Source organism: Lathyrus oleraceus, chromosome 1 (assembly GCF_024323335.1).
Source record: "Lathyrus oleraceus cultivar Zhongwan6 chromosome 1, CAAS_Psat_ZW6_1.0, whole genome shotgun sequence".
Lineage (NCBI taxonomy): Eukaryota > Viridiplantae > Streptophyta > Magnoliopsida > Fabales > Fabaceae > Lathyrus > Lathyrus oleraceus.
This window is the reverse complement of record NC_066579.1, coordinates 429023847-429095935: the sequence shown is the minus strand read 5'-3', so window position 1 is coordinate 429095935 and position 72089 is coordinate 429023847. Positions and strand designations below refer to the sequence as shown.

Genomic DNA, 72089 nt, shown 5'->3' with positions numbered 1-72089 from the left:
TCATCCTTGTCCAGTTCAACATTGGGCCCTTAGACATCTATCCTGTTACACAGGATGGGCAAATTCCATCTAGGTCACTCATGTCCCTCAGCATGCTTCGTGGAGTATCCATCAACTGTCTTTATGGTCATCCAGTTACGAACAACGTTTGATCAACAATAAAACACTCGACTCTACATCTAGGGTCCATAGTGGCTTCAGGTCGAAGGGTGGTATACACCACTATCACCATGAGAATAACTTATGACACTTTGCATAACATTCTATATAGTATTCTCATAGCGGGTCAATCCAGAATAAATATTACTCCTAATATTCATACATATGTTTAAGACTTGATAACTCCTTATCCATGATCCATGAGATGTGATCATCAGTCTATGTACATAATAATCTTAATGCTTTAATGTTATCCCACTTCACAACAAAGCTCAACTACGGATACTTTAAGAATAGTGTCCTTATGTTTAATGGGATATCATGATTAAGTCACACTTAATACATTAAATAGACTAGTGATTCTAGAGACTTTATTAAACAAACATAATAAAGAAAAAAGTCTTTTATTATTAATAAATAATTCGATACAAGTACCAAAAGTATTGGCCTCTAGGATTTACACCAACACATACAACCATATGATTCCTCTTTCTAGTCTCATCTTTTCAAATAGTTCAGAGACCATGATATCACATGAAATACCACCGTCAATCATAGTTTGGGAAACATTTTGGGACTTTCTGTGAAGAAAAGTCTCTTATGAAGATGTTTTGATGAAGACAAATGTGTTGAAATATAAGAAAAAGTATTTACGCTCAAGTCAAGATTGAAGATATCTCAAGTTTGATCTTGGAAAAGACATGGTCTCTCAAGGAACTAGATCAAGTTTACATCTCAGGTTATATGCAATTCATTATTTATATGCTTTAGGTGCTCACAAATATTTGTGCATATTTCTTATTCAAAAACATATATTAAACTTAGAAAAGTTTCATGTTTTCTGACTGAACAATCAACTTTCATAGATGACAAATCAATTATCATGTGGCTTATATTCAAAAAATTCATTTTCAAGTTTGCAACAATCAATTCTCTCATTGAACCAATCGATTGTCTTGAAGCTCCCCTACCAAAGCAAAAATTGAGTTTTTGAAAATGAACAATCAATTGTCCTCTTATGTCAGTCGATTTATCGTTGGAATAGGCAACAATTGATTGTCTCTCTAGACTAATTGATTCTCACTGAACCAACTTGAATTTTCTGAAACTTTATCACACCTTTTCATTGTTTCTTTTCATGACATCCTTTGATTCCTTTCACTAATCATTGCAACATATTTCTGATGATTTCTAAAGCAGAGCCATGATTTTCAGAAGGTATCTTGTGACATATAAATAGTAGAACATTTCATGATTTTTTGATGATTTCTAATGTATAATCTTCAAACACTTTGAAACTTTTCTGCATAACTTTTTCATATCAGATAAAAGTTTCTTGAGAACTTATTATGTTTTATTCTGAATTGTTTTATTGAAAGGGAAGAAATTTGTTAGAATTGTGTTGTGTATGAAAATTCTCTTGTACTCAAAATTCATATTCAATAACACTATATTGTTGCTTATTTGCCAAGTTTGTGGAAACAAGTGTGTTAAAGAGAAAGTATGGTTCTTTCTCTTTGCGTTATAAAATCAAAAGGTGGCGTGCCTTCTTTATTGTGTTAGAGATTTGAATAAAGTCTAAGAGTGAGACTATACAATTTCTAACATGGTGAAATCTCTCACGAGGTGTGAGGGGACTAGACGTACCCTTGTCATCGCAATATTTCTGGAAAAATAAGAACATAAGAACCATCTTTCAAAAATGATAAAAATCTGGTAAATCTAATTCACCCCCATTCCCCTCTTAGATTACATTCTATACTTATATTTAGCATCAAAGCAGGTTAGAGTAACTTGCTCCTCGATCCAGAAAGACGACTTTCGCTAACCCAATTTTTAGAGATGGTGGTAGTGACAAAAAACCTCCTTGCTTTGTTGGTGAACACTATGACTTTTGGAAGATTCACATGTAGGCGTACTTGGAAGCATAATGAGAAGATATATAAGATGCTATTGAAAATGGCCCGTATGTTCCTAAGACGATGATCAATGAAGTAGAACAAATCAAAGTAAAAGGCTCATGGAATGATGATGATAAGAAGACATTTTTATTTGATAAAATGGATAAGAACATGCTTCAATCAGCCCTAGGTATGGATGCATTTTTCGTATATCTCATTTTAAAACGGCAAAAGAGATTTGGGACACTTTAGAAGTGACTCATGAAGGTACGGTAGAGGTAAAAAGATCTAAACTCAATACTTTATCACAAGAATATAAAATGTTTAGAATGCATCCAAGAGAATCTATTCTTAATTTGCAAAAGTGATTTGCCCACTTAACAAATTACTTGATGGCTCTTGGAAAGACATTTACACACGATGAATTAAATCTTAAAGTCTTTAGATCATTGACAATGACATGAGAATCAAAGGTTACATTAACTTTAAAAAACAAAATTCTCTCCAACATGACCTCTACATCATTATTCGGTAAACTCTAAGAACATGAGATCAAACTTGGAAGATTAGAAAAGCACGAAGAATAAGAGAAGAGAGAGAATTGCCTTAAGAGTTTATTCAAGGGAGAAAAGGGAAGAATAAATTTTTGAAGAATATGAAAACATTACTCTTCTTGTGAAAAGGTTTGGAAAATTTATTCAAAATGACAACACTTTAAAATTTGGTAAAAGAAAGAATTTTTTTGAGGAAAAATGAGGTTTCAACATCAAACCAGATCTTTACATGTTCCGAATGTGGGAAGCAAGGTCACATGAAAATAGAATATTCAAATATTGCAAAGAAAAGTAGTCACAAAGGAAAGAAAGATTTCAAGTAAGAAATGGCCTATATTACATGGGATGATAATGAAGTAAGTTCATCCTCTGATTCATAAAATAAAGAGTGTGCTAACTTTTCACTGATGGCATCACATCATTCTGATGATGAATTAGAGGTTAGTGATTATGAATTAATCAATAAACCTTCTTATGAGGAACTACAAAATGTATTTCAAGAATTACATGAGGAATGTTTGACTCTTCCTAGAACAATTGCAAAACAAAAGAATTAATTACATCTCTAGAAAGAAAAGCTAATGACACAATTGTGAAATTAGAAAAATCAAGAATACTCCATATAATAAATGTCATGAACATGAATCCAAGATTGTTGAAATAAACCAAGTAATTAAAAATTATGAAAAAAGAAAAAGTGGTTTAGAAGAAGTGCTTAGTAGATAAAGGTATTCTAATAGAAAAAATAGACTTGACTTTTCTAACTTTGATAAACCAAGCACTAGTAAGACAATATTTGTCAAAGAAAGCACTACTTCCAACAAAATGGAACCAAAGAAAATACATGTTGTAGATCCTCCCAAAAGATCAAATGTTAGAAATAATTCTTATGATAGAAATTATTCTAACTTTAGAAATAATTCTTACAATAGAAATTATTCTGATAATTCACATGTATGACATATTCATAAGCCTACTTGTTTCTATTGCAATAAAATAGGTCATACCCCTAAATATTTCTATATAATAAAATATGGTGTTCCTTATGGTGAGTATGTGTGAGTTGTGAAAGGATCTAACCAACAAGGACCCAAAGCATATTGTGTACCTAACAAGGTTTAATTTATTTTGTAGGTATGCTTGAAGACCACTACCAACATGTGGTATCTAGATAGTGGTTTCTCCAAGCACATGCCTAGAGACGAGACAAAGTTCTCATCCATTACCTTAAGATAAAAAGGATATGTCACATATGGAGATGACAACAAAGGAAGGATTCTTGATATTGGAAAAGCTGACACTCCCCCATTCATAACAATTAATGATGTTCTTTATTTTGAAGGCTTGAAGCATAATCTCATTAGCATAATCCAAATTTGTGACAAGGGATTCAAAATCAACTTCACCAAAGATGAATGCATCATAGAAGATAAAGTCTCTCATGAAGTAGAACTTATTGTAAAAAATATCAACAACATCTTCATGATATCATTATACGAGTTATCTTTGGAAATCGAGTGTCTTGTGGTAAGTAATAATGATGCATGGATTTGGCATAAAAGAATAGGTTGTGTGATGCATGTCAAAAAGGAAAGCAAACTAAAGTCTCTTTCAAACCAAAGAATATGGTGACAACTTCAATACACCTTCAATTGATCTATATGGATTTATTCAGTCCCTCAAGGACTAGAAGCTTTGGAGGAAATGTTTATGCTTTATTTATTGTTGATGATTATTCTAGATATTCTTAGACATTGTTTTTGGTGCAGAAAAGTGACACATTCAAATCATTAAAGAAATATGAAAAGCAAGTTCAAAATGAGAAGTCAATGAAGATTGTGTCAATAAGAAGTGACCATGGTAGAGAATTCAAGAATGCATCATTCAAAGAATTTTGTGATGAACATGGAATTTCTCATAATTTTTCAGCACCAAGGACCCCCCAACAAAATGGTATTATTGAAAGAAAGAATCGGTCTTTAGTCAAACTTGCAAGAACAATGATTAGCAATTCAAATCTACCAAAATACTTTTTGAAGGATTCGGTTAGTACAACTTGTTATATAAGTAATCGTGTTATAATAAAACTTAGTTTAAAAAAGACTCCATATGAACTCTTCAAAGGAAGAAAACCAAACATTTCACATTTTTATGTTTTTGAATGTAAATGCTTTGTTCTCAATAATGACAAAGACAATCTCGGTAAGTTTGATGAAAAATACGTTGAAGATATTTTTATGGGTTACTCTCTTTCTAGTAAGGCTTTTAAAGTTTATAATAAAAGAACTTTGGTTATAGAAGAATATATGCATGTTTCTTTTGATGAATCTAACCCTTCTAAAGAGGATAAAGTTATTTGTGATAATGATGATGTTATAATAGAAGTACTTATTGAAGACAATGTTAAAGATGACCATGTTGAACAATCAGAACACAAAGATGAAATTATTTAATAACGGAAAAACCAAAATGATCTACACAGGAGTGGAGAATCCATTGTCATCTCTCAATCGACAATATCATTGGTGACATTAACAAATGAGTATCAACAAGGCTCAATCTTAAAGATTCTTGCTTGAATATGGCATTTGTTTCACAAATAGAACCTTCTAAGGTTAATGAAGATTTAATGGATGACCAATGTATACTTGTCATGCAAAAAGAGTAAACCAATTCGAAAGAAACAAAGTTTGGGAACTTGTTCCTAGACCTAATGGTAAACACATCATTGGTACAAAATAGGTGTTTAAGAACATACTTGATAAGAGTGGTATAATTGTTCTAAATAAGGAAAGGTTGGTAGCCCAAGGTTATAATCAAGAATAATACATCTATTTTGATGAAACTTTCATTCTGTTTGCAAGGTTATAAGCTACTCGATTATTACTTGCTTATGATTGTTCACTAAATTTTCAGTTATTTCTAATGGACGTCAAAAGTTCATTCTTAAATGGATACATCAACAAATATGTATATGTCAAACAACCTCCCGGTTTTGAAGACTTCAAGAATCCTTCACGTGTCTACAAGTAGAGTAAGGCTCTTTATGGCTTTAAGGAAGTGTCAAGGATTTGGTATGATAGACTTATCAACTTTCTTTGTGAAAGAGGATTTGAAAAAGGTAAGGTTGATACTATATTATTTATTAAGAAAATAAAAAATCAAACCTTATTAATTCAAATCTACATTGAAGATATCATATTAGGATAAAAAAATAAAGACCTATATAAAGAATTATCAATGATGATGCAACGAGAATTCAGGATGTCTGTGATAGGTAAGTTGAACTATTTTCTTGAACTTCAAATCATGCAATCAAAGAATGGCATATTCATCAACTAATCCAAGTAGTACAAGAAACTTTTGAAGAAATTTGACATGGATATTTGCAAAGAGATTGCTACTCCAATGGTATCAAGCACTTATGTTGATCAAGACGAATTCGGTGTTCCTATTTATATAACATAGTATCGAGGTATGATTGACTCTTTACTTTATTTGACAGTAATCCGTCCTGACATAAGTTTTAATGTTTGTCTTCATGCATGATTTTAAGAAAATCCAAAAGGGTCTCATCTCCCCTTCGTAAAAAGGATCAAGAAGTACCTTAAAGGAACAACAAATGTTGGACTATGGTATCCTAAAGGTAGTGTATATACTTTGGTTGGTTATTTTGACTTGGATTATGAATATTGTAATACAGATAGAAAAAGCATAAGTGGAACTTGCCACATCTTAGGAAATGCTCTAGTTTCATGGTCATGTAAGAAGCAAGCATGTGTCGCTCTTAGTACAACTGAAGCGGAATATATTATGGTCGGAAGTTGTTGCGCTCAAATCTTATGATTAAAATAACATTTTTGGGACTATGGCGTGAACCTTGGATGCATTCCCTTGAAATGTGACAACACGAATTCTATAAACATAACCAAAAATCCACTCTTGCATTCAAGAACCAAACATATAGACATATTGCATCATTTTCTACGTGAGCATGTGCTTAAAGGCAATGTCGAAGTTACTTTCGTGGATACACATAACCAATTAGTGGACATTTTTACAAAGACGCTTGCTAAAGAATCATTATTTAAGATATGGAAGGAGCTTGGTATTTTGGATGAACACGATGTGTAAACAATCATCAAGTCTCCATTATGTCAAGATGGTAATTGTTTATGATTTCTCGAGAAATATTTAAGTTACTTGCTATTTATCCTTCATCATGATATTTGATCAATTCACAATTCCATTTGGGAGTTAATGAATTATAATTTGTTTTATGATTGTTATGTGTTGTTGTTTTGGTTGAATCAACATGTTAAATATATGTTTAATTTGATTTATAATTTGTTTTGTGTACATATTTGAAGTTGTTTGTTAATTTTTTAAAATATGCATGTGAACAATCGATTGTATTGGAGTAACAATCTATTAGTATCTGGATTTTTTGTAAATTTTTTGAAACACTCCTAGGGACAATCGGTTGGTGTTTGTATTACAAGCGATTATCATTGATTGTTGGGTATGGATAATCGATTGTCAGTGTACGCCTTTTTAATTCTTTTTAAAATCCACTCAGATTTTGGTCCAATCAAATATGTCCTTGTCTCCGTTTTAAAAGAAAAAGGTCCAGTCTCTCATTTGGAAACCCTAGCAGCCTAATTTCCAGCCTCTTCTCAAAGAAAAGTTGCGCCTCTTCTTCCCCAAATCTTCATCAAAGAAACTCCATTAAAAGTCTTCATTATTTCCTCAATCTCTTCAATGGCACCTCAAGGAAAAGTCAAGGGAAAGGAAAAAAAACATTAAGCTCAAGGACTCCCATTATGGATCTCTCAAAACTTCTCACTTCTCCAAGCCAAAAGGAAAGGTTTATGGAGCATTTTCACAACAAAAAGCTCATTACCGCTAAATACATTGATCTCAAATCCTTTCCTTCGGAATGTTTCTCTTTTCAACATATATTTGCACCTATTGGATTATAAAATGTAGTTACTAGATATGGTGCTTATTTTCCTAAATTGGTTAAGGTTTTCTATTGCAACATGTCTCTGAAAAAACAACAAATTGACATCTTCAGTCAAATGGGTACCAATCACTACTACAAAAAACACATGTAACATCGGACGCAAAGTTGACTTAACCCCGGTTAAAGAGGCAAGATAACGAAGAGCATCATGAAAAGCTCTCACTTTACCCCTCGGTTAAGGAATAACCAATGGGTTAGTTGAAATGGTCATGGGTTCTATCCCCGGTAATAATTTTTTTATATTTTCCAAACTAGTATCATATTTTCTCTCAGTTTACTAACAAAACTGAGGGGAAATATATATTTTTTAAATACTCATTACACTATTTACACAAAATATTAATAAATTAATTTATTTGCAAACTAAATTATTTACGCATAATATTACATTGTTGATACATAATATTACGTGTATTCTTCATCATCAATGCCGGTGAAGAACAAATGTTGGATATCTTGGAGAAGAGAAAATATTGGGGATCCTCGTTTCATTGATCTTGAGGAAGATCAAATGTCTAATATAAAACAAAAGAAAGTTAGATAAATAAAATAAATATTTTGTTATATGATTATTTAATAACACAAACCTTGAACCCAAATGATTTTGTGCTCTTGCAATCCATCCTTGAGAACTTTTCCCAAACAAAATAAAAGATTTTTAAGTTTCAAAGTTTTCATGTCAAATGTTAAATTATCAGTTTTTAATATTTAGAATGATTTTATAATGAGGGTTTTAGATTTCACGAGGATCACTAGTGGCAGTACTTTGAGCCTTCATACTCATTAAATGGATGACAAAAATTTGTTTAAGGACGATGAAGAAACTGAATAAACACACTTATATTTTACTTCGGTTATTAATTAAAATCAGGTAAAATGTCTTTCTTTTTAGATGAAAAATATAATAAAATATGTTCCATCCCAAACTCCACATACCTCTCGGTTTCAGATAGAAATCGAGGGAGGGAAAGCTTTTTTTTATATATATTTACATTGTTTACACAAAATATCTTTTCAAATTTATGATAAGTTATTTGTTCCAACTAAGAGAATTTTTTTCTCTACTTGCAAACCATCCCAAAGATTTCATTATCTTGAGAAAATATTTTTATATCAAATGCTTTCACATGAAAGAGAAATGGATGACTGTGTTTAGGAATAAATTTCTCAGTATTGTCAACCGAGAAAAGCCATAAATTTCTCAATATTTTCTTTGATTGACAACATAGGAAGGTTTTATAAAACAACAACAACAATATCAACATAATTATGTGAGGTTGATTGCAAGGGAAGAAAAAATGTTTTGTTCAAGATTGAAGAACATTGAATATTTATTTTGTTTTGCAATCCATTCTAAAGAATTATGCGTAAGACATTGGAACGACTACATATAAGTTAGGTTTATGGTAAAATCTAATTAACGAGTGCTTTTATAGTAAAATATGATAATCTAATCCCTCGGTTATTAAATATAACTGAAGTAATAGATCATTAAGGTGGTATAGGGCCTAGACTGAAGATGAAAAAGAAAGAACATAAGAGATGAGAGATTAGAGAATAATGAGTGCGATAAAAACAAAATTGGAAGAGGAAATAATTACATAAAAATGAGAAGGTGAAAAAGAAAGAATATAAGAGAGTAGAGATTAGATAAGAAGATATAAGATGCATATGGCGAAGAAGGCGCGATACTACTATGAGAGATTTGAGAAGGCTGGAACTGAAACCTTAAGTATGAAGAAGAGAAAACTGTTCGTAATCGTAAGGCTAGGGCATAATAGGTTTAAGTTTGGGTTGGATGTGAGTTAAATAAAATTTAAAATGTAACATAATGCAGTTTGATTTGGTTTGTAAAATACAAACCACAAACGGAACTGAACTATGTTGTTTTGTTAAAAGATGGCCCAAACACATCCAAACCAAATGCAATATTTTGCAGTTTTTGGTTTGATTTGGTTCGGTTTGCAGTTTTCTATTAGGTTGGTTCAGTTTTGAACACCCCTAGGTATAGGAGGCGCTGGAACAGGTCTAGAGATCTTATGCGCTTGGAGTAGAACTGAATGTACAAGACCTTTTTCCATTGGATATGCAACACCTTGTGGAGGAGGTGGAAGCAATTGATTGATCGCCGCTTGAGCAATAACAATAGTGACAATAGCTTAGCACGTTGTAGAGGAGAGAGTAACTTTAGGTTCAGATATTATCGAAAAATGTAGATGTTAGAAATCTGGAAATTTAAGAGACTAAAGTTGATATGTTATTTGATTAAATCGAACATGATGGATATTCATGTCTGGTTTTGAGAGCTTTTGATCAATTAAACTAGAAATGTTTCAAATTGACGAATTAGAGGAAGAATGTGAGATCATATGAAATTCGGGAATGAGAAGTCGATTCCCAAAGACGATGCCACTGTTCTGTTGCAAAACCAGAAAAGGAGTGAGAATTAGAGGTAACAGTGAATCTGAGTCTTCGATGTAATAAAGGGGGGAGGGCTGATATGTAAGCTTAACACTCCAATGCTCAAGTTAGTATGTGGAAGAGATTAGTGAATTAAGATTGAATTTAAAATTGTGTACCTGAAACTGACATGTTTCCTATTTATTATGGAGTGGTTATGACAACTTATTATTTATGAGACATGCGATATGGGAAGCTGTTAAATGTATTTGAAACTTTAGAATGTGTACATCCATATCCAAGCTAACTCTCATGTGTTAAGAAGCTAACTCTCATATATATAGGTTGATTGTAATATGATTGACCGCATTTTGTTAAAACAAGTGTTCTAGCAAGATGTTGGAAAAGATGTCTTGAGAGGTTGGTACGACATCATAGCGTTCCTTATATTGAATTCTTGGAAAATTTGTTTAAAGTGTGATATCACTGAAGATTTGTTGAAGATATGATTCACGTATACTACGATCCAAGAAGTGTATGTTTCTAAAAGCAGCAAAGGTCGGTTCAAGCTTTGTCGTGTTTCCTAAGAATAGATGTCAAAACATTTAAGGAAACATTATATTATGTTCCTTGATTTGCACTGAAGATCATTTTAGATTTGCTGCTTGTTTATCCCGAATTGTTCATCAAGCCCATGCGTCTCTCAAACTATTTAAAAGGAAGACTTTAACCCTAAGGAGGTTGGCCACTTTGTGTGATAGTGTGAATTAGGTTTTATCATGTTCATTGTTGCTTGTGAGCCACTCTTGTATCACCTTGATGCTAGATTTGGACTGATAGTTGAGTTTTATTTGTGAATGACTCATAAGCTTTTAAGTAAGAGTGGATTCTGTTTATTAGAGTGTGTCTCCTCTTTGATTGTTTTCTTTGTTATCATGGGTTATGTGATTGAGAGGAAGTGATAGGGGTCTCATATCTAAGAGAGTCTTAGATAGAAATATCATGGATAACAATTAGGTGCGAAGTCTATAAATCAGAGGTTGTTTTCATAGGACTTCAAACTAATATTATCATAGTGGATTTCCTTCCTGGCTTGGATGCCCTGAGATATAGGTAACGTTGCACCCAACAGGGTTAACAAATACCTTGTGTTATTTACTCACTGTAATTCACTTTAAGTTGGTTATTGTTGTTTGTGTCATTATGATGTATGTACATTAACTTCGTAATCCTAGTGTTCTGACATCGTATACGACATCTAATTTTTACGAGACAGAGTTTCAATTGGCATCAGAGCAAGCACCCTATTCTGTTTTTGGTGAGCTTTTGGGAAGATATTTTCTGGTACTATGGACAAGGAAGGAGGATTTGTTAACAGATTACCTATTTTGGATGGCACCAACTATGATTACTGAAAAGCGCGTATGATGGCTTTTCTGAAATCTATGGATAGCAAAACCTGGAAAGCAGTTATCAAAGGTTGGGAACACCTGTGGTGAAGGACAGAGATGGGAAGGAAACAACTGATCTAAAGCCAGAAGAGGATTGGTCTAAGGAAGAAGATGAACTTGCTCTTGGAAACTCCAAAGCTTTGAATGCCTTGTTGAATGAGGTTGAAAAAATATATTCTGATTAATAAATACATGTATTGTGGCCAAAAATGCATGGGAAGTCCTCAAAAAGTTAAAATGTCAAGACTTCTACTTCTCACCACCAAATTTGAAAATCTCAGGATGAAAGATGACACGTGCATTCATGATTTTCAAATGAATATTCTTGACATTGCCAATACATCTAGTGCCTTGGGAGAGAATATGTCAGAGGAGAAGCTGGTTAGAAAATTCTTAGGTTATTGCCAAAGAAGTTTGACATGAAAGTAACAATTATTGAAGAAGCCCAAGACATTTACAACATGAGAGTGGATGAGCTTTTTGGGTCACTTCAAACTTTTGAATTGGCTATCAGTGATAGATCTGAAAAGAAAAACAAGAGCATAGTTTTTATCTCCAACACTGATAGTGAAGAGGTTCAATGTAACTTGGAGACTGACGAAGGAATTTCTAATGTTATTGTGCTTTTTAAGAGGAAATTCAATAAGGTGATGAAGAGAATGGATAGGAAGCCAAGATCAAATTTCAAGAACATGTCATTTGACATCAATAAGAATAGTGATTTTTATATAAAATCAAGAACAGAGGAGAAGCCAAATCAAGGAAAAGGTATCCAGTGTCATGGATGTGAGGGTTTTGGTCACATTAGATCATGATGTCCACATACCTCAATAAATAAAAGAAGGGATTCTCTGTCTCTTGGTCTGATGATGATTCTAAAAGTGAACCTGATGATGAAACTGCTAAACATGTTACAACCTTCACTGGTAGATATGAATCTAATGAAGATTCTTATGATGAGGATGTCTCTTATGGATAATTGGTTGGTTATTACAAATAGCTTTGTGCTAGAAGTGAAGAGGTTATAAGATAAGAGAAAAGCAGAAGAGAATCATAGCTCAACTGCGGGCTGAAAAAGAGAAACTTTTATCTACTATCTCTGATCTTCAAAATAAGGTAACCTTATTGACTTCTAAACTTGAAAACATGATCAAATCCATAAGAATGTTGAACTATAGGTCTGATATGTTAGACGAAATTCTTCATGTCGGAAAAGGGGTTGGAAACTTAAAAGGTATAGGTTTTAATTACCAATCTCTAAGTGAACAAGGAAAAACCCATGTGACAAAATTTATTCCTTTTGAAAGGAAGTATGAGCTCACGATATCCGACCAAATGCTGCAACATCCTACCAGACATAAGGAAACTCAAACTAAAGCCAAGTTCTTGCCTTGGAAATGTAATTATTGTGGTAAATATGGTCATATAAAACCTTTTTGTTACATACTGTATGGTTATCCTAAACATTCAACACAACCCAGGGTTAATCATGTGATGATTAAAACTAGAAAGGAGTGGAAACCTAAGGTTGTTGATACTAGTCTTATAGCTTATACTTCTCTTAGAGCCTTATCTAGAGAAGACTGGTACTTTAACAATGGATGTTCTAGACATATGACAGGGGTCAAGAAGTATTTAATGGACATTAAGTCTTATTCCACCAGTTCTGTCACGTTTGGTGATGGAGCTAAAGGAGAAATTAAGGGAGTAGGAAAGTTAGTTTGTACTGGACTTGCTAGACTAGATGATGTTTTTCTTGTGAAAGGATTGGCTGCGAATCTGATCAACATTAGTCAGTTATGTGATCAAGGTTTAATAGTCAATTTCACTAAGTCATAATGTTTGGTTACCAATTAGAAGAATGATGTTCTAATGAGGGGAGTTAGGTATAAAGACAATTGTTATTTGTGGGTACCACAAGAAACTACTTCTTCCACATGTTTAATCTCTAAGGAAGATGAAGTCAAGTTGTGGCATCAGAAGCTTGGACATCTGAATCTCAAAGGTATGAAGAAGATTGTGTCAGAAGAAGCTATTAGAGATCTACCAGAGATCAAAATTAAGGAGGGTAAAGTATGTGGTGAGTGTCAAATTGGGAAGCATACCAAGATGCCACACCCGAAGTTGCAACATCACATTACTTCCAATGTTATAGAACTTCTTCATATGGACTTAATTGGGCTGACGCAAGTTGAAAGTCTTGGTGGAAAGAGGTATGTCTATGTGGTTGTTGATGATTCTTCAATATTTACTTGGGTGAACTTTATCAAAGAAAAATCAGATACTTTTGAGGTTTTCAATTACCTTTGTCAACGCCTTCAGAGAGAGAAGGAACGTGTGATTGTTAGAATCAGAAGTGACCATGGCAAAGAATTTGAAAATGCCAAATTTTCTGATTTTTGCTCTACTGAAGGTATTAGTCATGAATTCTCATCACCCATCACTCCTCATAAAAATGGAGTTGTAGAACGCAAGAATAGAACTCTACAAGAATCTACTAGAGTAATGTTACATGCAAAAAAATCTTCCTTATCATTTTCAGGCTGAAGCTATGAACATTGCATGCTATATTCATAACCGTGTAACTGTGAGAACTGTTACATCATCTACACTCTATGAATTATGGAAAGGGAGGAAATCACTGTTAAATACTTTCATGTGTTTGGGAGTAAATGTTACATCTTGGCTGATAAAGAACAAATGAGAAAGATGGATCCTAAAAGCGGTGAAGGGATATTTCTTGGTTACTCTACAAATAGAAGAGCGTATAGGGTCTTCAACTCAAGAACCAGAGTCATGATGGAATCCATTATTATTGTGGTTGATGATTCGACCAATGAGAAAGGGAATGATGTCGAAGAAGATGTTGGAGCATCATCTTAGCATACTGATGTTCCAGAAAATGAGGTTGACTTTGAGTCCAACATTGAGCCAGCAAGTACTGAACCAAATAATCCTTAAGTCAACAAAGGTCCCTCCATTAGAATTCATAAAAATCATCCTAAGGAACTCATTATTGGAAATCTTGATGAAGGGATCACCAATAGATCCAGAGATGTGATATCCAATTCTTGCTTTGTCTCAAAATTTGAACCTAAAAATGTAAAGGAGGCCTTAACTGGTGAATTCTTGATCAATGATATGCAAGAAGAACTAGGTCAGTTTAAAAGGAATGAAGTGTGGGACTTAGTACCCAGGCCCAAAGGAACAAATGTTATTGGCACAAAATGGATTTACAAGAACAAATCTGATGAAAAGGGAATTGTAACCAGAAACAAGGATATGCTTGTTGCTTAAGGATGTACCCAAATTGAAGGAGTTGATTTGGATGAGACTTTTGCTCCTGTTGCCCATCTTGAATCTATAAGATTGCTCTTAGGAGTGACATGCATGCTAAAATTCAAGTTATTTCAAATGGATGTGAAAAGTTCCTTCTTGAATGGGTACTTATATGGAGAAGTATATGTTGAACAACCCAAGGGATTCATAGATCCTAGTTTTCCAAATCATGTTTACAAACTAAGGAAAGTTATATATGGATTGAAGCAAGCACTTAGGGCTTGGTATGAAAGGTTAACTGAGTTTCTTGTCAATAATGGCTATAGGAAAGGGGGAATAAACAAGACCTTGTTTGTTAAAGAAGAGCATAGTAAACTCATGATAGCTCAAATATATGTTGATGACATTATGTTTGAATGGATGCCGAACCAGATGGTCCAACACTTTATCAAGCAAATGCAATCTGAATTTGAGATGATTCTTATAGGTGAATTAACTTGTTTTCTTGACCTCTAAGTTAAACAAATGGATGATATCATCTTCATTTCTCAAAGAAAGTATGTTAAGAATATAGTGAAGAAGTTTGGCCTAGAAAATTCTAGTCACAAAAGGACACCTGCAACAACACTTGAAATTAACTAAAGATGAAAAAGGTGTTGATATGATTGGTAGTCTTTTGTATCTCAACGCTAGCAGACCAGAATCACTTTTGTTGTAGGAGTATGTGTTAGATATCAGGCTGAGCCTAAAATTAGTCACATTACTCAAGTGAAAAGGATCTTGAAATACATCAATGGTACTAGTGAGTATGGCATGTTGTATTTGAAGGTAGAAAAAACAAGAAATGGGATTTCGAATTGTTTTCACAGTAATCAAAAACTTTTGCAACACCACACACACGAAAGAAAATGCTAAAAACACAAGAAGTTTATCCTGGTTCGCTTGAAAATCAAAGCTACTCCAATCCACCCGGCCAAGGTGATTTTGCCTTCAATAAGAACTTAATCCAATAATCTCAATAGATTACAAAAACTTCTAAGAGTTCAACAATCTCTTATCCCTATCAAGTCTACCGACTTAAACAAGTCACTTGATGAATATTAACAAATTAGAGAAGTACGGGTGTTTGCATTAGTGCTTCTAGGTAACCAGTATAAACACAATTAAGAACACGGATCAATGATCACACTATGAGCAACAACTCTTGTGTGATTACTGAATTATATAATTAAAGTATTGAGTATGTAGATAAAAGTGTATTATAGAATTCTTGTGTATTCTTCATATTCAACATGATGATGATGAGGCCTTCATATAGTACTTTGAGATGATACCATTTGAGGGAGATTAATGGAGATTTCTTGTCAATTATGGGACTAAATGACCTTAACTTTCTTGTCCTTTCCATAGCAGTCTTGGAGCATAATCCATAATTTCCTTATAGAGATTTGTACCATACTTAGATTACTTCTTGATTAAGTTTCTGATTTTGATGAGTCAACTGATTTGTTGAGCATGAATTAGAGTAAGCGGAGTCAGAGTCTTTGAGCAAAAGCTTGTAGTCTTCATATATTCTCATAACTAGTCTTCAGATAGTTGTTTGTTGAATAGTCTTTAGATAGATGTTTATTAAATAGTCTTCAAATAGATGTGTCTTCTGATGATGTCTTGTATAGTCATCAGATGTAGAGTCTTCAGACATCAGATATGAACTTCAATGTCAGATTCTGTATGTGATTCTTTCAAAAGTGTTCTTGTTTAGAGTCAGATATGATTTCTTCATTGCTGGATCAACTTTTCTGGACTATGTTAGATGCCATATGTTATTTTCCTCAGATTCATTTTTCCTTAGAGACCTGCACACTTAGAGAAAATTATTGGGGTACCAAATTGTTTTATTATTTGTTATCATCAAAACTTAGAGATATATTGCAGAACCAAAATCCTGTTCCAACAATCTCCCCCTTTTTGATGATGACAAAAACTCAGAATTTTGATAAAACAATCGTACTTTACAAAGATACAGATTTAAATGAGTCAGAGTCAGATAGAATGTGACTCCTGTAACACTTGAGGTCGGAGAGGCCGGAGAGTGGTTACATGTAACACCCAAGGGCTAGGTAGTGGTTGTCGATGCATGAGGCATGATATTGAGACACTCTTAGCAGCTTCTAGAGAAAAACCGAATTCACATCAGAATGAGAGGGATCATGAGGTTGTGCATGTATGAGACTGCATGGTTGAAGGAAGGCTTAGTAGGATTATTTAGTACTACCTATACCAACAAGATACATCTTCTTTTTGGTAGCCTAACAGATAAAAACTCCATAGTTAAGCGTGCTTGACTTGGAGTAGTATTTGGATGGGTGACCTTCTGGGAAGTTTCCCAGAAAGCGTGTGAGTAAGGATAAAGCATGTTGAAAAGACCCGGGTTGGTTTGTGGGGTCAGTCGGTAACCATGAAAGCAGTATGAGGCGTTACAAATGGTATCAGAGCCATGCCTCTCCCAGTAAGATGTGGTTCGAGGACAAACCAAGCGGAAGCTAGTGGGCATGTAACGCTCGAGGTCGGAGAGGCTGGAGAGTGGTTACACGTAACACCCAAGGGCGAGGGAGTGGTTATCGGTGCACAAGGCATGACAATGAGACACGCCTAGCAACTTCTAGGGAAAAACTTAATTCACATTGGAATGCATGGTTGAAGGAAGTCTTATTAGGATTAATTGGTACTACCTATACCAACAAGATGCATCTTCTTTTTGATAGCCTAACAAATAAGAACTCCATAGTTAAGCGTGCTTGACTTGGAGTAGTGTTTGGATGAGTGACCTTCCGGGAAGTTTCCCGAAAAGCGTGTGAGTAAGGATAAAGTATGTTGAAAAGACCCGTGTTGGTTTGTGGGGCCAGTCTCCCCCTAAGTCTAATACTAGAAAAAAATTTAGAGTTATTTGTATCAGAAAGAGGGTTTCTAGGGTAGAGTTTCTTACCAGATCTTCTTAGGTTGCTTGACTTGTTTCTCATATACTTATTCAGTTTTCCTTGTTCAGATATATCCTGTAAAACACTTAGACATTGCAATAGATTTTTTATATTAGAATGTAAACAATATATTCTAAGAGTGGGATATATTATTACATCAGAAAGGCTATTATTTATTTCTCCCCCTTTTTGTCAGACTCAAAAAGTTAACTAAAAAACACAAGTTTAAACCATAGAAAACCACAAATTCCATTGATAATTCAGAGGTACAGAGCAAAAAAGCATAGAAGAAGGAAAACTCTTAGAAAAAAAATACAAGCAATTAATCCTAGAGTACCTAAGGGTTTGGAGGAGGCATCCTCTGAATTAGTTGAGCAAGCAGGTCTTGGATGCTGGAGTTGACTTGATCTTGCTGGTCGAGTCTGGCTCTCATCAGTTGTTGTTCTTTCTGAAGCTTTTCCAGAGTCTTGAGAACTAGAGGAGCTAGATCAAATGTTGATGACTAACCTCGAGTCAGAGAAACCTCATATGTCTTCGCAGCTTCTTATGCGGCTATGCGAGCAGCTTCTTCAGCGTCAGCTTTTGCTTTAGCTTTAGCTTCTGCAGCAGTAACTTTTTCAGCTTCTTCCTTAGCAGTAGCTTCTACAATAGCTCTATCTTCAGCTTCCTTCCTGGCCCTTTCTCCAGCTTCCTGCACCAGACGCGCCTCCAGCCTCTCTTCAGCACATCTAATGTAGTCATTTTTGACTTGTCTAGAAAGTCCTTTGAGCTTGAAAACTTCAGATGTCATCCATCTAATAAATACATTCCAGTGATTCCTTACTTCATAAGGATTGTCACTGAGTTTGGATTCTTCAGATAGTTGCCTGAGTCTCACAGCAGTGTTCTCTGAGAACTTGGCAAAATTCTCATCGATGGTTGGAAGGGTGAGGTCAGGTTCAGAGGTTTGAGAGGTGGGTTCAGAGGGATTTTGTGTGGGTTCAGAGGGGTCATAGATGGATTTAGAAGGAGGTGGAATGGTTTCAGAAGGTTCTGAAGTGGGTATAGAGGGAGATGGTATGGGTGCAGAAGATTCTGGTACAAACTGAGTCTGTTCAGATTCAGCTTTGGCTTGAAGTTGTGCAAGAGCGAGGGAGGTTGGGTCAGGGACAGCTGAATGTTTAGATTTTGAGGTTAGGTTATAATATGGAGCGGAACTGAGGGTAGATGAGGGAGGTGATATGGGTTTATTTAGAAAGATGGCACAAGGACTGAGGTAGTTGTGAGGTTAAATTGTGGTAATGGAGGTAAGGATGTGTTTGGTTCAGAAGTGTGGGGTTCAGAAGGAATGGAGATGGTTGGTTCAGAGAGAAAGATGATATGAGGTGGTTGAGGTAGGGATGGAGAACTTTCCTAGAACCAGAACTTAAGGGAGGTTCTGAGATAGGAGACTTACACAGTGCTGAGGTGCTCAGAGGCACAGGTTACTTCTAAGATGCTGAAGATTCTCCCAGCTTCTGAGTCTTCTTCTTCTTTTTCTTCTTCTTCTTCTCATAGGGCTCTCTCTTCCTCTTCGTGAAATTTGGTGGCTGATTTGGTAGTCAATCCAAGCTGAATCCAAAGATGTCAATTCCATGGGCTTCTAGATCCTAAAGATAGTGAGTGATTACCTCTAGGGGATCAATCTTAGAGAAGAGATACATCTCATTGGATTTCTCCCTCTGATCCTTCAGAGCTTCCCAAGAGGTGTCCAAGGTGAGTTTGACTCTGACCTTGTCAATTAACCCCATGCTTTTCAGGTTCTTGGCATTTAGAGGCTTGCCCATGTCCACCGTGACGTCTTCCATCATATTGAGAGATATGAGGTGGTCCACCAACCCACTCTCTATCAGAACATCAGAAATTAACCACCCCAGAGGGATGTAATTTCTGGGCTTCATATTGTTTCTGGTATCTATGACGGAGTCCCTCAGGTACTTGAAGAGGAGGGAGGGAAGATTCAGGTCCAACCCTTTGTGTAGACAATATAGAATTCACTTCTTTTCAGTATTGATGTAGTCGGAAGAGTTGGAAGCTGGACGGTGGTCGATAGTTCCCATAATGATCTTCAACCAAACTCTCAGATTTTGGTGAAGTTCTTTGTTCTTTGAAGTTCTCCCTTTTGGGTTCTGAGAGAATATAGTAGGGATAACTTCCTGGGACATATATTTTTCCCTAGGATTGATGTTATATATCCTTCTGTCCCATATTATTTCCATGTTCAAAAGCTTAGCAATTGACTTCTCTGTGATCACAGTTTTGAACCCCAAAATATAGGATACGATGCAGCGGTCATCGCAGTCAGCGAACCTCAAGAATTCCTTCACCAGGAAAGTGTAAACTGGACCAAAGAGACGTTTGAAGTAGTTTCCCCACCCTTGGTTCTCCAGTTCTTTAGTTAGATATATGTGATTCCTCTTGAGGTTGTCAAAATCAACCAAGAGTTCACACAAAACTTCCAGTTGGGTGGCAACATTGATGTGAGGAGGGTGATCAAGAACATGAGGTTATTGATATGAAGTTATTGAAGGCGTAGCAGTTTGGATTGTAACCTGTTGTGAAGCTTCAACTAGTTGCTCAGTAGCATTTATTTGTTGAGAATATTCGAAAACCCGTTGTTGTTAAGGATCCATGTTGCAGTTGTTGAAAGAGATGAAGTTGCAAAAGAGATGAAGTTGCAAGGAGGTTGAGGTTGCAGAGAGAATGAAAGCAATGGTTTGTGTACGTTGTGAGAGTGAAAAGTAGGAAAGTGGGATTATGGTAATATATATACACATTCAAAAACACATGCAAAACGACAGTGTTAGGAGACAAAATTAATTATGATAGCTAAAATCTGAGTTGACAAGTGTGGGGAGAATTAAATGCAGCTAATGATGGGTGTCTAATCTCAAAAATATGCACACTGCTTGAGGGGATCTTGATAGTTTGGCTCTTGAGTTCTGAGCTAGACAATTGTCTAGAAGATCCAAGGCCACACATTTGAGAGACCACGTATTGATGTTTATGGAGTCAAGAATATCAAAAGGTTTCTGAATTAGAAGGTTTCTAATCCAGATATCATCTAACTTGTAGAAGTATCAGAACCAGAACCAGATAAACACATATGTCTAAGTCAGAGTTTATTTTAACATTAGAGAAGAGGCATATGTTCAGATTCATTTTGGGCAATCTGTCATATTTAAATGTTTCAGAATGAAGCGAAATCTATCTTCAACTAAGGATTTTGTGAAGGTGTCAGCCCATTGATGGTCTGTATCTATGAATTTTAAAATTATTATCCCTTTATGAACATAGTCTCTAATAAAATGATGTTTAATTTCTATGTGTTTCGCTCTGGAATGTAAAATTGGATTCTTACTTAAGCATATAGCAGCAGTATTATCACAAAAGATAGGGATGTGACTCTCATAGATCTGAAAGTCCTCAAGCTGATTTTTCATCTAGAGCATATGAGTGTTGCATAGTGAAGCTAAAATGTATTATGCTTCTGCAGTTGACAATGCAATGGTTGATTGGTTTTTGCGTTCCAACCTATCTCCATCATAGTCTGTATCACAGTACCCAGAAAGCCTATACTCTGATGTTTTCTTATACATTAGGCCAATGTTAGGTGTTCCTTTCAGATACCTCGGGATTCTCTTAACAACAATTAAGTGAGATTCCCTTGGCTCTGACTGAAATCTAGCATAGAGACGTACGCTGAATAATATATCAAGACGCATAGCAGTCAGATAGAGAAGAGAACCTATCATGCCACGATAGAGTTTCTGACAAACCTTTTGACTCGCCTCTTCTTTCTCCAGAATGCAAGTAGGATGTATGAGAGTCTTTGTTGGTTTGCTTTTTGACATATCAAATTTCTTCAGAATGTCTTTTATGTATTTGCTTTGATATACATATGTGGCTTCTGATGTTTGGTTGATTTGAATCCCCATAAAGAACTTTAGTTCTTGCATCAGACTCATTTCAAATTCTGTCTGCATTAGTTCAGAAAATTCTTGATAAATAGAGGGATTAGAAGAACCAAATATTATGTCATCGACATATATCTGACAAATCATAAGATCGTTTGTGATGTTCTTACAGAAGAGAGTGGAGTCCACTTTGCCTCTGATAAAGTCATTCTCTAGGAGGAATGAGCTAAGTCTTTCATACCAAGCTCTGGGAGCTTGTTTCAGACCATACATAGATTTTTTAAGTTTAAAAACATGTTCTGGAAGTTTTGAGTTTTCGAAACTAGGAGGTTGATGGACATACACCTCTGGCGTCTGAAGCAAAGGTTTTATTCTAGTCAATACCTTCATGTTGACTATAACCTTGTGCCACCAGTCGTTCTTTGTTTCTAACCACTTCACCCTTTTCATTTAGTTTGTTTATATAAATCCGTTGGTTCCAATCACATGGGTTCCCTTGGGTCTTGGTACGAGATCCCGGACATCATTCCTGGCAAACTAATCAAGTTCATCATTCATTACCAGAACCCATTCTTTGTCTTGAAGAGCTTCTTCACAGGATGTAGGCTCTCTTAGAGATACTAGTCCCAAAAGTGTTTCTTCAGAAACTTTGAATGTTGATCTTGTTCTGACAGGTTCATTTTTGTTTCCTAGAATCAATTCTTTAGAAACATTCTGTCTACTTCTTGATCTTTTTTGATTGATTGTGACCTCAGGTGCTTCCGACGTTTCTTTTTCTGCTTCTTCAGATTCTTTGATCTTTTCGTCAGAGCCTGCAAGTGTTACCTCCAAATCTGCAAAATTCTCAACTAGCTTTGACTTTTCAGAGTCAAGCTTATAATCAAATCTGACATGTATTGATTCTTCCATAATTTGTGTTTTTGTATTGTATACTATGTATCCTTTAGAACGTTATGAGTATCCCAACATAATACACTTTTGTGCTTTAGAGTCAAACTTGTTCAAATTATCTTTAGTATTCAAAATAAAACAAGAACATCCAAAAGGATGAAAATAAGAAATGTTGAATTTTCTTCCCTTGCACGGTTCATAAGGAGTCTTCTCTAGAATAGGTCTGATAGAGATTCTATTATGAATGTAACACGTTGTATTCACAGCTTCAGCCTAAAAGTGCTTAGCCATATTTGTTTCATTGATCATGGTTATGGCCATTTCTTGGAGAGTCCTATTCTTCCTTTCTACAACTCTATTTTATTGTGGAGTTCTAGGATAGGAGAAATCATGGGATATTCCATTAGAGTCAAAAAGTTTATTTTCAAGTTCGCCACCATGATCACTTCTGACTCTGATGATCTTAGAGTCAAATTCGTTTTGCACTTTTGAACAGAAGCTAGTGAACATAAAATGTGACTCATTCTCGTGCCTTAGGAATTTTACCCATGTCCAACGACTATAATCATCAACAATGACAAGTCCATACTTCTTATTATTTACTAACGTTGTCTTAACAGGTCCAAACAGGTCAACGTGTAAAAGTTACAGAGGCTAAGAGGTAGAAACAACATTTTTGTTTTTGAAATTTGTCTTAGAAAATTTTCCTTTCTGACATGATTCATAAAGAGCATCTGAAGAAAACTTCAGCTTAGGTAGGCCTCTGACTAACTCAATTTTATTTAGCTGAGAAATCCTCCTCAAGCTAATGTAACCCAAGCGTCTATGCCACACCCATTGCTCTTTATTTACGGACATTAAACATTTTATGTTTTGATTTTTTAAATCTGAAAACTTTATTTTGTAAATATTGTTCTTCCTCTTTCCAGTGAAAAGGACTGTGTCATTTTTCTGATTAACAACTTTGCACGTTTTTTGATTAAAGATTATATCATAACCGATATCACTTAATTGACTTATGGATAACAAGTTATGCATTAATCCCTCAACATAAAGGACATCAGAAATAGAGGGAAGAGATCCATTACCAACTGTTCCAGATCCTCTAATTCTTCCTTTCTGATTTCCTCCAAAGCCTACGAAGCTAACATCTTTAAGTTCCAGGTTTTGGAACATATGCTTTCTTTTCGTCATGTGTCGCAAGCATCCAGAGTTCAGGTACCATGATTGGTGTTTTAATCTACTGCACAGGATATCTGCAACATATACTATTTTATCTTTTGGTACCCAGAATCTTTTGAGTCCTTTAGGATTAGTTCTCCCAGAGTTTCTGAAAACTTTGGTTTTTCTAACATTATTAAATTTATGTGTTTGTGCAGGTGTGTAATGATAAGAAAAGGGAGATTTAAGTTTGTTTTCTGCATAAGGTTTTAGATCATCTTCATCAGAGTCATATCCAATTCCTTTTTTCTTATTATGACTAACACCATATATCATAGAAGCCATTTTGCTTCTTTCAAGTCCGTTGTTCAGAAATTTCTAAAAAGCCTTTTCATATTTGTATATGATGGTGTCAGAAGTAGATGGAGCTTTAGAAAGAGTTTCTTCAAGTTTTGAACATTTTTTGGTTGAAAATTCATTTTCTTTTTCAAGGATAAAATTAGTTTATTTAAGTTCATAAAATTCTTTCTCAAGCTTATCACACTCTTAATTAGTCTCTTCATGAACCTTTTTCAGGGTCTTGAATTTCTATTGAAGCTTCTGATACAAGCTCAGAGATTCTGATAGACAGACTTCCAGATCAGAACGAGAAAAGTCAGAGAATACCTCTTCAGAGTCAGACTCTATTTCAGATGAACTTCCAGAGGTGGTGGCCATGAATGCAGCGTTTGCTTGCTCCTCTTCAGAATCAGATTCTGAAGCTTCAGATTCAGAGTCGTCCCATGTTGCCATGAGTCCATTCTTCTTTGCTTTGAAGGAGTTCATCTTGAAACTTTCCTTTCTGGAGCTGTCCTTCTTGAGCTTTGGACATTCATTTCTGTAGTGTCCAGGTTCTTTTGCATTCGTAGCAAGTCACTTCCTTGTTGGGTCTGCCTCTGGAGGTTGAATCTAGACGATCTCCCTTCTGTCTGGGCCTTCTGAAGTTGTTATTTCTTTTTCTCCAGAGCTGTTTGATTCTTTTGGAAAGAAGAGATAACTCCTCTTCATCATCAGAATCTTCATTCTCAGAGTCATTTTCGTCGTCTTCTTCAGCTTGAAAGGCTTTGTTCCTTTCTAGCTTTCTTCTTTCTGATCTAGACTTTAGAGATACTAATTTGCTTTTCTTATGAGGTTCATCTTCCTCTAGCTCTATCTCATGAATTCTGAGGAAGCTGATAAGTTCTTTAAGGCTTATACTATTCAGATCCTTGGATAACTTTAAAGCAGTAACCATAAGTCTCCACTTCTTGGGAAGACTTCTGATTATCTTTTTGACATGATCTGTTGTAGTATATCCTTTGTCCAGAACCTTGATTTCTGCAACTAATGTTTGGAACCTTGAGAACATCACTTCAAGAGCTTCATCATCTTCCATTCTGAAGCCTTCATACCTCAAGGAGTCAAAGATTTCTTTGGTTGTTTCCCTGTTGGTGATCTTCTTGTACTCATTGTAGGAGATTGTGTTCAACAAAATGGTTCTTGCTTTATGGTGATTCTTGAAATCACGCTTCTGATCATCATTCATTCTGCTTCTTGGAATGGAGATACTAATAGTAGAAATTGGTGCTTCGCAACCATTTGTGACAATATCCCATAGATCAACGTCGTAGCCTAGGAAGAAGCTTTCAATTTTGTCCTTCCAATATTTACATTTTTCTCCATCAAAAACTGAAGGTTTGGTGTTGTAGCTATCTCTTTCATTTGTGTTAGCCATGATGTTTTTCTCACACTAGATCTCTCTACACTGCTAAGTGTCGGATTCAAAAATCAATAATAAAGCCTAAGCTCTGATACTAATTGAAGGTAGAGAAAAACAAGAAAGGGGGGTTTGAATTATTTTCACAGTAATCAAAAACTTTTGCAACACCACGCACACGAAAGAAAATGCTAATAACAAAAGAAGTTTATCCTAGTTCGCTTGAAAATTAAAGCTACTCCATTCCACCCGGCCAATGTGATTTCGCCTTCAATAAGGACTTAATCCAATAATCTCAATAGATTACAAAAACGTCTAAGAGTTCAACAATCTCTTAGCCCTATCAAGTCTACAGGCTTAAACAAGTCACTTGAGGAATATCAATAAATTAGAAAAGTACAAGTCTTTGCCTTAGTGCCTCTAGGTAAACAGTATAAACAGAATTAAGAACACATATCAATGATCACACTATGAGCAACAACTCTTATGTGATTACCGAATTCTACAATTAAAGTATTGAGTATGTAGATTGCAGTGTATTATAGAATTCTTGTGTATTCTTCGTATTCAACATGATGATGATGAGGCCTTTATATAGTACTTTGAGATGATACCGTTGAAGGGATATTAATGGAGATTTCTTGTCAATTATGGGACTTAATGACCTTAACTTTCTTGTCCTTTCTATAGCAGTCTTGGAGCATAATCTATAATTTCCTTATAGAGATTTGTACCATACTTAGATTACTTCTTGATTAAGTTTCTTATTTTGATGAGTCAACTGATTTGTTGAGCGTGAATCAGAGTGAGCGGAGTCAGAGTCTTTGAGCAGAAGCTTGTAGTCTATAGATATTCTCATAACTAGTCTTCATATAGTTGTTTGTTGAATAGTCTTCAGATATATGTTTGTTGAATAGTCTTCAGATAGATGTGTCTTCTGATGTTGTCTTGCAGAGTCATCAGATGTAGAGTCTTCAGACATCAGATACAAACTTCAATGTCAGATTCTGTATGTGATTCTTTCAGAAGTGTTCTTGTTCAGAGTCATATATGATTTCTTCATTGTTGGATCACCTTTTCTGGACTACGTTAGATGCCATATATTATTTTCCTTAGGTTCATTTTTCCTTAGAGACCTGCACACTTAGAGAAAATTATTAGAGTACCAAATTGTTTCATTCTTTGTTATCATCAAAACCTAGAGATATATTGCAGAACCAAAATCTTGTTCCAACAGTATTCTCATGGCATTAATTCAATGCTTGTATGGTATTGTGATGAAGAGTGGGCAGGTAGGTTGATGATAGAAAAAACACTTTTGAAGGATGTTTCTTCTTGGGAAATAATCTTATCTCTTGGTTCAGTAAGAAGCAAAACTATGTGTCCTTGTCTACAAATGAGGCTGAGTATATTGAGCAGGAAGAAATTGCTCTCAATTAGTTTGGATGAAACAAAAACTAAAAGAATATAATGTCAAACAGGATGTCATGATATTATATTGTGACAATCTGAGTGCAATCAATATATCCAAGAAGCCATTCAACATAGAAGGACAAAGCATATTGACATTTGTCACCATTTTATTAGGGATCTTGTTGAGGACAAAATCATTACTCTTGAGCATGTGGCCATCGAGAAGCAACTGGCAGATATATTTGCTAAGGATATGGATGCAAATCAATTTGAGAAGTTAATGGGCGAATTGGGAATTTGTACTTTTGAGGAGTTATAGCAATTACACGTTTGGAGGCGTGCAACAAATACTTTCTCTTCCATCCATTTAGTGGTGCACAATATTTAAGGGAAATCATTATAGGTTGTTTGCAGGGACACATATCCTAGACATTATTGTGACATCTGGGAAGGATGCTGCCAGCTCAACTTCAAGGGAAGGAATCATTGCTGAGCTGAAAGATACCTGCAAAGCTTTAGATGAGACCACTAAGTCTTGTACTAAGAAGAAAATTAGACTTGAGAGCCTGATCAAAGCCTTGTCTGAGAAGGATGTTGATGGTAACTTGGATGGTGATGAGGAAGAGGGAAATGAGGAGGAAGGAAATGTTGTTGATAGTGATAAAGATGAGGAAACAGATGGTAGTTCTGACATATGATATGTTCTGTTTTTTTGTATCTTTTTTCTTTTGTGGGTTATGCCCTAAATATTTGTGCACCTTGAGTGCATATGGTTTGTAACTTATAACTTTGTATGTTTTGCTACTGTTGTTTTGTTGTTGGTCCTGATAAATACATGGTTGTTTTGTCAAGATAATGGCTAAAAAGGGGAGTAGTTTGGTAGATTTCATTATTATTTGTGTTTTTCCCTTAATGGAGGAGTACTACTTGAGGGGGAGTAGTATTTGGTTCTGATATACTATTTAAGGGGAGCATGTTTTCTCTTTTCTAGCTTGATCGTGCCATGATAATGTAGTGCTAGTTTGTGTGCTTGATGAATGGTTGCATGAAGGGTCATGCCCGATGTCTTGATATCCTGTATGTGAGAGTTTATTTTCCTCTGAAGAAGGTTCGTTTTGTGAGAGTTTATTTCTCTCTGATGGTGTGCTCTGTGAGGATGGGTCTTATCTTTTTCTATTGTGTATGCCTCTGATGTGTCTTGGTGAAGTGTTATTTTTACTGTGCATTATTTTTTTTGAAGACATTATATTGAGGTAATGCTGAATTTTTACCTTCTTTCAAGATGAGTATGTTAGTGTACTCCTCATGTTCTTGGTTGTTTGTGCAAGGTTTTGGTTTATGCATGATGAGTTATGCAAAGGTTGTTTTAGCCACAAAAAATTCCAAAGAGGGGATTATTAGGTTGGTTGTATTGTGATTGGCCTCATTTTGTTAAATCAAGTGTTCTACCAAGATGTTGAATAAGATGTTTTGACAGGTTGGTACGACATCGTAGTGTGCCTTATTTCGCATTCTGGAAAGATTTGTTTCAAGCGTGATATCACTAAAGATTTGTTGAAGATATGATTCACGTATACTATAGTCCAAGAAGTGTATGTTTCTAAAAGTAGTAAAGGTCGGTTTAAGCTTTGTCGTGTTTCCTAAGAATGGATGTCAAAACGTTTAAGGAAACATTATATTATGTTCCTTGATTTACGTTGAAGATCATTTTGGATCAGCTTCTTGTTTAGCCCGAATTGTTCATCAAGCCCATGCGTCTCTCAAGCTATTTAAAAGGAATACTATAAATCTCAAGAGGTTGGCCTCTTTGTGTGGTAGTGTGAATTAGGTTTTAGTCTATTCGTTATTGCTTGTGAGCCACTCTTGTATCACCTTGATGCTAGAGCTATACTGATAGTTGAGTTGTATTTGTGAGTCACTCGTAAGGTTTTAGGCAAGAGGGGATTATGTTTATTAAAGTGTGTCTCCTCTTTGATTGTTTTCTTTGTTATTACAGGTTGTGTGATTGAGAGCAAGTGAGAGGGATGTCATATTTAGGAGAGTCTTGGATAGAAATATCACGGGTAGCAATTAGGTGCGGAGTTTGTAAACTAGAGGTTGTTTTCATAGGAGTTCAAATTAATACTAGTATAATGGATTTCCTTCCCGACTTTGATGCCCCCAGATGCAGATGACGTTGCACCGAACTGGGTTATCAAATACCTTGTGTTATTTACTCACTGCAATTTACTTTAAGTTGGTTATTGATGTTTGTGTAGTTATGATGTTTGGACATTGACTTCGTCATCCTGTTGTTCTAACATCGTATACGACATCTGATCTTTACGAGCCATAATTTCATATATAACCTCGAGTATTATTAACACTGAGAGGAAAAATAGCGTGTTTTTAAGAATATATAAATATACAGTTATTGGGGATCGAACCAACGATAAATTTCATTTTTTTCCTGGGGTGTAAAATCAATCGAGGGGAAAAGTTGTACAGTTTCCATGACATCCTTCATTAACTCGCCCATCAAATCAAAGTTAAAGTCTTGTTTAAACAGGGTAAAAGCCTTGTTTCATACTCCCCTATCTCATAAAAATTGTATCATTTACACATTTTCTCTTTCTTAAAATAATTATCTTTTTACAATACCAATACAACTTTATTATTATTTTCTACTACAATACTCATATTTATTAACTTTCGTTTTATTCAATTATTTTATTAATTACAATTAATAAGAGTATTCTAATAAATTATACTAGATTTATTATTAAAATCAACATATTTAATTTTTTTTAAAAGACAACACATAATTCAGATATAATATTTTTTATAAGACGAAGAGGAGTTTTTGTTTTTATACATGGTAGAGATAGAACTCTAAAATTGAATAAAAAGGACACTTTAATTTAAGACAAATATAAAAAGAAGTACTTAAACCAAGTGAGAGAATAACTTAAATCAAAGATGATAAAAAATAAAATTTTCTTTTTAATTAAAAGTGAAGCCTTAGAAAAATCCAGTCACTTATGCCATGGAAAATTCCAACCACTTGAAAAGATTCCTACAACCTAAATATTGAATAACTTGATAGAGGTTTTAAAAAGGAGAAGAATAATGTTTCCGAATTATCTCTAAAATCGCAATCTCCAAAATCATGATGACTCCACACATGCGATTGAACTTTTCCTGACTTATTGCTTCCTCACGTCAGAAATGGCTCTTGTGTAAACAAGGTCCTCAAAATTATGTTTTCCTCTCATCTACACTCCTTCTAAGAGATTATCCATATTATCATTCACAATTCATACTACATATTACCACTTAATTACACTTATAGACATAATCATGCACTTTGAAACTTAATCATGTTTAATTACAATTTTACAATTTCACATTTAATATTGGAAGATGCTACAACATAAGCACAAACAAAAATGGGGTATTACAATTATTACCCTTTTCTCAAAAATTGAAATGATTGATTGTAATTTTCTTTTTTAATTATTCAACTATTCATTCATACTAGAGAAACGTTCTCTATTTATTGTTCTATTAATTGTTTTATTAACAAAGTCATGAATTAATAAGAATAAAAATATGTCAGATTAACTAAGACTAACTAATATAGACTTATGATATAACCTATACAATCCAGATAAGTTAAATTTTTTTCTTAAATAAAAAAGTTTAAATTCTTTTCTTAAATAAAAAAGTTTAAATTTATTTAGTTAAAAAAGTTAAATTATAGATATAATAAAAACTTTTTAAATATATCAGATCAATCTATATAAATAAATATTAATAATTTTATTATTTTATATTCTTAATTTTTAATTTGAATTAAAAAATAAAACTTAATTATTTTAAATAATTTATGAAAATAAATTAAAAAGAAAATTATGAACAATATTATAAATTTATAATTTATTTTCATAAATTCCCTCAAATAAATAGTATAATAAAATCTATGCTAAAATGTAAATTCAAATGAATCAATCAAAACGGATATTTATTCACAATAATTTTTTTAACTTGTTAATTTATTTTAAATTAATTGAATTAAATGTTAGAATAAAGTAATCTTTTAAGTATGTCAATAGATTAATTAAATTTTTGAAAAAAAATTAAGCAGACTTAAAAATTAGTCTATAAATAAATTACACACCAACTTTAAATTTTTTAATCGATGAAACACATAATTACCAAAGCTTAATTCAACTCAATTTATTTCGCTTTGATGAATCTAATCAATGATATTGATAAATTTGACTTTATGAAAACGACCAACACTAATTTTCAAGTACTCGTGCATAGTTTTCACTCACCTCGTGCATAGATTTAGTTCCTTACTTTGTGCTAGAATGATTTGGTCGGTCAAAGAAAATAAATTGTGTCTAACCTTATTAAGTGTAATTAGGAAACAAAGTCCTTCAAATATTTATCTTTGATCACCGACGTTTTATTTCTAAACAAGTTCTTCAAAATACCAAACACAGTTTGAAATAGAACTTTTATGGCAATGACGAGTCATCTATCACATGTTTATGCTTTGCATTGCCTCTCATTAATATGAGAAAATTGTTAAAACATAAAAAAAAAAACGTATATATAAATAATAATAAAAACTTAAAACATTAGAATTTTCTTGAATAAAAATTATAAACTCTCAATAATTACATAATGAGAAGAGACTTTGAGTATATGATTTTCAGAGTTTGGTGAAAAGATACGACAGACGAATGACCGACAGGCGACAATGAGATTCAAGCATGGAAGAAATAATTGTGTTTATGTTTTATTTATAAACAAGATATCGTATAACGGTAAAGATTAACTTTTGAGCTGAAATGATTATAATAGATGACAAAATTATTCCTAAAAAATTTTAACACGGCTGTATTTCAAATTGAGTTTGAACTCAAACCTCTAATTACAGATAGGGATCTCTACCATCTCAACTAAATACGTTTAGTTATAATTGTGTTTATGGTTGTAAATACATTTTGTTGACAAAAACACAAGAATTTATATTTTAAGAAAATATAAGAAATAGAGCATTGAAGAATAGTTCAATACAATTTTTCAACAAATATCCACTTCACACTAATTAGACCACAACTAACAACAATGTCATTAAAAATGTCTCCTAATTATATTACTCCAGCAACTGGCCTCCCATATAGTCAACTAGCACATGGAAATAATAATAACATGACAATAATGAGATAAATAGGGTTAATGTCATTGTGACAAATTCATCGAGATGAGAAAATAATGAGATTTATCCTTTGTTTTCACAAAGTACAAGACAACGACCACCTCGCGTTGTAAGAGTGTCAAATATTCTTTGACAAGTGTTAAGTAATAAAATTTATGATATTAATCATAATCATAATATGATAAATATTTTCATCTAACAAACACTATTACGGAAAAGTCATTTCACAATAGATGAAAAATAAATATTATCATGTCTAACCAAACATTGTGAGATAAATGATGTTTATATGTATGATATTTTCTACCGTGGTCGTGTGATCATGATTATAAGCTATATAGCACACTTCATATCACGAGTGTTACTTCAAACAACCATTGTAATATTCTTTAATGCATAACATTTAACAACGATTGTTCTAAACAAGTGTTGTGATATATATACTAAGTTTATTCTATATTATGTGGAATGCTTATTTCGTCAATTCTCACTAAACATATAACATTTCAATCTGATCTAGAACATTATAATATAACAAATTAAGTTGTATTAGAAGAACAAGTTACACGTTTAATACTAAAAAGGAATTCTTCAACTCCTTATCCGCATTTTTTTCTTTAACAGTTTGAACTTGGTTTAATGCTCATAGTTCTTCAACCCCCAATTCTTTCACCTCTAGTTCATTTTGCAAAATATTATTTTACTTTGCAAAAAGAATTAGAAGTGGTGAAAGGGGATGTTGAAGAACTAAAAGAATTAAACCAAGTTCTAACGGTTAAATAGCGAAATGCACATAACGAGCTGAAGAATTCTTGTCCAGAATTGAACGTGTAACTTGCTTCCTAATATAACTTTATCTATCATATTATAATTTTCTAATGCAATCTGAAAAGTTATATATTTCTTAAGGGGTTGAGAAAACACTCAAACTACATAAGATATAATAAACTCATCTTTTAAACAAACGTTACCAAAAACATTCATCAACAACAAACCTTAAACAACATTCAAGATACAACAAACAAGTCTTATTAAAAACAACAAGATCATCAACACATAGCATAAACTACATACAACATACAACTTTTATTAATAACAACAATAACATATCAACTCATAAAAAAATTTAGAAACGTATTTGTCCCATAATGGCATCCACAATAAAAGGAGGATGAAACTGAAGTGAGAGCTGCAAACTTGTGTTAATTTTGAATGAATGTCATTCTAGGTCTTTCACACAAGTTTGCAATGCTCGCTTTAGCTTCATCCTCGTTAATTTTTTCATTCACCATCCTTACCTACAAGTCAAAACAAGTAAAAAGTTCAAACATTATGAAACAAGCTATTGGAACGTAAACAATAATAAATAAAGACATTTTGAAACATAAACTATTGTGAAGAACAAAGATAATCCTTCGAAGAAGACGAGTTCGTTGCATAAGTTTGACATTTTCATATGAGAGAGACGAGTTACAGAGATGTTAGAGTTTTATTTTGAGAGAGATGAGTGAAAAAGATGTTAGGATTTTGTTTTGAGAGAGACAGTTGTTATGTACTAAAACAAGAGATAATTTCGCTTATATATAGATATGTAATACCTTTCATCACGATTGAAAATATGAAACATGATGAAATGATTGCACCTTCCATCATAATTGATTATAATAATCATGGTGATATACAAGGTCAAGTCCATTATGTCACGATAGATGGAAAGTTGTTGGTGTTGGGATTCGAACTCTTTCACTTCAGATACATTTCACTATGGTTGTTAATTTTGACCGTAGTGGAATGTCTTTTAGTAAATAAAAAAAATGCCCAAAAATAGTTATTACCACGGTTAACTAGAAGACCTTTGTAATATGGTGATACGAAAGGTCTTTTTTGTAGTCGTAAAAATGGGTACAAGCAATACACCATTGATGCAAAATACTAATAATGTTTGTGGTGCATTGACCAATGACCATATAGATTGATATAATGAACACAAAATTGAGAGTATTAACTCCAAAAGATGAAAAAGTTCAACAAGGATAGAGAGTTTGAAAATAAATCTTTTGAATTTTTGTAGGTACAATAATCTCCTCAACAAAAATATAGTTGTAGAAAGAAAAATAAATCTCTATAAGAGATAACTCACACCTTGATATGTAAAAATATTGTTACAAAATACTTCTATAAGGGGCTCGAAACATTGCATGCTATATTTATAATATAATATGTATTAGACATATTCTAAATAAGACTCCATATGAAATATGTAGAGGAAGAAAACTAAATATTTTTTTTAACAATTTTGTTGCACTTGCTTTATTATAAATATCAAAGATCATCCCAACATATTTAATTCCAAACTTGCAATGTGTATAATAAATAATTATAAATTATTGAAGAATCAATCCATATTATATTTGATGATATTGAATTATCTAATGCAAGTTTTTGTGTATATGCACATAACAGATGAGATGGTATCCTCTGGTGAACTTTATAACTTACTTGAAAATTTTGGCGAGGAAAACGATGGAGAGAATATTGATTCCTATGATCAAAGATAAATTTGGAAATAAAAGTCCTCTCACCTAAAAGATCAAATGATTGTAAACAAAAAATATAATTTAAGAACAAGATAAAACAAAAATCAATTGATGAATCTCTATCATATGTTGGATGTATTGCATTCATACAAGAAGAACTCACTAAATTCAAAAGAATGATGTTGGGGTCTTGTAACACAACCTAAGGGGAAACATCCAATTTGAAATAAGTGGATCTTTAGAAACAAGCTTATTGAGTAGGGATAAGTGATAAGAAAGAAAGAAAAATTAGAAGGTCAATGTTATACTCATCGAGAAGATATTTATTACACTGAAAGATTTGCTCAAGTAGTATGTTTAAAAGCTATTAGAATTTTGGTATTGTTTGTTATTAATTAATCATGATATTAATTTTTATCAAATGAATATCAAAAGTATATTTTAAATATTTTTATCTAATGTTAGGTATGTTAAACAATCATTTGGTTTAGAGAACACAAATTTCTTTTTAGACATATTTTTAGATTGAAAATTTTATTGTATGATCTCAAATGCATCCAACCTTCTCATTTGGAAAATATGAAATAATATTTAACAAAAGATATACAAAGGTGTGGGTAGGTCTCTGCTTTATTTAATTGTTTCAAGGCCTGGTATTTCGTTCAATGTGTATTTATATGCAATATTCCAATAATATATTAGAGAATTTCAATTAATTGTTCTGAAGATAAGATTTAGATATCTTAAATATTCTACCGACCTTGGTTTTCTTTACAAGAAATCAATTAAGTACAAGTTAGGAGGACTAAGTTAGGAGGACTATGTGACGATGACTATGTTGGAGATAGAATTGAAAAAAAGTCCTATGTGAAAACCGTATCCCATGGTCAATCAAAAGCTAGTCAACAATTGAATTATCAATTATAGAGGCAAAAAAAATAGTTATAAGTTATAACACATAATTACTTTGGATGAGTTATCAACCTGAAGACTACCAGATAAATGAGAGTAACATTTGTATTTTATAGTGATAACACTTATTTAATTTATTAAATTAAATATCAAAAACTACACTCTAGGAAAAACACTTTGAAATTAAGCATTTTTTCATAAGATACTATGTTCAAAAGGATATTATTGACTCCAATCTTCTAACAAAATACTCATTTTAATTCCACCAAGAAATACTACATAACTCCTAAAAGTGGTAGCATGTTCGGCATAACACCCATCACTTTTTAAATTAAAATCGATCAATATTCTAACACCTATATTGCTAACTTTTGTCAACTTGGCCACCATTGTGACACCTTTAAATTTTCTTTTAATTTTAGTCTTATTAGTAGAACTCTTATTTGTAGGAGAGGTGATTGTAGGAGATTTGGTGGATGAATCACAATCTCTATTTAAACAACAACAACGACAATAAATATTTTACTTAACACAAATTGACACTTCTTAAGTGCAATTCATAAGAATAATATCAACAAAAGCACATGTGATACTCATGGTACATATGACACATTTTACTAAACACAACATTAACAAAGAAACCTAAGACCACCTCCTAATAATATCCTCAACAAAGGCACCTAATATGATATTCATGGTACATATGGTACATATTTTACATAACACAACATTCATATTTCCTAAGAGAACTTCATAAGGATAGCCTCATAAACATTTTAGTTAACACAACATCAAAAAAGAATCATAAGGTGACTCATGGTGCATATGGACTTTTGTCAATATCAACACTAAAAAGGAAAAATATATTTCATGTTTTATCAACATAATCAGAATAACAAAAATAATAACAAAAAAGTAACTACCTTCAACATAATCTATAAGCAATAAGCAATCCACAATAACAAATACTAACATTTCTAATTTATGTGCATAGATAAAGTGAGTTATGTATCGAAAAATATGATGAAGAAGATACGACAATGGTGGAGGAAGTTTCATTCCATTTGTTGTTTTCCTTTGTTTCAAGCTTCGTTGGTGCTTCAATTGTGTTAATGACATTGGAAGGGAGGAAACATATGTGTTTAATTTGGAAGAGTTTATGTTTCGAACACATACGTATGTTGGAAGAGATAATGTTTCAAAAATAATGATGGAAGTTGAGTTTAGAAATATGTTAGGGCAATTCGATGGAGAAGATGAAGATGGAAATTGTCTAGGGTATGTTTTGTTTACAGACTGTTTGATTTTGCATGAGAATGAAGATGAAACTAGTGTTGAAATATAAATGAAAAGGTGGAGTCTAGTTTTGAAAAATAAATGCAAAAGAGATTTTCTCACGGTTGGACCATCTAACCGAGGGAATAGATAAAAAATAGATAGATAGATAGATAGATAGATAGAGAGAGAGAGAGAGAGAGAGAGAGAGAGAGAGAGAGAGAGAGAGAGAGAGAGAAGCGTTTTATGAAATACAAAGCTGAGATTTCCTATTAGATTTGGACTTCCAACCGAGGGAATAAATAGATTATAAATAAAAAAATAAGAAAGATGCCAATTGAAAAAAATAAAAGTAAAAGTGCAATTGTTGGTCCATGACTCGTATTTCCTATCGGTTAGTACCTCCGACAGAGGAAATAACTTATTTTTATGGATTTAAAAATAAAAAATTAGAAAGACGTCAATTGAAAAATAAACAAAAAGTGAAAACAACATGAATTGAGACTCAAAATGTGATCTCTTATCCATTTTTTTATATCTGTTGCTTCTCAAAACTGAGGGAATAGATAATATTTGTTATTTAAGAAATTTAGGTTGTACCTTGAATGTAGGTTGACTGGGGTGAAAATTATGTCATAAAATATATTATTTGTTGTAATGATCCTTAAATTGTATGAATTTCAAGAGTTTGTAAACTCTTGGATCGAAGACAATACATATCAAGGTATTCAGATGGATGAAAAGAAATCCAAAGCCTTCAAGTAGACATTGAAATGCCTTTCCTTCTAGGTCCAATATTTGGAGAAGGCCAAGGAATCTCAAGCGAGGAAATAAATGATTGAAGGTCCATTTGAGTGTAGTTCCTTCGAGGAATTCATTATTGAGGAAATCACTTTGGACACTAAGGTATTGGCTCCAAAATTTTAAGGAATAATGGATAATACTCTCTTGGATATTCCCTTAAGACTTCAAGCCTCTGCTCCTTTTGCATTTGTTACATTTGCTTCTACTTCATATGACTAGTTTGTTTCCAAGTCTGAATTCATATCCTTCACTACTAGAACTGAAGCCCTTGTGTTTCAGAAAATCAACAAATCACAAACTTCAAGCCAATATCTAGTATTAAGGGTAATTAGTCTCAAACCAATCATAAATACCTTAGCACTCATCTTAGAAAAGTGATCATATCATTAGTATTATATATGCATTCATTTTAGTTTTGTTTAAATTTTTATGTGTTTGTTGTTTTTGTATCTTATGTTTTTCAACACATTTTTTAAATGAAATTATTTATTTCACTTAACATATGGTGGAAACAATTTGAATAGGAGTACTCAAAAGTAAAACAATCATTATCACATACTATGACACTAATACAATTACCTAATATTTGATTATTAACTTTATTTATTTTTAAAAAAAATCATACTAATTTATTCAAAATAAATTTATTATTACTCCAATTAAATATAAATTTTAAAATTTAAAAAATAAAAGAGATTTTCATATCCACACACTTTAAAATATTTTTTGTTTTCTTAAAACCACAGCAACAAAAGAACCTATATATATTAAATCTAGTGCATCAAACTATTTTGAGACACTTCAACTTCTTCTATGTCACATCATTTATTTTCCTACGTGGCATCTCTCAAAATTCATCTTCAATTTTTAAAAGGTCAAAATATATTGTTTCTCTGTATAAAAGGTCATGGGTTCGAATCGAAACAAATGCAGAAATACAATTACCTAATATTTGATTATTAACTTTATTTATTTTAAAAAATATCATACTAATTTATTCACAATAAATTTATTATTACTCCAACTAAATATATATTTTAAAATTTAAAAAATAAAAGAGAATTTCATATCCACACACTTTAAAATATTTTTTGTTTTCTTAAAATCACATCAACAAAAGAACCACTTGAAAAATACTTTTAACATTAAAGTATATATTCCACAATTTTCAGTACTAAATTACTCTCATTTGATCTAAAAAGATAATAGAGAATGTAACACTCTTTATCGAATATATATATTTATCCTCTATATTTTCTTATTTACAAACGGGTGATGGTGATGAAGCGATTGTGTAAAAATTTTTACACTGACAGGGTATAGTAATTAATCTCTTTTTCTTATCTTATTAGACAAATAAATTAAAGACAAGCTACAAAATTCTCAATTTCTCATATATATGACTAAAATTTGACATAGATTTATAAAGCTATTGAATGCTTTATTCGATAATAATTGAAAATAATTTTTTTTTAAGACTAAAAATAAATATATGTCTTATAATTAGATATTTAAAAGAAAGACAAATATTAAAAATACATTAGAATCAAAATAAAAAATAAATCATTTGGAATATCTTTTTAAATTATTTCGATTTGCAAAATAAACTCTTGTATGTCACTCTTAAGTGACAAACATACATTTTTTGTATTCGTAATTAATTCATATTATTGTCTCACTTATTTATAATAAAATATTATAATATAAATTTGTTGTTCTTATTTACAAAATAAAAATTCTTAACATATATAAAACTCAATATAAAATAAATAAATATTAATTAACATCTGCGCATCGCGCGGGTCTCAATCTAGTATACATAATAATACACCAATCATCATAAAAAAAGACTTATATAGTATTTTGATCCTTGTGAGTTTGGGAGTTTGGTCTTGACTTGACTTTTGTTTTTGTTTTTTTTTAATTTATTCTAGCACTAATTAATTGCATGGTATACAATTAACTTTTTTGGTGACAAATGTCAATGGAAAGTGTAACAATATATATTTTTGCAACTTGTGGGATTCAAACCCACCCCCTAATTTAAAATACTTCTTTCTCTACCACGCGTTCATCAACATCTTTTGTTCAATAGTTGCACCAAAATTCTAATATATGAAAACTGCGCTAAATTAGAATTTCTATGATTTCATCCTAACATACAATTGTCTCATAAGTGTTTAAGCATTGTGTCATAAGCGTGGTTATATAACAACAAACAACATCAAAAAGTGTCATCACCAACATGTTCGCCCAAGAAGTCGGTATACATAAGTGTTTATGAGGTATTCATATATGTTTTGCATTATACATATTGAAGATTTTGAAGGGAATCAAAAGAAGTCGATGAAGCTTTAATGGAAGATGATGGTGAAGATTATGAAAAAAAAGTGAATAATAAAGTTACATAATCAAACTACCAAAGATGATTATGATTTGAAATGGTAGAGCACTAAACAAACATACATTAATACCTTATAAACAAACAAATATGTTCTCACAGATTTGAAAAATTATGGATTTGTATGAATGTTGGTCATGAATATATAAATTCAAACTCAGAATTAGGGCCTAAAACAAAAAAAAAATTAATTAGTTTACATGGACTAAAACAAAAAAACGTGCAGACTTATAGGGACGAAAAGACTAGTTAATCCAAAATATGAGGCTTGTGTTCATATCTTCATCCTGAACCATCATACAAACCCAAAAGTTTTTCAACCCAAAACTATTCCTTGTTTTCCCTTTGTATAAAAATGATTCTCACACTTCTATCAAGACCAAAGACTACCACTTTACAACAAAAATCCACCACCAACTGTATTAGATGATGAAGCTTGAAAACCTATCTTCCATCATCAGAAACAACAACAAAATTAAATGAAATGGAGTAAAGTTACCAACTGAGGATTTTGAACAGAGTAAAGTTACCAACTGAAGACGTAGCTTTGGATGAATGTGCAGAGGAAGAAGAAGAATACAGATTAAAGGAGAGGAAGAAGAAGAAGTTCAAATTTCAAAATCATTTCATTTTTGATTTAGTCCCCCTTCTCATTATTTAATATATATGTATGCATTACAATCATTAAACAAGGAACACAAGTATCTTAATGGAGAGGTTTTCTTGCTATAAACATAAGGATTAGCCACATTAGTTTTTTTGTAACGGAGAATTGGCGTCAGAGACTTAAACCAAATGAAATTCAACAAATAGGGATTTCATCTAAAAAAATATTTATGGACTAATATAAAAACCGCATCAATTTATAGGGATCAAAAGACTATTTAAATCTAAAAAAATCCAATTTCAAACTTTATAGAAATGATTTTACAAAAAGAAACTTCGTAAATAAGTAAGAAAAGTAGAAAAGGTAATAAAGTATAAAAAACTAAAAAGAATAAATACACATTGGTTCAAAATACAGATCATCAAAAGACAAAAATAGTTGTTAAAAATAGTGTTTTTTTATAGAAAATGAAGATATAAAAAATATTAAAGAGAATCACTAAATAAAATAAAACATAAATGTTAAGTAGTCACAACACATTTAACATAGCAACAAAATAAAATATCAACGCAAATAAGTAGAGCATCAAAATGAAAGATAAACTCATATCAATGAATAAAGGAACATAGCAAAAAGATAATGTCATGAAACATAATCCAACATAAAGAGCACGATACTGAAAACTAACCAGAGGAATGAGTGCGAGATGACAAGAGATCTGCAAGTGGAAATACAAGACAACAAGAAATTGTAGTGTCAACAAAAGATGACAATAACTATGTAGTGTGAATACGAGAGAAGGAGAAATATTTCTTGTTTTTAATAATATCTATACCTTTTAAAACATATAGGAAACTAGGACATATGTCATCTAACTTCCTTTTAGGTTTTTTCCTGAAGAAGTAATGATGGAGAATGTGTTTTGAGATTTATTTCACCAAAATCACATCAAACTCGTGAACTTACCTTAAGCTAATGAGTCTATTAGAGTATCTACGAGTGCATTTGAGTTTGACCGAGTCTAGGCGAGTCTACCACAAAAACAAGTTCAAATTTTGGTAAAATCGTTTTGGGTTCCTAGACTCGTAAACTCATACGAGGCTATGTAATCAATCATGAGTTTGACAATCATGTTTGTCATCATAAAAAATAAGGAGATTATTAAAATCAAGTTAGTTTGAACAATGATAATATCTAATTTTAGTTTTGAAAAATAACAAGTATATATCATAATAACTTTAATCTCTAATGTGTGTTTCATTTGTAGAAAGAAATAAAAAACTTTGTTAGAAACAAAAAGGAGCAAGCTTTGGGTTTCCATTGGAACCATTTTTTATATTCGTAGGAACAAAACTTTGTTTTGTCTAGCACAAGTTCCTTTAATCGAAAATACAAAAAAAATATCTTTATTTGAAATCTTTACCTCTAATAGAAGAAATGAGGAGTCATTTTTGCTTAGGTTGTTATTCCCTCTATAGACTATTTCAAATCCCATAAAGAAATGCTTTGGATCATATGTTTGCTTCTACAAAAGTCAACCCATTTAGTATCATTATCGGGTTGATATCCTCCAATGATCAAAGTTAGCAATGTATTAAAGATTTTAATTTTCTCTCTCAAACAATGATATGACATCATTAAAGTTGAAAATAATACAAGTTATGAGCGACAAAAATGTTTAATAATATAAGTTGTGTGCAATATTCCTGACACCCAATACATTATATATAACGACTCTAATGCCAAAGAATATACCCTGGAAGGGTATACGATTCAAGATTTGCAAACAAACTTTTCAATTCAAGGGATATAATTTAACAAGATATGAAGAAAAAATGAAATTCAAAGAGCAATATTCCTTGAAACACAAAAATCAAGTGATCATCACTTTTTTTAGAGAGGTTATCATTTGTATTGAGCTTATCCCATATTCTCTTGTTTTAGAGTTATCTTGTAAACACGTAAACATTTTTCACTTTAAAATAATTATTCAAAGGGCTTAATTGAAGTCTAAATTTTTAAGAGACAAAGAACTTGTTTATATTTGTATCTTTGCCAGAGAAATATGGAATATTGTTAGTTTGTTAAGGAGGTACTCTAGGTGTTGTAACTAGTTTGGTTATAGTGACATTTCTTCAACTGTTAATGGAATAAAGATAGCTATCTTGTTGGATGATTAGAATAAGTCAAATGCAGTGTAATTGGCTTTTGAAGTGTTTTTGGAGAATAGCTTATTTGAGAAGCTATTTTGGAAGGCTTCTTGTTTGCTGCAGAAATAGCAATTTCCTGAAGCCAAAACAGAAAAAACAGTTTTGTTTTATTAGGCAGTTTTGGATGCTTTGTTTAGTCTGTTTGTTTAGTGGTTTGTACACTATAAATAGACCTCAATTGTAATATTTGTGGTTAATGCCTTCATATAATGCCATTCAATATTCTCATCTCAATTTTTCTTATTTCTCTATTTTCATCATCTTCCTCAATTAACCTTTCTACCACCAAAATAACAACTTCCACCATTGATTCACCTTGAACAAGTTTGATCTTGTTCCAACATTTGGCATCAGGAGCTTTGGTTCTGATCCTATTCCGCTGCAATCATGTCCATTTCAAATGATAAAATATCCACCAACCTTCCAATTCTTGATTCGAAGAACTACGACAAATGGTGCAAGCAAATGAAAGTCTTGTTCAATTATCAAGATGTGTTTGATGTGATTACCACCGGTGTTACTCCTCTTGTTGAAGAGGCTACTGCAGCCTAGAAAGCTACTCACAAAGAAGAGAAGAATAAATACTACAAAGCTCTCTTCTTTATACATTCTTGCGTCGATAGTGACAACTTTGAGAAAGTTGGTGATTGTGACTCGGCAAAGCAAGCTTGGGGGATTCTTGAGAAGGCTTATGCAGGGGCAGACAAAGCGAAGGTTGTGAGGTTACAAACTCACAAACGTCAATTCGAGTTACTTCAAATGGAAGAAAAGGAAACGGTCAACGATTATGTGACGCGTGTTACGCGTTTGGTGAATCAAATGAAGTCTTGCGGTGAAGCTGTTTCAGAGCAGAATATTGTATGGAAAGTGTTGCGTTCTTTAACACCTAGATTCGATAACATTGTTGTTGCGATTGAAGAATCGAAGGACCTCAAGACTATGACCAAAGATGAGCTTCAAAGCTCATTGGAAGCTCATGAACAAAGGATGGGTAAAAGAGGAAACGATAAGGCGAAAGCGGAAGTGGCTTTGCAAGCTCGTTTAAATGAAAAGAACAAGAGATCGAAAGGGAAATGGTCTTCTAGAAGTAAGAAGAATTTCCAGAATTTTGGTGGAAAAGATACACAAAATTCAAAGGGGCTAAAGGGTGAAGGAAGCTCTAAAGAGGGTAATCAAAGCGCCTACAAACCACTCGACAAGAGTTCCATGAAGTGTTATAATTGTCAAAGGTTTGGGCATTTTTCGAGAGAATGTCGCTCAAAATGCAAGGAAAATGATGCGGATGAGGCTAAGGTAGCTAGGCAAGAAACGGATGATGAAAATACGCTTCTTGTCGTGATTACGAAGGAGAATAATGGCATGGACAACAATAGAAAGTTGCTGGACAGCAACTACTGCAGTACCGAAAAAGTGCAGAAAACGCGTTCGGAGAAAAACGCATTGGTAACGGTTCGAGATGGAGTTCAAGGTAGTGATGAGTGGTACTTGGATTCTGGTTGTTCGACTCATATGACTGGTATAAAGGATTGGTTCGTGAAGATCAATCAAGCCACGCGAAGTAGAGTGAGATTCGCAGATAACAGGACTTTAGCGGCCGACGGTGTCGGTGATGTTTTGATCATGAGAAGGGATGGTGGTCATTCCTTGATCAAAGATGTATTATATATTCCTGGAATCAAATGTAATATTTTAAGTATTGGCCAATTGCTTGAAAGGAATTACACAATTCGCATGGAAAACAAGGTTTTGCGTGTTTTTGATCAAAACGGTGTTTTGATCCTTAAGGCTCCTATGGATGCCAATAGAAATTTCAAGATTGAGTTGAAAGTTATGGAGCATAGGTGCTTAGCTACTGCTGCAAGTCGTGAAGAATGGTTATGGCACTACCGTCTCGGTCATCTCAACTTTCGAGACCTCGACGCGTTACATAGGCACGGTATGGTGTCCGGGCTGCCACATATTAATATTCCATCTGAAATATGTGATGAGTGTGTGCAAGGGAAGCAACACAAGAGTAATTTCAGCAAGGATGCGGGTCATATGACCAAGCATCACCTTAAGGTGGTGTATTCCGATGTATGCGGACCAATGCAAGTCAATTCGTATGGAGGCAACCGATACTTCGTCACATTTATTAATGATTTTAGTAGGAAGCTATGGATTTATCTCATTAGGAGGAAGGATAAGGTGTTTGAAGTGTTCAAACGGTTCAAATCCATGGTTGAGCGACAAAGAGGTCACAAACTCAAAATTCTCAAAACCGAGGTGGAGGCGAATTTACTTCGGGTGAATTTAGGAGTTATTGTGATGACGAGGGTATAGTGCGTGAGGTTGTACCACCTTATACTCCTCAGAAAAATGGTGTTGCCGAGAGGAAAAATCGGACGATTATGAACATGGTGCGTAGCATGTTGAAAGCGAAGAATTTACCGAAAGAGCTTCGGGGTGAAGCCGTTTCTAATGCCGCCTATTTGCTGAATATGTGTCCTACAAAGAAGCTTGAAAAGGTTACTCCAGAAGAGGTATGGTCCGGATTCAAACCGAGTTTGAGTCATTTGCGTGTTTTCGGTTCGGTAGCGTTTCGACATATTCCCGGTCAACTTCAAAAGAAGTTAGATGACAAGGGTGAAAAAATGTTGCTTGTTGGTTATCATCCTACCGGAGGCTACAAGTTGTTTGATATGAGTAGCAAGAAGATCATGATTAGTCGAGACGTGATCGTGGATGAAATTCGGACATTTGACAGCAGAATTTCTACTATACCAGTCCAGGAAATTGATTCCCAAAAAGGGGAAATCGATTTCCAGCCCGAAATTGCACTTCCTGAAGCTGTTGAGATTCGAAATGCAGGCCCAGAAATCGATTTACCACATGGGGAAATCGATTTCCTGGGAGGAAATTTGAATTTTTAGCCTGTTAATGATGCTGGACAACAACCATTCGCAACGGAGAATGGTGAATCGAGTAGACGACCAGCGGGGCAGAGAGGTATGCCTTAAAGACTCCGAGATTGTGAGGTATTCTGTGATAGTGATATCAATAACGATGGTGATCTCATTCATTTCGCTTTAATGGCCGAATCCGAACCGGTAGATATGGAGGAGGCATTAAGCGATCCAAAGTGGATGAATGCAATGAAGGAAGAGCTTGAATCGATTGAGAAAAACAATACTTGGATGTTGGTTGACTTACTGAAAGGTAAAAAGGAAATTGGTGTGAAGTGGGTCTTCAAAGTGAAAGCGAATCTGAAAGGCGAGATAATCAAGCATAAGGCTCGATTAGTTGCAAAGGGATTTTTGCAAAAGGAAGGCATAAACTTTGATGAGGTATTTGCTCCGGTTGCTCGACATGAAACCATCCGGTTAGTTGTTGCGATAGCAAATAACAATAGCTGGCCGTTATATCAAATGGACGTCAAATCGGCATTTTTGAATGGTCCATGGGATGAGGAGGTGTATGTTGGACAGCCCCCTGGGTTTGTTGTTCAAAATCAAGAGGCAAGGGTCTACAAGTTAAGGAAGGCATTCTATGGTTTGAACAAGCTCCAAGAGCTTGGAAGAAACACATAAATGGTTTTCTTAACGACATTGGTTTCAAAAAGTGTGTGTCCGAGCATGGTGTTTATGTGAAATCGGGTGCAAGCGAAGGAGTAATCATACTTTGTCTATATGTGGACGATTTGCTGATTACTGGAAGTTGTGAAAAGTACATTTCAAGCTTCAAAGAAGAGCTTATGAAGGAGTTTGAAATGAGTGACCTTGGGTATGTGAAGTACTTCTTAGGCATAGAGTTCCAAAAGACAAAGTTGGGGTTGCTCATGCATCAAAGTAGGTATGCTTTGGAGATCTTAAAGAGGTGTGATATGGAGCATTGTAATGCTGCCATAACTCCAGCCGAGGCACGGTCACAACTATCCAAAAGCGAGGAAGAGCAAGATGTGGATCCGACTCAATACCTGAGATTGATTGGATCATTGCGTTATTTGTGCAATATGCGGCCAGATTTAGCATTTAGTGTCGGTATTGCTAGTAGGTTCATGGAGAGGCCAAAGGTATCACACTTGGCAGCGGTTAAGAGGATCCTTCGTTATGTGAAAGGTACTCTTGGCTGTGGAATTTTGTTTCCGACAAGTGACACGGGCAAAAGGTGCAATTTACTTGGATACACCGACTCCAATTGGTGCGGAGATAAAGATGATCGAAAGTCTACGGCTGGTTATGTCTTTATGTTCGGCGGAGCACCAATCTCTTGGTGTTCTAAAAAGGAGCCGGTGGTTGCTCTCTCTTCTTGCGAGGCGGAGTACATTGCAGCGTCATTGTGTGCATGCCAAACTGTGTGACTTGTGAACTTACTGCGTGAGCTGGACAGCAGCACGAGAGAAGTTGTTTTGTTGTTAGTGGACAACGTTTCAGCCATCAATCTTGCTAAGAATCCCATAGCACATGGGATGAGCAAGCACATTGAGATGGGATTCCATTACTTGAGAGATTTAGTGAGTTATGGACAGTTACGTTTGAGCTACTGCAGAAGTGATGAACAAGTCGCGGACTCGTTGACGAAAGCGGTTACGAATGATGTTTTCAAGCGACTCGTGGTGAGGTTGGGCATGAAGAACATTGAGCATTTGACTTAAGGTGGTGTGTTGGATGATTAGAATAAGTCAAATGCAGTGTAATTGGCTTTTGAAGTGTTTTTGGAGAATAACTTATTTGAGAAGCTATTTTGGAAGGCTTCTTGTTTGCTGCAGAAATAGCAATTTTCCGAAGTCAAAACAGAAAAAACAGTTTTGTTTTATTAGGCAGTTTTGGATGCTTTGTTTAGTCGGTTTGTTTAGTGGTTCATACACTATAAATAGACCTCAATTGTAATATTTGTGGTTAATGCCTTCATATAATGTCATTCAATATTCTCATCTTAATTTTTCTTATTTCTCTATTTTCTTATCATTAAAATAACAACTTCCACCATTGATTCACCTTGAACAAGTTTGATCTTATTCCAACATATCTCTTATTTCGTTATCTCTTTACTTTTAATTTTACTTTGAACTATTTTATTCCACCTAAATTTTAAAGGAATTATTTTTTAAACCGTGTATAATTCAAACAACAATTTCTTGTGTTTTTGTCTCTTTCATATCATCCATCTCGCATCAAATAGAGGTTTACCAACGAATATCAGAAATTCCAAAGGAACAAACGATGTAACTCTATGGATGGTTATGTAAATTTTTATTTATATTATAATGAATAGTTCTGATATCAATTGACAAATATTGGGATTAATACACTCCCATTTGAGGAAAAACTCAATAAGGAATCCAATCATATTTGAAAGGATTCATAACACAAAAATTTAAATACTCTTTATTCCAAAATAAATGTTACATTTATAAATATTATTTGTTTTAAAATAAGTATTGTTTTTTGTTTTGAATGCACTTTTAGATTTGATTTTCCAATTATATTTTTAATTAATATTTTTAATTTATTATTTCTCTAACTTTACATTAATGATAATTTGATAAAATTTCTATTCTCTTTATTTATAATAATTAATAAAGATAATCTGATAAAAAATTATTCTCTTTTTCATTTATCACTTTTCTTACGGAGATAATAGTTTGATAAAGGTTTACCAAAATAAGGTTTAGGCACATCCCATCATGCACATGAGAGATCCCTTTACACTTGCAAATTTATTGAGATTCTCTTTCAGCTTATAATTGTGCACACAATTTAAATTTTCCCATACTCAATTACTCCTTTATATTAGAAATGGCTTTGAAATGTACAACACAAGAAAAAATGCAGAAAATGTATAACACAAGAAGATAAGAAAAGATAAATGACTAGGTTTTGATTGCAATATAGTGACTATTACATTGAAAATAATAAACAAGAAAGATAAAGAGGAATGACATGGTAAAGAAACAACCTATTCATTTTCTATAAATATATATGTCAAAAAAGTAGAGTCAACTATAGGAATCCCCCAAAAAGAAAGTCCAAATAGCATGTGCCAAAATTATTTGCCATAAGTTATTTCAAAAGGCCCAAGTCTATAATCAGCCAGCCTTGAATTATACATAGCTTTCTTGTACTCACACCACGTGAACTCTTTGTACAAACTTTCTTCTTTCTTTAACAATAGTGATGCTATAGGCACTATCTTTTCACTTAAGGCTGGTCCTCCAAAGTATATCATCGACAACCTTGACTTTGTTGTGTCAGATAAAACCCTATGTTTTACACTTTTGAACCTACCATTAGTCAATACCTGCATCCATTTCAACACACATATATATCATTCAACTATCTTGGAATCCATTTCAACACACATATATATCATTCAACTATGTTGTTGGAATTTTTTATGTAAAATATTCAAGACATGTGATGGATGTTTGGTTCTTTTTGTACTAAAAAGGTTATGTGAGACTTGTGTCAACACGACACTTAGAAAGAGTATAATAATTGAAGACCTCTTATGGCATGCAACTTGATCAAGATTGATGTCGCATTCACATTTTATTAATATTCTTTTGCTTTAAAGTTTATTTGTATTCAACCTAATATCAAGATTCTAAGACAAACTTTCTTTTTGATTAATCAAATGGTCTCCATAGTTTGAATAATTCAACTATTGACATTTGTAAAGAATTAAGTTATAGAGTGAATATGCATTTCATTTTGGATATTCTGTTTTTGTTTTCAATAAATTTGGAGAGGAATGAATCATAAATCTTAATTCAACCCTAAAAAAACGGTGAAATTAACTGACATCTTAAGTCAACACGAAAATATCAGAAATTTAAGTTCAACCCAAAAAATCGGGATGAAGGAATCAGAAAACTTTGCTATGCAGACTCTATTGGAGTGTTTCAAGTGTCCGCCAGACATATAAAAAAAAGCAAAAAAGTAGAAGGAATTTTGGCTCAACTCGACTTAAATGACGGGCTATCAGCCGGCCCATTTCAACTAAAATCAAGTCACTATACGAGAAAGAATTTTTGTTTTGAAATCAAAGATGCAAAATGGAGAGAATCCATAAGTGTTCGAACCTGGAGAGTGTCACCAACATTGATGTAAAAGGAAGTATGATCAGGTGGAACAGAAACCCATGTTCCATCATTAAGACAGATTTGCAGACCAGAAATGCTATTAGATCTCAAGACAGAAATCACTTGTGGGTCTGTATGCTCCCCAAACCCTATTAAATTCTTTCCATTTAATGCTCCTTGTTGCACTTCAGGGCACGGTGGATAATGGTTTACTCTGAAACAAGAATCACTTTTCTCATTTCTCAATAATCTACTTAGCACATTCCTAGGCTCAATCTCCAATCCATCAGCCATTAGTTCCAATACTAGATAACACATTTTCTTCATTGCTTCAATATAATCTTCCACAACAGTCCTGCAAAATATCACCAGAATCAATACATCAATTATTCAATGAATCTGAAAATAAAATATTGATTTACATCATTGATAAAATGGCCGCAATATGACTCTTTCTTCAAGTATTTTCATCAAAATTCAACTTACTTGTAAAAAATCTTAATATTAAAACCACAATAAAACAAAAAACAGGGGACTCTGTTTAGAAAACATTACCTTAAATTTGGTCGATTTTCACGGAAAATGGTGAGTGACTTGTTAGAGATAACATCAGGGTTGGTATTGAGAAGAATATATTCAACCCAACCAACATCACCGTTTGATCCAATTTTCTTACTTCCATAACCAAAAGGGTCGGGAGGACCAGCTCTGTCTTTCTCCGACTGCGATTTTCTGAAGAATTTAACTGCTTCGTTTTCCAAATTTGAAATAAGTTCCATTGGAACTCCATGGTTGACAACTTTGAAGAAACCAACTTCCTTACAAGCGTTGACAATTTGTGTCTTTGCTTCTGGGTCTGTGACGTCGATGATAGGTATTCCATTGAACATAGTTGTTGTTGTTGTTGGTTTGCATGGTGATTTGGGAAGAAGGAAATTGTTTAAGGATGGTTTAGACAAAACAACCATGATTCTTGTTTGGTTTTTTGGTGTTAACAAGGAGAGGAACAAGAAAGAGAAAGATAGAAGAAATTGCGATTGGAATTGTAATGCATGAAAGATTAGGGAGAAGCGTTATGTATATATATAGACCCATATGGCTTTCATTGACAGCTTGGCATTCACATTTATACTATCGAGCAAGAGAGAGAAAGAGAAATAGAGTGAGAGAGAGAGAGAGAGAGAGGATATGTAAGTATATGTGAAAACGTAATTTTCATCTTTATTTTTTCTTTACATTCACATTGGTTTTTGAGTATATATATATAGAGAGACTATTTTTGTACGTGAGAATAGTAAAAATGAATAAAGATTATTTGATTAATATTTATGACGAGAGAAAGAGACTGATTTTTGTACGTGAGAATAGTAAAAATGAATAAAGATTATTTGATCAATATTTTTGACGAGAGAGAGAGACTGATTTTTGTACGTGAGAATAGTAAAAATGAATAAAGACTATTTTATTAATATTTATGACGAGAGAGAGAGACTGATTTTTGTACGTTAGAATAGGAAAAATGAATAAAGATTATTTGATTAATATTTATGACTGCGATTAAATAAGTATTTAAGTTAATCATGTATCAATAACATAGGTTAATTTTATACTTTGAATGATTTAAATTAGTATTTACTAGTATATGTTGAAATATGATTTACTTAAATATTTATTTAATCTCAGTCATAAATATTATCAAAGTTTAAGATAGTATTAATTAGGTTTTTGTCAAAATTACTTATAAATAAATATTACGGAAAGAGAAAAAATAAAATAAATATAATAAATAATTAAAAATATTATAAGTAAAAAAAATTATTATTTAAAAAATAATCATAATGGTTAGATATGGTATAATATAAAGAAAATATATTTCAAAATTAAGTGAACGGATTTTTTGGGATGAGAAATATTAACTTTATTAAATTTGAAATGATAAAGTCAGTAGTTGTATTTTTAGAGTTCAAACCGTGTAATTAGGAGAAGTTATAATTTAAAATTATATAGTTCTTTGATTAAAAATATTAAACTATTATTATTGCATACTAGAAATATCTATTAATAATATATAATAAGGTATGATATATTTTTCTTGGTATTCTCATATAAAATTATCGACGTGGCATTATTTTAAAAAGTAAAAATATTTAAATTTGATTATAGTTTAATTTAATTTTTTATTTTATTTTATTTATGATATATATTTTTATATTTTAAATTCAAACTATTTTCATATATTCTCAAATTTTCTCAATTTTTGCATTAAAATTAATGATGTTTTTAATTTTTTATTTATATTTTGTATTTGTAAAACTTCATAAATACTTTTATATGATAATTTGTAACCTTTCGTTATATAAAATAAGATACATCTTCAATTTAAAATTTAAAAATGTGATCGAGGACCTAAAATGTTTAAATTTAAAACAAAAAGATTTTGTGTTTGAAATTTAAAGTAAAAATATTTGTTTCATAGTATCATAATTGTAATTAAACAAAAGTAAATTAATAGAAAGGTAAGATATGTCTCTCCTTGTATTCTCATGTAATAAAAGTGTTGATTTGACATGATTTTAAAATTTGAAAAAAAATATTAATTTGAAAAAATACAAAAAGTATATTTAATATTATTTAAACAAAATATATTAGAATATAATATATATTAAATAATATCGTATTATTTGAAATATATCAATCAATAATTTTTTATGGGATAAATTAGAAAAATGTCTGATAAATTTTACTTAGGGTTTAATATATTTTTATTTCTTATAAATAAGCGAATTTCAGTTTTAAGTCTCATAAGAGGAGGGGTGCGTAAAGAGATTCTTTCAAACTATTCTCTAGTTAGGGAAGTTTTTTTGGCGTCATTTTTCCAATTTCTTAAGGGTTTTTTTAAGTCTTGCCTCTGAATTCTTCAGACCATCGTGATCCTTAGTCATAGTTTTTACAAACTCTTTCTCTTGAGTCAGAGCCTCCTTTTTGGAAGTCAAATATACTTGCAAGTTTCCCATATCCACTTAGGAATGAGCCTCAAGGAGCACTCACTCTATCATCAGGCCCCTCAACATATGATTTTACACCATCTTGGAAAGTTTTTTAGTTCCCATCTGACTGATAGCTTTGAAGTCATTTGGAAAGTTTTCATGGAAAGGGAGTCAGACGTTGGTGTATGTATGAGCTTCAAACTAATCATTCCACAACTAGGACATAAATTTTTTGGGAGGCTTGACCCAAATCGGCGACCCTACATGTTGCTTGCCCTTGTTGGGTGAGAATATGGAGTAGAAAAAATGTTGCTCACCCTTGAGGCTTAACAAAGATTGAGAAGAACTCCACTTTATTTGTAGCCTTCTACATAGTCACTACCAAGGTCAGTTGGAGAGAATAACCTCATCCTTTTCACTGAAGTTTGTCACTACCAATGACAACAGCCTCAATCTAGCAAACTTCATGAAAACTTTACCAAACCTTCAAGAACGGTTAGTTTCAAGACAACGTCACTCTCAACAATTACAAATCTCTCATTATCAAGACCTGAAATCAAACCAGAGGTTGAAGATGAAAGAAATTTTGTTTGCAAGAATTTTTTAGTTTTCAAAAGTGAGAGGTTGTTGATTTCACAAAATCACAATGTCGATTATGAAATTTCTCTTCTTAAAATGAAAACGACAAAATGAATTTATATGTGCTTGAGATTAAGCACAAAAATGGATGAAAAAAATTTAGTTAGATTCAATTCAAGAACATTTCATGATTTGAGTCAAATGAGAAAGTAGACTGAAACAAAATCTCATAAAGAAATTGATCCATTTTTTGTGTGATTTGAGTCACCTTATATCTCTGATTTGAGTCACAAAGGCTCATGATTCGAATCGGGTATAAAGCTTGATTCTAGTCAATTTGGATAGATCCAAATAGAAGAATGAGAAAAATAGTGTGATTCGAGTCAAGTGTAAAGTGTGATTCGAATCAAATTAGGTAGAGTCTGACCAGATTTGTCTGATTCGAATCTAATGCAACTTGTGATTCGAGTAGCAAGGCTACCTGATTTGAATCAAGTTAAAATTGTGGTTTGAGTCACAAAGTTTGAAAATCTCTCTATTTTCCCCTGTTCAATTTGATTTGAGTCATAATATGTACATGATTTGAGTCATGCACATAAAATCTCATTTTTTCCTATGTTTAAAAATACTTTGAGATTTATCTTTTCACCTAACTTGAACTAACAACACATATGATTCTTGTTCCACTAATTCAACCAATTGACTAAAAGCATCATGATCAAACTCAAATATAACAATTGAATTATGCATGTTAAAAATCGAACTCAAAACTTGATTCAACGATGTGAAATCATGAAGGAGACTCAATAAACAATAATAAACGAAACAAAAGCGATAAAACAAACAACAAAAACTTATTGCGGTTCTCCCCCTAAACGTATTAGGGACAACAACTTCAGCCTTCTTCATCATCTTCAAGGTTGACTATGAACTTGTTCTAAGCACTAGGAACCAAATAATAAATTCCTCAATGCCCTTCGGTTTTGAGAGGACGAATCTCAATAAGGGTGTTTCCTTAAGCACAACTTTTGATTCCTTTTGTAACGAGACCACCCAAATGACTTTTTGGATTGTTACTCAATTGTTCATTAAACCCAACCTTATTTTTTGCCAAGCGAGATTATCTCTAAGCAACCATATTGGATGACAACTTTTCAGCAAACACTGATAAAAGGCAATAAGTTACGGGACGAGTAAAAAATCCTAAGATAGAAACAACTCAAATAATAAATTTACGCATATACTCATTGATCTTGCTATCATTTCCCGGGTCTAGCTCATTTATTTTCCTGTAGTTCATCGCAGATAACTCATCCAAGGAGGTAACCACTTCCTTCTTAGTGATGGTGAGCTAATCAGAATCAAATCCAATAATAGTCAGTGGGTCCTCAGTCTAACATAGAGGAAAACAAGGGGCGTCATCCTCTCTAGCTGTAACCATGGAGGCGTCGTCTCACCTCCCACTCTCACAAATGTATCCTTCCAATTTTTGTAATGGTGATGCTTGAACAAAAGTCACTCCCGACAGAGTGCCCAAAGTCACCTGACGCCTTTGTCGATTGTGCTAGAAAGGTTAATGTGGCATTAAAAAGAGGCAGTCATTTCCTCACTAAAGTAATGCTCGTGTTCTTTAGAGTGTTGATTGCCATTGACTTCTTGGGATTTCCTAGGAAAGAATTGGAAGAAAGAGAGATAATATCACTACAAGAATCATAAGTGATCTCGTAACTCCCAAATATCCCCATTTCAAAAAGCCTATAATTGATTGTCCCATCAACTTGCTTAGCATATTTGGTGCAATATAAATACAAATTTGTCAACTATCTACTAATAAAAGGTTTTATCACTTTTTCACTCTGGTCTAAATCTCTAATAATTTCCATGAATGAAAAGGAAAAAGGTAAAGAAAAGGAAGAAGCTATGTACCTATTGGCGAGCAGAGATGAGAACTTTGAGTTTGGAGAAGATGAATTTCTTACTCTGAGAAGGAAGTGTGTGATAACTGTAGTGATTGTGATAGCTGGAAGGTTCAAGAAGCGTGAATCGAGTAAAGATTACGCAAGAGTTTGGCATTATACTGTATATAAGTCAATATCTAGATATGAGATTTATTTTTCTCAGTATTATTGTTGATTAGTGATTGTATGAACTCTTGCAATATTTGTCAAAATAAAAAGGAACAAGTAGGTTCCAATGGGATGCCATTGAAAAGTGAAGTAGGCAAAGCGAGGACGAACTTCGAAGCACTATAAATCCCATTGTACTCTTTGTCTCTCTCACTCTCGCATTTAATTTTCATAGGATATTGCATTCTTAGGTTTTCAATTCTTAGCCTAGTTTATCGTTTATTCAATTGATATCGATTTATTACGTAAAATTAGGTTTTGTTAGAATTGGTTCCTAATCGAGCTTTTGTGGTGATTAAATTCTGAGAAACTATTGAGGTTAGAATTCATTGAAATTGAATCGTTGTATAAACACACCTCGTGAAGTATACAACTAAATCAAGTGAGTACCTTTTGTGTATCATCATAAAATCATCTTCGGTATATGTGAATTGGTTTAATGTTAACGTGATCAAGTTCTAATAAAAGTATAATATTCATATTTTTATTTTAAAACCTTTTGCGAGCAATTTGAAAACCCCCTTATATTCTATTTATGGAAAATCGGTTGAAGTTTTATTTTTGGGTTTATTCACCCCCTCTAGACTGCTTTCCTACTACATATTCTCACCCAATAATAATGTGTTTTGAAAATGGGATGAAAATACCCTTTTATAGAACTAAAAAATAGGTTGAATAGGAAATGATGAGCTCTCACTAGGCACACCAATGGTTGTTGTGAGACCTTCCAACGTCTCTAACGTGTGCATGGTCCCAAGGCAACCCCATCATAGATGTATTTAATTATGCTCGTGCCACTTCATGTGATCACGAAATTCCCTCAAACACATATATATGATCTCTTCAATATCCTTGCATGGGTGAGCTCTTAACACGCATAAATTCTAAATCTCACACAACCCTTCTCAACTAAGGTTTGTCCCTTATTGTGTTTTTTTAGCAAGTACACATTCGAAGATGAATTAAATCAATTTGAGAGAAATAGTGTTTGGGAACTAGTTTCCAAACCTTCATCTAATTTAGTTATTGAAACCAAATGGGTCTTTCACAACAAGCTTGATTAAAATGACTTTTTTTAAGAAATAAAACAAGACTCGTTGGGAAAAGGGTACAATTAATAGATGCATAGATTTCTACGAGACCTATGCCACTATAGCTAGATTAGATGCTATCATGATTCTTTTATATTTTCATGCATTTTGAATTTTAAAACTTTTCCAAATGGATTTAAAGAGCGTATTCATAAACGATTACATCTAGGAGGAATTATATGTTGATCAACCTCCCAGATTTACAAATCCTTCATTTCCTAATCATGTTTTCAAATTGAAAAATTCTCTTTACAGTCTGTAAAAAGCTCCTAGAGTTAAGTAGGGTCTTATGAGAAATTTTCTCTTGAAATCATGTTTCAAATAGGGAAGGTTGATACAACTCATTTTTAGAAAACCGATCATGCTTTTTTTTTACTTGTGAGTATTCTTGTGATTTTGGTGCTACTAACGAATTTTCGTACAAGGACTTATATGACATGATGTTGAATAGATTCAAAAGGCCTATAACGGGAGTTTCATTACTTTCTTAGGTTACAAATTAAAAAATATGAGGAATTCTTTCTTGAATAGATTACCTTTAGGAATGTACAAAGATATCTAAAGCTCTACATCAACAAAGATGAAGAAGGAATACTTTGCAACATCAAAATAAAATTGTCAGAATTTTTTTTCCAAATTTTCTAAGGGGAAATGATTAAAGAATTATTTCTTAGAAATAATCTTAGCAAGAAAGAAATAGATTCTAGAATTGCATGTCAAGTTAGAGAGATTCAAAGAAAATTGAGTCTGGCTCAAAGAAATAATCAAGGGGAAGAAGTCCTCTAAAGCTTAACTACTATTTGGTAAGAGGTAAGTTAATTGGTAGAGAATTGTAACAAGTTGTATAATATATATCTTACAAGTGTTAATTTTTTGTACAAACACAAGATAAGAGCCTAATGGCATCATTATATACACATGTCCAAACTAAATACATCTATGGGACATGTTATACAATAGTTCCTAAGAAAATAAAATCTAAGAACTATGTAAAATATCCTCATTGTACACAAATCCACGGCGGAAGATCACAACAAACGGAATCATTAGAAACGTCATCCCACAACTTCTCTTGGGTTCAACTTGTAGATAAAACCAGAAAAACAACAACGACAATGGGATGAGATAATAATCTCAGTAAGTTCTCATATCCTATGGGTCATCTCATATCTAGGTGATACATTCACCAATTCTCATGTTACACATAAATTCTCAAGTAATCATATCTACTAGTTCACATTTTCCATACAAAGCTTATTAGTTCATTAATCAGGCAAATGTTTGTCCGCGATACATACTGAGGTACCATTGCATCCAAACATCACCACTTAAGTCAATTCATAACCCAAGTTATCTTTCTACGTCATTAGTCGAGTTATACTCCTATGTTTCCTCACTCATCACCATAAGGTTTTAATCATGTTATCTCACAATCAACACCACAACAATGTTTAGCATGCATCATAATATGATTCATAGCATTCGTAAAGCACACAAGGTAATATAACATGGTACAAGAATCATATTTAAGCTATTACATAAACCACATCAATCTATCTTATTCCACTTTCACGTTATAAGGTAAACGTCCATCCGCTCATACTATGGTGGGAATAACTAGACTAAAAGTAAATACATAGTGGAATAACTCATAGATAATTTTCTCTATATCACAGTCCTCTGTGTTAGCTTCCTAACACATCCATTCTCGTATCAATTGGAATTACTATTTTATGGTGGAAATAGGGAAATAATTCATAGCATGCTAATAGTGTAATACCATTACCCAAGTGATAATTAAAATATAAGCACAACTTCATCCCATCAAGAAGTATATCATTGTAAGAGCTTTCCAAAGCATCTGACCGCGTCCCATTCCGAGTTACGGAACTTAAGTTATGCCACTTTAACCAAAACACAATTTTTGAAAGAAAAAAATAGGGGATACAATCGATTGTCATTTGGTGCAATCGATTGCATCAGTCCCTGCCAAGCGAAAAACAACATTTATGGGCATGACAATCGATTTATTTTTTATTTAATCGATTATCACTAAATGAATTCTCAAAAGTACCAGTTTTAACACTATTTTAGAAGGTGCAATCGATTGTATGACAGGTGCAATCGATTGTATGACAGGTGCAATCGATTGTACTGATAAAAAATTGGTTTTTTCTGCATAATTTCCAAACCAATCCATTTCCTTTCCAATCCCCTTCATACCTCTTCCCTCAAACATAACTCATCTCAATTCATACATTTGAAATCAAATAAGACAACAACAACATCATAATATCAATATCATCAAGTCATGATCAACCAACACAACAACCCAACATGGTATCAACACATAAAATGAATGAGAAGGATGAACAACAACAATTTATCATGGAAATCAGTCAAACCCTAACTCCCAATTCATGTATTCTTCCCCCCAAGCTAAATCATATCTAATAACTCACCTTTCTTGGTGAAGATGATGAAGATTGGTGAAGAAAATGAGAGAAATTGATGGTAGTGATGATGATGGTGATGAGTCTTCTTCTTCTTCTTCTTCACCTACTTATCTTATCTTCTCTCTTTCATCTTTTCTTCTCTCCTTTCTCTTACTGGTTTTCTCTCATTTTCTTTCTTTTCTTTCTTCTTATCCACCATACATATATAATATATAAATATAATATATAATATATAATATTAAGTAATGAGAGAAAATATCCCAATTGATATTCTATCTTCTAGTACCAATTGACCAATTATTAATGTTACTGAAATGTTCCCTCTTGTACTTATTAATAATGGTCCATCTATTTTAATAAGGATTGATCTCATCAAAGTCCACTGATTACTCTATTTGTCCTAACTGACAACATTTAGAGCACATAGGAGCTCAATTTGTGTCAATTGACAATAAATAGAGTACATAGGAACTCAATTGATCTCAACTGATAACAAATTGAGCATTTAAGGAAACATGGGATATTACAAGAATGAACTCGATTTTTTTATATAATTCTAACAAGTGCTAAATGATCACATATTCATTATATTTATTTTTCTACTAACAATATGTTAAAAATAAAGTTCTTTTTTAAGAAAAGAAAGGTAAGCAAAACTACTTTCTCTAAAAGAACACATCTCAAAGTTGAATTTGTCATTCGCATGAAGAAGTATAGTCTTATGTCCTATTAAGTTATGTCTTTTTCTGTGCCTATTTTTCACCTCTTTAACCAAGAAACTAATTCCTTTTAAATATGGTCTATGTGCTTGTGCTATTTATCTATAATTTTTCTCTCTTTTTAGATAATTCCAACGGGGAGAAGTATACTCTCATGGGAGTTTAATCACTCCAATCTTTCACTCATATTTTTCCTGTGTTTACCACCTCCTTGAGAGATGCGTTATCATCTTAAAAATCGAGGAAATGTAGATTTATGTGCTTACAGGTACAATTGTCTATAACCGTTAGATGATCTTGGTGGTTTTGATGATTATAATACCCAATGACAAACAATGTTCAGTGAAATCTTCGATGTTCTCTGGTCCAAAAAATATGATGATGGTATCTATCAAAGTATCTATACCAAACCTCATCAGTAGAAGAGTCAAGTCTAAATGAATTTCTAAATAAATGATAAATCAAGTAAGGAATCTCGAAGCTCCAAGGTTGTGAAAGAGAGAAAATGTGAAAGCTCATCTGATCCTATGTCTGGGTGATCAGTTAAATGTAAAGGTATAAGAGTAATCCTCCAGATGCTAAGGCAACTCACATACAGATCTAAAAATGTTTGGAACCTTTCTCTTTTTGATAAAATACCTGAAAATGTTTTTATGCAGGTACCTAAGTTATTGTTAGCTTGTTTAAACATTAGAAGTGAATTTTACACTAGATAATTGATTAACACATTTGGGTTGATCGATTAAATCTTTTGTATCGCCTGTTGGTGTAAGCCCTAGAGGCCAATACTTTTGGTACTTGTATCGAATTATTTATTAATAATAAAAGGCATTTTCTTTATTATGGTTGATTAATAAAGTCCCTAGAATAGATAGTCCGTTTAATGTATTAAGTGTGACTTAATCATGAGAACACATTAAACATAAGGACACTATTCTTAAAGTATCCGTAGTCGAGCTTTAATGTGAAGTGGGATAACATTAAAGCATTAAGACTATTATGTTTGTATATTGATGATCACATCTCATGGATCATGGATAAAGAGTTATCAAGTCTTAAACATAGATATGAATATTAGGAGTAATATTTATACCGGATTGACCCGCTATGAGAATACTATATAGAAAGTTATGCAAAGTGTCATAAGTTATTCTCATGGTGATAATAGTGTATACCACTCTTCGACCTGAAACCACTATGGATCCTAGATGTAGAGTCGAGTGCTTTATTGTTGATCCAACGTTGTCCGTAACTGGATAACCATAAAGACAGTTGATGGGTACTCCACGAAGCATGCTGAGGGACATGAGTGTCCTAGATGGAATTTGCCAATCCTGCGTAATAGGATAAATGTCTATGGGCCCAATATTGAACTGGACGAGGGTGACACGGTCTATACCTTGTGTTCAATATAGACATAAGGGCAAAGGGGTAATTATACACATAATTATTATCACAGGAGGTTTTGTCAGATCACATGACATTTTCGTGACTTGGGTAGCAGTGATGTGTTGCTAGATACCGCTCACTGTTTATTATGTTAAATGCGTGATTTAATATAATTGCCAACGTCGCGAAAACCTATAGGGTCACACACAAAGGACGGATTGATGAGAGATAGAATAATTAAGGAACACCGTAAGGTACGGTGCACTTAAGTGGGAGACGAAATATGGTAAGGTACCAAATACTTAAGTGATTTTGGCATATTATGAGATATGGGCCAAAATGCACTTAAGTGGGCTTTTTTTTGGCTTGAAGCCCACACAAGTGGTTCTATAAATAGAACCCCTTGGGTAGAAGCATGGTCACTCCATTCCACTCAGACAGAAATTCAAGTAGAGACTTGGAATTTTGTTTCCCTCTTTCTCTCACTCAAAGCCTTCATTCACAACAGCTAGCACTGCGATTGAAGGAATCCGTTCGTGTGGACTGAGTAGAGACGTTGTCATCGTTCAACGTTCGTGATCGCCCCGTGGATCTGTATCAAAGGTTTTGATCATTATCAGAGATCTGCACCAAAGGTTTGAATCGCCACAAGAGGTAACGATTCTATCACTGATCATGCCCATTCGTAAGGATCACTAAATGGAGAAATTTTTAAATTCCGCTGCGCCTTGGATGGCTATTCTCCTACATCGCCTTCCAATCGTTTAAGGAGCCTTCTAATCGAATAGTGATGGAGGATTTGAAAAGTTTCCATATTTAGCTTATCTATTCGAGTAACCATATGACTTAATGGATTAGACCATTAAAAATCCCATGTATCTTTTTCCTTATAGAGGACAAAATTTCTCCTATAAATAAAGGGATTCTCCCTATTTCATGTTTACTACATAAATTGAATTTATTGCTATTGTTTCTCATTTCTACTGTGTTATACTTCATATTTTTCTCTTTCTTCACAAAATTGTTTTAGTGCCAACAGGGTGAAAAATACTTATGAGAGTTTAATTGTACTAGTGAGGTGATGCATTTGTTCTTGTTCATGGGTGCACTCTCTTGAGTAATATTCTTTTTTGGATCTTGAGATTAGCTGGTTAAAATCTCTATTTGGTTTGTGAGTGCAACTTGTTAAAATATCCATTTGGTTTAGCAATCACAATGTGTAAAATATATCATCATTGTTGAGAATGTAGCAAGTATGAGTAGTGGGTCAAGAGCAACACACAAGTGAGAGAGACACCACATATTCACCTAAAACCTTAAGGTTTTGGGTGAATATGTGGTATCTCTCTCACTTGTGTGTTGCTATTGACCCAATGTTAATGCTCCTTCTTATGATCCAACATATGGTATCATGAGCCTTTGATTCAAGAAAGAGACTGACTTACTTGTATTGAAAGTCAACGGCGCTGGTGAGTAATAAACTTTCTGTTGAAGAGTGTTAATGGCATCACAAGGGTGGCGAGTAAGAAGCATTATGTGCGGTACAAGAGTTTGTGGAAGTAATAAGAGCTTCCACTTGAGGGAGAGCATTCTGGACTCACACTTGAGGGAAGGGGGGGGGGGGGGAGGTTGAGATGTAGCAAGTGTGAGTAGTGTGGGTAATTGTCTCACATTGGTTGGAAATATGGAGACTTGAATATTTATAAGTGAGAGAACCACCCACCTATCACCTTAGGGTTTGGGGTGAATATGTGGTGTGTCTCTCACAAATATGTTGCTCTAAAAGAAGAAGTCCCACAATGTTCAATGCTCCCAAGTGAAAAACTTCCCCAACAATTATTGTGAAAGGTTCGTGGGCATATTCTTAAATGCCAAAGATTCATTATTAGTGGAAATATCATGAGGAAACTCTTGGGGACAAGAGTAGGTCAAGTTGTAGGGAAAACATGTATAAATCTTAGGTGCACTCTCTCTATCTCTTTACTTTCTTCCATTTCCTTTTATTCCTCTTTAACTTCTTATTCTTCTTCTTCTTCTTCTTCTTCTTCTATGTTGTTTTATCTGTGTTAAACTAACGAACTGTTTTTAAAAAATAATTTTTTAAAATAAGTTCAATTTTTTAAATAACACAATTCACTCTCTCTCTCTCTCTCTTGTTTGAAGTCACTTTATCAACATAATCAAGCAAAGGAACTTGAAGTCTTGACGATGTGAAAGTGAGAAAATGTAAGAGCTCATACGGTCTTGCACTTAATATTTTAGCTTGATAATTTTATTGTAAAAGAGACAAGAGCAAGTCTGGAGGTACTAAGGCAATGAACACACACAAAATAATTTTTAAATCTCTTTATTTTAATAAAATCTCTTAAAACTTTTTCGAGCACATGCTTAATTGGTTAATCAATTAGGAAGGTATATTACACTTTTAATCAATTAAGGGCTCCATCCGATGGATTTTAACGCCTCTTAATAAATTAATGAGTTGTTAATCAATTAGGTGACATTGAAACCCAAACTTTCCTTATTTGGGTGTGTTAAACGATTAAACAAGTATAGTCAATTGATTAAAACATTAAAAAAACATCCATGGATTGTTTCCTTTTTTAGAAGTCTTTTCATACATATAAGTTGCTTCTCTCCATTTCATTTTCACATCAATTTTCTGAACATAAATATTTATATTATTCTTTCTACTCTTATCTTCTAAAATTATTTGTTCACTAGAATTGCCTTAGGGACAAAAGAGAAAAAAAAATCTTCTGATATTTGTGTTGTATTGGTGTTGTGCTAAATTTATTTTATTCAAAAGTATGATTCTCTTATGGAATATCTTTGCATGGAATTGAAGGTTGCAAGCTAACTTTTAAGAAAGCTATGGTGAATGATCTTGAGTTAAACCTGGTTAAAAAAATTTTGTTGTTAGAAAGTTCATGGGTTGGTCTTATCAAAAATTCAAATTGTAGTTGAAAGTTGTTTGGGTTGATTATCTAAATATTTAAAGTTGACTTTAAGGGAACTCTTAAGAGAAAATTCTTGACTACAAGAATAAATCAAGTTCGACCAAACTTATATAAAATTATAATAAAATCTCTCTATCTCTTATCTTATTTATTTTTATTTTTTAATTTTAATCTATTGTGCATCTCTCTTTTTATCCTCCGCATCTCTATTTATATTTCTTTGTTTCTTTATCTATACTAATGTAAACTTTTTCAAAAGTAAATATTTTTATAAATTATTTTTAAATTTTAAATATCACAATTCGTCTTTTTCTATCATTTTATATTTGAAACCACTTAATCAACCTCTATAAGATTAAATTCATTTTGAGTGATACCTACAAATTTTGATTGTGTTGAACTCTAAGATATATCATATTTTCTTCTTCAAAAACATTATCCTACATTGTCTTAGGTTGTGTTTCTTCAACAAAAAAAAACCAATGTATCCTTGTCGGAGCTAATTTTCTGTAAACTCTTTTTGAATAATGGAACACTGGAAATTTATTTGATGAATAAGGTATTTAATAAAAATTAGAAGAAAAAAAAGGTAGTGGGAGTAAAAATTCCGTTTTATCGAGCATTATCACATAAATTAAGGATCTTAGTGTTTTGTGAGGAAAATATTATCTGTATATATAGGTCCAAATCTAATGTATGTCACGTCAAACTTACATGTTTCTATTCACCTAGTCTAAGTCTAATTTAAGTTTTGCACATCAGTTTTCGGTACACTACTATCCCTACACCGCTATCGTAGGAAATTGATGTGAAACATTTTTTTAATCTAATTTTTTAATAATTTATTTATTATTATGAAATCAATGACAATTAGTTTAACAAAAACAGATACAATTGATTGATATTAAAAAGTATTTATATTAAATAAAAAAAAAGCATCAACCATCAAGCATATTATATCACAATCATATAGGATCTTTACACTCAGTTTTTCATCAACAAAAATCATGTAACAAGTTGTTTTTATCATTTGATATTTAACAAATTAAACTAAGTTGATTGATTTTTGTTTCAAAATATTTTGATTGGAAGAATGGATAAAATCTAAATTTAACTAAATTACATGCGTCATTAATGTCAAAATTTATTAGTACAATTAAATCAAATTCTTTAATTAATATATATATATATATATATATATATATATATATATAATGGATATTTAATGTGTAGTTAAAATAGTTTTCTGATTTCCAATTTTGAATTTTAAAAATATGAAAAATTAATTTTAATTTTAATTTTGAGTTATACAATTTTTATATAACCTAAATAATTTTAAATATAAACGTAAAAATTAATATTCATGATAAAAATATATTAAATTATGAAATTGTGAAATTATTATATTTTAGAATTTTTTAAGTGTTACAAATTTTTTTAGACATCTATTCATTCATTTCAATCGATTTAATACCTATATAATTTAGTTACAGTGACAAGTTTATCCAAATGAGTTTTTCGATTTTATTCGGTTTAGTCGTATAATTCGACTAATGATCAAGGGATTCGACCAATAAACGAGTGACTCAATACCTTCACCAATTCAATGATCGGTCCGATTATTAAAAGAGAAGTGATTGTTATCGTGATAGTAGATGAATTTTTTTGAATCAATTGATAATAGATAATATTGATGAAAATATGTCAGAGCTATTAATAGGAGTTAATAGTCTGATCTATTAAAGTCTGACATGATCGGGCATATTTATCTAATAGGTTAGGCGTAGATTTTTTTAAAAGATAAATAAATAAAATAAGTTAGATTGAAACTTTAAAATAAATATATATATATATATATATATATATATATATATATATATATATATATATATATATATATATATATATATAAAATTTAAAATTTAAAATTTTCTTTATGAAATATTAAAAAAAAATAATGTTTGATATCACATCACAAATCATTGTTTAATATAAATTGTAAAGTAGTTTAGGGATAAAAACAATAGTTATATACACATCTTTATTACTTATGTTTAAAATAAAGATAATAATTCTCTATTTATTGTTATATATAAATAGAGAATTAAATTACACTAATATTTACATTCAATTTTGTCTTTTGATATTATTTTAATTTAATGGTTATAAATGACCACCTAGTTATTCAAATGATTCTTACTAATAATAGTTTCACCATATTTTTAATAATAAATAATTTATATTTTATCAAATGATAATAATTCTCATAAAATAAATAGATTTCTCCAACTTTTTCTATAAGCTCAACTAACTTTTCATATTTATGTGAAAGAGTAAAAACATAATTCTAAATATTTCTTAAAAAAAGGAATATTCTTATAAATAAGTAATTTTTAATATTTCTTAATAAGAAATATATTTTTAAATAATAAAAATATTTACACTTAAATTTTAAAAAATTCGACTATTTAAAAAAAACTAAAATTAAATTCTATTCACAAAAGACGAGCAAAGAACGGGTGTAACCACAATAAATAAACCAAAAAAAACACTAAAGATAAAGCTAATGAAGCATTAATCTACTTATATGGTACCTAAGACTAAGCCTACTCCAACCTCTACATGGTTTTCTGATTTTCACTTTTGAATTTTAAAAATATGAAAAATCAATTTTAATTTTGAGTTATAATTTTTTTATAAAACCTAAATAATTTTAAATATATACATAAAAATGAATATTCATGATAAAAATATATTAAATTATGAACTTCTGAAATTATTATATTTTATAATTTTTTAAGTATTACAAATTTTTTTAAATATCGAATTATTCAGTTCAATCGATTTAGTATCTATATAATATTGTTATAGTGACAAGTTTATCTGAGTTTTTCGATTTTATTCGGTTTAGTCGTATAATTCGTCTAGTGATCCAAGGATTTGATTAATAAATCAGTGACTCGATACCTTCACCCGTTCGATGACCGGTTTGGTTTTTAAAAGAGAAGTGATTGTTATCCTGATAGTAAATGAAATTTTTTTGGATCAATTGATAATAGATGAGATGAATGAAAATATGTCAGAGTTATTAATAGGATCTCATTGTCTGATCTATTGAAGTTTGGCATGATCCGACATATTTATCTAGTAGACTATAGGTAGATTTTTGAAAAAATATATTAAATTAAATAAGTTAGATTGAAACTTTAAAATAAGCATGCAAAAATTGATATATATATATATATATATATATATATATATATATATATATTATAAAAATTAAATATTTAAACTTTCTTTATGACATATTTTTAAAAAATAATGTTTGATATCACATCACAGATCATTGTTTATAGATTTTAAAATAGTTTAGGGATAAAAACGATTGTTATAATGGTTATAAATGAGATTAAATTACGCTAATATTTACATTCAATTTTGTCTTTTGATATTATTTTAATTTAATGGTTATAAATGACCACCTAGCTATTCAAATGATTCTTATTAATAATAGTTTCACCATATTTTCAATAATAAATAATTTATATTTTATCAAATGATAATAATTCTCATAAAATAAATAGATTTCTCCCACTTTTTCTATAAGCTCAAGTAACTTTTAATATTTATGTGAAAAAGTAAAAACGTAATTCTAAATATTTCTTAAAAAAAGAAAGATTCTTAAAAATAAGTAATTTTGAATATTTCCTAATAACAAATTTATTTTTTAATAATAAGAATGTTTACTCTCAATTTTTAAAATATTTTACTATTTAAAAAAAATAAAATTAGATTCTATTCATAAAAGGCGATCAAAGAACGTGTGTAACCACAATAAATAAACAAAAAAAAATACCAAAGCTAAAGTTAAGGAAACATTAATCTCCTTATATGGTACCTAAGAATAGGCCTACTCCAAAATAATTTAGAAGGGAAAAATAACATAACAAATGTGGTCGAGCATATTTTGGCCCAAAATAGCCTTAATATTGGTATGCATAGGTCAAATCATGTATCTCCTTTGTTAGAATATGCTCGACAGACTAAACTCCCTAGTGGGTGGAAAATCCTCAAATTTACTAAGTTCTCTGGTGAGACTAATGAGTCGACAGTCGAGTATGTGGCTAGATACCAGGCTAAGGCAGGGGATATAGCTAACATTGAGAATTTGAAAATGAAATATTTTCTAAATTTCCTAACAAAAAACAACTTTACGTGGTTCACTACACTTCCCCTAACTCCATTCATACTTGGAATAAATTAGAGAAAGTGTTCCATGAACAGTTCTATATGGGTCAGTAAAAAATTATTCTTAAGGAGTTGGCCAGTGTTAGTCGTAAAATGCCTGAGTCAATAGACGATTTTATGAACAGGTTTAGATTTCTTAAAGCAATATGCTTTACGCAAGTCCCTGAGCATGAGTTAGTCAAAATGGTTGTTGGTAGCCTAGACTATAATATTAGGAAAAAACTAGACACACGGTACCTTAGGGACATGGCCTAGTAAGCAGTAGGATACGTCAGGTCGAGCGCCCGAAGGTCGAAAAAGCCAGATCAATAAGTACCATAAGAAAGATAGATAAAATAGATAGTTTATTCGACACAGATAATGACTATTTAGAAGAGAATGAGGTCAATGTAGCAGAATTAAAGTCTGGACCTCCATATACATGTAAATTATTGAAGCCTCCAAATGGGAAAAATCCCATAGAACCAAAAAATGAAAAATTCATCAGAATACTTATACATTCAATGTAACTAAGTGTGATAAGATTTTTGACTTATTGGTTTTTGACGGCCAGATAGTAATTCCTAAGAGATTTATAAACTCCACTACTAGAACAAAGAAAGAAAAAAGTTTTTTTTGTAAATATCATAATTTCCTTGGACATAAAACCTCACTTTCCAGGGATTTGGTTCAAAACACACTGAAGGATGGAAGGCTCAAATTCGCTGAAAAGTTTAAAGCTCAACCAAATGGGGAGCCTGACCCTAAGGTGGAAGAGGTTTCGTTCGTCGAGCCTGGTGACGTCTTTATGGTGGATATAGCTGAAACCACAGAGGTAGTTGAACCTGGTTATTAGGAGCAAATGAATGTTGTTTTTCCTAAAGTTAAGGAAGAACATATTGACTTCCCGAACCGGTGCAAGATAAAAGATTATGAGGTCATGCTTTGTCCTCGATGCAGTGCTGTTTTCAACAAGGAAGCGACAAAAAAGTTGTAAGATACCAACACTGAACACTTGAATAAAGTTGGTCGTCGAGACTAGTGATAAGGATTCTTCAAGAGGGAACGTCCTCAAAAGTATCATAGGCCTAAGACCTATGTGCCATGTTCTGATGCCCTTGTTAGAGAGTGGTCGAACCTGTGGGAAAGACAACTGCTGAGAAGGGGAAATGAAAGAAGATTGAAGTTGGTGGGGGATCCTCCTACTTGGATAACTCACAGACTCCTAAGAAGTATTCCTATGTGTCGAAGAATTACATGGGAAAAACCAATGACTCTCACACAATGGAGGAGGCACTAGAGAAATAAGAAGGTTGCCTCTGAAGCTGCAAGTGCTAGTAAGAACAACGACGTCAAGGCTCTGGACGATGACCAAAAGGAGAAGAATCCTGTGAAACAAAGGTTATTTCCTCCACTACCTCTAGTGGTTGAGAGTGAGCCTAAAGTCTCCATTGAATCAGATGAAGAAAAAAATTCCAACAATGACTTCGACTCTGGGTTGAAGGGAGAGTTGGATATCATATGCAACATGACATATGTGCTACCATTAGAATATGATGCAACTACTGAGATAACTGAGAAGGAAGACGGATTTGCTGAAGAAATGGCTACCCATAAGCCTTTGTGCTATTAGGTAATGCATGATGGCTCAGTCAACAAAGACAATGCTATCATTGAAAGGCCCGCCATGTCGATGCAACAACATCTAAAGCCTTTGTACATAACGGATAAAATCGACGGTGTCAAATTCAACAATGTTATCATTGATTACGGATCCTGCATAAATGTCATGCCATATTCTCTGCTCAAGAGGATTTGAAAGTATGACACATACTTGAAGTCCAATAATATGGTTTTATCTAACTATGAAGGGAAAACCAACACTATTTGTTGTAATTCCTACAAAATAAAATTATAACCTCCTTTTGGGTCGGGAGTGGATAGATGGAGTGAGTGTGTCTCATCTTCCATGCATCATAGGATAACGATTTGGAAGTCGGGCGGGATCGTTGAACACATTGAGGCTGATCAGAGTTTCTTTCATGCAGAAGTAAACCACGTTGACAAATGGATCTATGATAGACAACTGGTGAATATTTCCCCATGTAGACCGGAAGGAAGTGGCTTCGACTATAAATGAGCTAACATATATTACTCAGTGAAGTTGCATCCTTTGCAGGGCTTCATGTAGGAATACAAGACCATCGATGGGTATAACAGATGGTCAGAATCATACGAAGAAGATGTATGGGTCTAGCTTTCTGGATCAGATTTTGGCCTATGTGGCTGAAAACAAAGTAATAACGGGTTTGGAGGCCGAATCACAAGAAATGATGGCTGTCGAAGCCACTTGTTTTGAGAATTTTGAATCTATCCAACTTTGCCAAGAAACAGCTTCAAAAAGCCGCAGGATCGACTACATATATGATGATGAGCCTTTGGGGTTTGATAAAGACCCGTTTACTTCGACCAAAAGGATGTAAGCTCAGGATCCTTTGGAAGAAATTGATTTAAGGGACAATTCGACCAAGATGCCAACTTATATAAGTGCATAACTAAACCCAACCATAAAAGTAGAAGTAATTGACATTCTAAAAGAGTTCAAGGGTTGTGTTTCATGGTATTACCATGAAATTCCAGACCTCAACCGGGAGTTAGTGGAATTGAAGCTGCCAATCAAACCTGACAAGAAGCCTGTGAAATAGACTCCAAGAAGGTTCACGCCAGAGATCATGTCGAAGATCAAAGAGGAAATCGAAAGGTTGTTGTGAACCAGGTTCATAAGACCTGCAAGGTATGTCGAATGGTTAGCCAACATTGTTCCAGTTATTAAAAAGAATGGAACTCTTAGGGTTTATATTGAATTTAGAGATTTAAATGCAGCCACGCTAAAAGACGAATAACCAATGCTAGTGGAAGAGATGTTAGTCGACTTGATAGCTGGTTTTAAGTATTTAAGTCTTTTAGATGGTTATTTAATCTATAACCAGATTTTTATCGCATAGCAAGATATGACGAAGATGGCGTTTCAATATCCTAAAGTATTAGGCACTTATGAATGGGTAGTGATGCCTTTTGGCCTTAAGAACGCTGGCGCAACCTACCAATGGATAATGAACTCTATGTTCCACGACTTCATTGAAACATTTATGCAAGTATATATAGATGATATAGTGGTAAAATCCTCATTAGAAAGTGGCCATCTCGACCACCTTCGACAATCCTTTGAGAGGATGAGGAAATATGGGTTAAAGCTTAATCCATTAAAATGTGCATTTTGTGTTAGTGTAGGAGACTTCCTAGGTTTTGTGGTTCATAAAAATGGAATCGAGATAAATCAGAACAAAATGAAGGCTATACTTAATACAAAGCCTCCGACAACAAAGAATGAGTTGCAGTCCCTCTTGGGAAAGATCAACTTCTTAAGAAGATTTATTTTGAACCTGAAAGACAAGACAAATTTATTCTCGCCTTTGATATATTTGAAAAAATAGGAAGGTTTCAGATGGGAACATGAGCGTCAACGAGCATTTGATGACATCAAAGAATAATTGTCGAAGCCTCCCGTGTTGCTACCTCCTATACGAAACAAGAACATGAAGTTGTACATCTCTGTGTCGGATTCAACAATAGACATCATGCTAGCCTAGG

At 32.7% G+C, this 72089-nt stretch overlaps 1 protein-coding gene and 1 pseudogene across 1 annotated transcript; one reads left to right on the top strand and one right to left on the bottom strand.

The window, feature by feature from the left end:
* The first annotated feature begins 9305 nt into the window (after positions 1–9305).
* LOC127114259 (uncharacterized) lies at positions 9306–14038 on the top strand (annotated as a pseudogene).
* Positions 14039–48679: 34641 nt separating this feature from the next.
* LOC127079574 (gibberellin 2-beta-dioxygenase) lies at positions 48680–51046 on the bottom strand. Its single transcript, XM_051019959.1, has 3 exons — positions 50460–51046; positions 49905–50259; positions 48680–49120 (listed from the first exon to the last, which is right to left on the bottom strand). Exons 1-3 carry the CDS (start codon positions 50870–50872, stop codon positions 48869–48871), a joined length of 1020 nt encoding a protein of 339 aa, XP_050875916.1. The 5' UTR covers positions 50873–51046; the 3' UTR covers positions 48680–48868.
* Positions 51047–72089: the final 21043 nt, after the last annotated feature.

Bases quoted from the DNA above. Each gene is read 5' to 3' on its own strand.
- LOC127079574 (XM_051019959.1), bottom strand. From the start codon at position 50,872: ATGGTTGTTTTGTCTAAACCATCCTTAAACAATTTCCTTCTTCCCAAA. The intron at 50,260-50,459 runs GTAATGTTTTCT...GATATTTTGCAG, and splicing joins GAAAATCGACCAAATTTAAG to GACTGTTGTGGAAGATTATA. The intron at 49,121-49,904 runs GTTCGAACACTT...AAATGGATGCAG, and splicing joins ATGTTGGTGACACTCTCCAG to GTATTGACTAATGGTAGGTT.